This window comes from Pollicipes pollicipes, unplaced genomic scaffold (assembly GCF_011947565.3).
Source record: "Pollicipes pollicipes isolate AB1234 unplaced genomic scaffold, Ppol_2.1 Scaffold_7262;HRSCAF=8765_pilon_pilon_pilon, whole genome shotgun sequence".
NCBI classification, from domain to species: domain Eukaryota; kingdom Metazoa; phylum Arthropoda; class Thecostraca; order Pollicipedomorpha; family Pollicipedidae; genus Pollicipes; species Pollicipes pollicipes.
This window is the reverse complement of record NW_023597055.1, coordinates 25,645,483-25,716,598: the sequence shown is the minus strand read 5'-3', so window position 1 is coordinate 25,716,598 and position 71,116 is coordinate 25,645,483. Positions and strand designations below refer to the sequence as shown.

Here is a 71,116-nt window from a genome sequence, read left to right as displayed (position 1 = left end):
CCCATGGGCCGGAGATTGAGATCAGGATACTTCAACCATGCACCAGTCTGGCTGCTGTTCTCCAGAGACTGAGAGAATGGCAATGTCGACACATGTTAACGACCGCGGGTGTACCCAATGGCGGTGCCGACAACTGCCAACGCCCGTGGCCTACCCAATGGCGGTACCGACACGTGCCAACGCTCTCGGCCGTACCCAATGGCAGTGCCGACACGTGCCAACGCCCGCGGGTGCACCCAGTGGGGCGATGCCGACACGTGCCAACGCCCGCGGGTGTACCCAGTGGGGCGGTGCCGACACGTACCAACGCCCGCGGGTGTACCCAGTGGGGCGGTGCCGACACGTGCCAACGCCCGCGGGTGTACCCAGTGGGGCGGTGCCGACACGGCGCGCCTCGCCTTAATTATGATGTGATGGTGTGATGGGATCCGTGGTGCAGCGTCGCCGGATGCAAGGTACACATGTCAAGCCACGGCGATGACCTGACGGTACGGCCTCGCGGCACTGAGTTGGCGCCGTGCTGCCAGGGGCGTACCTCTTGACGCAGTGGGCGGCCGTCAGGATGTACTCGGTGCCGATCAGGGAGCCGGCACACACGTACACGTTGTCGGCGCCCTCCTTCTTCAGGATGGCCACGTGCCACGGGAATTCACCTGTGGGACAGAGCAGGCTAGAGTAAGTCAGGTCAGGGCTGCAGCCTGGCGGCGGCAAGACGTGGCGATAGCCGACAACCTCGGGTTAGTTGACGCAGCTTGAGCTAGCCTGGATGTAAAGCGCGATATTTTCATGTCTTCGAATGCGTTGTCGTATGCGCGATGCGTTGTTTGCCTGACCTTTTGCAGTCTTAAGCAGTCATCCTAAGTGGAATGCGGTTCGACTGTACGAATGGCTTTTCTAGGCAGACATAAGTATCTACCTGTAAATCTGTGGTGGTGTAAGAGGGTTTTCAGGAACGTAAAACTCGCGGCATAGTGCCATCATAGGGATTGATGGTAGAACTAGATGTTGCCGAAACGCCTTATTATTTCAAGACAACCCATGCCGTCCGAAGTACAGCGATGTGTCCTATCCAGCTTTCTGACGTCACCGCCCCACGAACCACTCACGCCTTCCCTGACGTCACGGAGCTGCCGTCAGCCACTCACCGAACACGGTCTCTCCCTCCCTGACGTCATAGTTCTTGATGCGTCCGTTGACGGCGTCCGTACGACCGACGCCGCAGCTGCCCGGCTGCTGCCTGCCCTGCGAGCCGATGGGGATCGGGTTCCGGCAGCAGACGTCCGTATGGAAGCAGCCGCGATGGTTCGGCTGGTAGCCCAACTGGCGCTGCCAAATGGGAGCGTGACGTCAGTGAGGGGGGAGAGTTGCTGATCATTGTGATCTCAGGCTACCTCCGGACGAAAATTTAGCGGTTAGCACTGCTCGCGTTGCATCGGCGTAACGTTCACGGTCCAGATGAGCTCAGTTCCAAAGCTGACATGCCGACTGATCCTGAGCACTTTTTCCACCTTTTGGATGTAACCAACGCATGAGGTGAAAGCAGCTTTGTGGGGTTCATTGGCCGTGACCACAACTGTTGCTTTATTGACGAACCGACCGTGGCTATCAGTGTTTTCCAATAATTTTCACATTCATTAGGGACTAAGCGACATTGGCACTCGCAGATGCGATACAAAGTGTGGGTGCGTGGCATGCCGGTAGTTGCGTGATGTACCGATAAAGCTAACATAAGACCCAATGCACAAAATATTGCAATGTTGGGTATTGATTGGCGAATTCCAAGGGTTAACATATAAGCAAATGCTCGCACTCGAAGTCGAGGGTCGGAGACTCGACGGCTTGCAGCTGCTTTCGCGTGCAGTGAGACCGCTGAGGTCACAGTGTTATCGCCCAAATGAGGCGAGGACTGATGTCATGTCACAGGTCACAGGTCACCGCTGAGTCACAGGTCACCGCTGTGTCACAGGTCACCGCTGAGGTCACAGTGTTATCGCCCAAATGAGGCGAGGACTGATGTCATGTCACAGGTCACAGGTCACCGCTGAGGTCACAGTGTTATCGCCCAAATGAGGCGAGGACTGATGCCATGTCACAGGTCACAGGTCACCGCTGAGGTCACAGGTCACCGCTGAGTCACAGGTCACCGCTGAGGTCACAGTGTTATCGCCCAAATGAGGCGAGGACTGATGTCATGTCACATAGTTGGTGTGGCTTGCGGAACGAAAAATCCCGAGACCTATCGTCTGTATCTGCACGTCTGTACCGAGACCTATCACTGGATCTAGCAAAGCCTATCAAGGGAGCTTTGCAGTTGGAATGGCATCCCTTATTTTTCATAGTACTTTCTGGAAATCATTAACAGATTCCTTTCAAAACAAGGCTCCCCTACCATTTCGCCGCTTCCGAGGATGACGTGTCGCCTGTAGCCCACGGAATCGGTTTGATCGGTCATCTTTTTCAACTCATGTCATTAAAGTCACTGACCCCAGACGAGCCCACTTCAAGATTACAGCTATGACGTCGGATCAAGGACCGTCAACCGAACCACAAAGCCGTGTGGATCGCACGAGCGCCGATGAACGCCGGTGACGAGGTCGCCCTGGAACGCGTCTGTCGTCACGGCCGACGGCCATCTCCGCGCGCCGAGGCAATGCCGCAAGGAGCGGCCGATAATCCTCCAGCAGGACCACGCACCCCGCCGTCCCGACCGCATCGCCCCCGGGCTTCCCCACCGTGACCGATATAAGAGAGGGGGGCGCAGGCGACCCCCGGCCGAGACACAATCCTCCCGCCGCTCCTCTGTCGTAAGGCTCGATTGAGCAACAACGCCGCACCGTGGGCAGCCGCGGACAAAGCCGCGGCCTCCCGGTGCCGGACAAAGCCGGAGCCGGCCGGCGCCGGACAGGGTCGGAGCCGGCCGGCGCGCGCGCGGGCTGGACGGTTTTTGCGGCGCTGTTGCGACAGTGGTGCAGCTCCGGCGGAAGCAAGCGCGCCGGCCGACCGCCGACGCTAATCGCAGCACCGGGTCACCGGCACGCCAACAGTCCAGGGGAGGCAAGATGAATGCTCAGTTTGGCGGCAACGTGGGAGTTGGGAGGGTCACGCGAGTTGGGGGTCACGAGCGTCGGGAACGGAAGGGGTAAGCTGCTAAAAGGGTGGGGCTGAGTCATGGGAGACGTAGCGATCATAGGACTCAAAGCGGGGGCCGTAATTTTAAATCTGACGGGAGGAGCAATCGAAATTTTAATTGACCGTAGTTTGTGCAATGTTACCCCGCCTCCATGCACGACTTGCAAGTTTTGAGGGCCATGTCATCCCTGTTGGGTGCCATGTTTCGGTAATGCTATAGACATAAGCCATGCGCATGTGGAATGTGTCTGAGTCATGATATTGGTTGCGGGATTAGAGAGCGGGTCGAGATCACACACATGGAGCTTGGGAAGATTGCTGAACGCTGGGCAACCGTCGATTGTCATCCCGTTGTCACCAGGGGGCTATCGATAGCAGCGACTTACAAAGTAAAAAAGACTGGCGCCATGACAGCAACGGGATGTCGCCCATCGTCCCCTGCGAAACGAGAGGACGACCCACTCGTCGCCATCATAAGGGGCTTTCGCATGTGAACAGATGGGGTCACGTGCCTGTACGTGGTAAGTGTCTGTGTTTTGGTGGCTCTAAGTTCGTCGAACTATTCACTCATGCCTGGTGTGCTATGTCGCGATGCAACAACTGCAGCTTGGCAAAGTCGTAACGAATAAGTACGGAGTCCCGCATAAGTCCAGAAGAGTCTCAAAGTTCCGAAGTAATCCGAGTGCGCGCATATTCTGCGTTGCTCGAGTTGCGGATCATTTCGTAGGGGCGCCACGAGCTCAGGAAAAAACACACGCGTATGTCAAGCTGCACGATGGACATGCTGTACGCTGCACACATATCCCCAAATTGCGCTTATATATCCCCAAATTTGGAATGTCCGTTCGGCAAACGCCGGGAGTTCGACGGACGCAACTGCCGGCCATCGTATCCCTCTACTGTAGAACTCAAGCGTACGGCACGGACAGAGCCTAGTGGAGCCATGGGGTGGATCGGCTACGCGTGTCCGCCATTGCTTGATGGGTTCTACGCGTCCGCCGCTGTTTCATTGAGCCGCTTTCATCGACATTCCAGACGGCTTGTCTATCCGTGTTTTGCTCCCACGCCTCAAACAGGGATTCAAAGGACTCTTTTCGTGTTTTCAGAGAATTTTGTGAAGATTCCGCTTCTGGTTTTAATCGCCACACATCAACGTTATCTGCCTGACACCAAATCTGGTTCATGGCCTCCGCGACCCGTCCTGATTGCTGCCATGTGCTTTTCCCGAGAACCAGCTTTCATCTGACGCTTGTATCGCGTGCTATCGCAGTCAGCGCCCACACAACAGGCCGCTCTGAGTCTCGATTTCTCGACCGCCCGCGCTCGCGTGCCGGGCTCGACGGCGCCCCCAGCTGCATTGCATTGACCTGTTTGACCATAGCGTCGCGGCAGACCGGCCGCCGCGACCACTTTCACTCGTGCCGGCCGTTTTCGCCGGGCGCCGTCGGATGGCGCTAGTGTCGGCACCGCTCGTGATAAGCGACTGCCGAGCAGCGGCGTTGCTCCCGCACAGTTATTGAGCTCTGGCGCTGCTCCGGGCTGTATAGGTCGGGTCCGCCGGCCAGCTCGGAGCGTGGCCTGGACGGCTTCCTGGTTGGGCAACGCCTGCTGACGAACACTACTCCTCCGAGGCCGCGACCGGTCCGCGCCGACCTCTCGAAAGACCCGTGCCATGGCACGAGGAGCGGTTGACGGGAAGCGCAGCCCACCGGACAGGCGCACCCCGACGGGACTCATTGAGGGTGGGGCCAGTACGTCTGCACATCACGTGTTACTCAACCAAGCTGGTTGACTCAGAGCGCACAAGATAACGTGGTTTTTATCATGCCATAAATGTAAAACTGCCGTCGGATGGCCACCACCCTATGAAATGTTTCGCGCCGCCGCCTTTAAGCTAGTAAAACAGGCTATAAATTTGACGTTCAAAATGCAGCCCTGAGCCAAAGCCTTAGCAGAATGAGTGAACTAGCAAGAATAGCAAGATAATTCGAAATCGTTCCTTCTCACACACTTACTGGAGACGTCGGTCAACGCTCTCTCTGCCACACGAACAATGACGGGGAAATAACCAGTGCGATCTGGTTTGAGAGCCGAGAACTGGACAGCGCTCTCACCAAGCTCAGTAGAGCGACCCTTCTCCGGTTCCAGTGAAACTCGCTCCCTAATATCGATATGGATTGGGATATACCATTAGTGCCGCTCCTTGACTGGACCATCGACAGTCAAGCGCGCATTGTCAATCTGTGCGGAAGTGTCTACACGGATGCTAGTTTTCTACAGACAGTTTTGACAAACCGCTCCAGCACCCCAGCCTCACGGTATAGCTTCGCGACTCAACGATGGACTTTCGCCCCACACCAAGTGTCGCACTGCCCCTCCCGCAACGACACCATCCCCTGGCCGTCTGCAGCAGGCCACCTGTCAGACGGGTTGAACGTGCGCAAGACACCAGCACCGAGGCGCGATCTCCAGCCTTCGCGTGGAGCCCCTGCCTGACGCAGGCGCCGTACTCACCCCCTGTGCGTCGGTAACAAGCTGTCTACCCTCGGGCACCTCGGGCGTCGGCTGCGAGCTAAGACGGCTCAGTTGGCGGGCCTCGGTCTCCTGTGGCTTCGTCAGCGTCGCACGTCTCGTGCGAGACACCGTCTCCGACCCCGAGGCCGCTGCAGACACGTCCTGCTTCTCCTCCGAGATGACGGCCTTGACCTGCGGTGGGGGGGGGGGGAGGGGGGAGATCAGCGCAGGGTGGACGTGTGGGCGGGACCCGCCGTCACCGACTGAAGGCGCACAGGCGTACCGGGTCCGCGCCTGGCAGCGTAGACACTGGAAAGCGAACCAGTTCTGGACAGCTGGTCGCATGCGTCATGTTTTTGTCGCGTTTCAGGACAGCTTTGGTAGGATTATCTGTTTGAGTCTTTCTTTGCTGTTTGTTTTGTTGTGCCGATCATAAAGGTGTGATCAGTTTTCTCCCACATTACCCGCTAGTCTCGTCCCGGTTGAGAATTTGCTGATGGTGAACAAAGGTGTGGTGTGGCACATGGATGAGAACAGACGAGGGGGACACGATCAATGTCTCCCAGTGACTCCTTACGAGCATCTGTCAGCAATGTCACCGCATGGCAGTCCATGAGCCACCACATCCTCGTCTCATCCTTCTCGGGCCAAGACAGCTCATCATGACGACACCCCCCTGACCGGCGCCATCCCCCCCCCCCCAGCGACCCTCCATCTCCAGATCCCTTCCCCCCCATCGTAACCGAGCTGCCGCGAGCTGCCTCTCTGGCCCGCGTGACCCTCCCCCACCCCACGCCACTGAGCCTGCCTTCCTATGTGACTCTATGTCCCTGTCTACGCGACCTGGCGTGGCCAGCCCGCCCTGTGACGCACCTGGGCCAGGATCTCGTCGCCGTCGAGACTCTTGGCGACGCGCGCCAGTGCGCTGCCGTTGCGGAAGTTGGCGCGCGGACTGATGACGCTAAGGTCGACAGTGCCGCGGCCAGCGCGCGCCGACACCACGTCTACGGCGTCGCACGCGTAGCGCGGCACGCACACGCAGTTCTCGCGGTAGTAGAGCGAGCCGAGTCCGCTGGCGGGCCTGCCGAGGCTGGCCGCGCCGCCGCCGCCGAAGCCGCCGGCGAGCGTGGGGTTGGTGAGGCCAGCGCCGCCACCGAGGCCGCCCGACACCGGCCGGTTGGCGATCTTCGTGACCCCCGGGCCGAGGTTGGAGTTGACGAACGCGCCGCTGTTGATGGAGGCGATGCCCAGCTCGGGGCCGCGGTTGACGCCGGCCAGCAGCGGCGTGTAGGTGGGGGGATAGACGGGCAGGCTGACGTCGATGGCCTTGCCCGGCCGGCCGGGCTCGATGTGCGTGTGGTGGTGCGTGTGGTGATGCTCCTGCACTGGGCGCCGGCTGGATCGGCGCGTGACTCACCGTCACATGGCTGTCCTTGCCGTGGCTGTCGTGGTCGCCGTGGTGGATGTGCGTAACGTGGTCGTCGTGGCTTGTTGTGGCTGTCGTGGCTGTCGTGGCCGCCGTGCCGGACCGGCCCGTCCCGGTGGATGTCGTGGTGCGCCTTCGGCGGCGTGTAGTGACTGTTGATCGGCGCCGGGTACGCGCCCTTGGGCGGGCCGTAGCCGCCCTTCGGCGGCGGGTGGTACGCCGGCTTCGGCGCGCCGTAGCTGCTCTGCGGCGGCCCGTACGACGGCTTCGGCGGCGAGTAGTGCGAGTTGACGGCGGCCGGGTAGCCGCCGCCGTGGACGGGCGGGGGGCGGAGCGGCCCGAGAGGCGCCGGGCCGACCGGCGCCGAGCCGAGCGGCACCGCCTGCACCGGCGGGCCGTGAGCCGCCAGGCGCACCGGCTGCACGAGCAGCACGTTACCCGGCGGCGCAGGAGGCGGGTACCGCGGCGGCGGCGGGTCGTCATCACACTGTGGAAACACCAGAGGCGGTGATCAGCCGCGCACAGTGAGCACGTCACAGGCCGGCCTCATGTGGAGTAGTTGTCGCTCGTCTGACATCAGATTGACACGACATGCCACGAATACACCGTGAATGGCTTCTTGGGTCGTTGCGGTAGTGTATTTATGCATCGCTAAATCGTGCGAGGCGTCACGCTACTAAAACAGCTTCAAACGTGACGTCGGGGTGGAGGCTACTCGGACATCAGTCAGTCGCGTATGGCATATATGTAGTGAGGTTTTCAGCCTATTTCGCGCAGTTTCAGAGCACGTCATCTTCCACAATAACGGCCCTCTCCCCGTGATCGGCATACGTCACTTCCGATACCTGGCTAGCGGAGCTCACTCCCTCCCCCAGGCTACGAGGATCGCCGACGGGTGGCACCGGTCACTCACGTCCACCAGGCCGAGGAAGCACAGCTTGTTCCTGATGAAGGAGCGCGCCTGCGTGTCGTTGCCGGCCTCTAGCGCCGCCTGTACCTCCGGGTCGTTGTAGATCTCGTCGTAGGTCTCCGAATCGATCGCCTTGCCCCCGCGTGAGGAGTCTAGCGCGGACTCTGTTGGCGACCCGAGGCGGATAGTGGATGCAGCCAAATTCGTCGTTCCAGGGGCGAGTGGGATTAACATCCATGACCACACGGCAGGGTCAAAGGCATAACATTCAACAGACTCAAATTGTCAAATAGATTCGACAGACTCAAAACCTGAGAGTATTTACTAGTGATTCCTCAGACCATCATGGAAGAAGGTTCACGTCTAAATATCACGGAGCCTTTGCCCCTTCGCTCCATCTAAGCCTTGCGTATGGGTCTCCCACTTCTGCCCAACACAGAAACAGGACAGATTTACTTGCTCGGATGTCGTTCCACAGAATGAGTTGGGGAGAGGGAGTGAGGGGCTATAAAAATTACGAAACCTCACCTCCAAATAAGTATGAAGATATTTCATGTGTTCAGAATTTAACGCCGTCGACGTCGGTACAAGTCACCTGAACCCGCTACCTGCTGTTACTCACCGGCCACGAAGTCTCCGGAGGTGCCCTGACCACCTTGGCCTGGGGCAGAGTGTCAGGCGGCTCCGTGAAGGCCACGAACCCCTCTTCGTCGGCGGTCACCTCCTCCACTGGCGCAGCGGCCGGCTCGGTCGGCTGCGCTGGCGCCGTCTTCACCGCCTTGCTGGTGCGACCCCACACCCACTCGGCCGACGCTCCGCCGTTGCCTAGCAACAGCAGGGCGGCCAGCAGGCCAACGCTGCGCGGCTGCATCGCGACACTCCTGGAGGGAGGAGCGGAGTGAGTGAGAGGCGACAGACGTGGGGAGGGGAAGGAGGCCCCATAATCAGAGGCCCCTGTTCGTTCGTCCCATGAATATGAACCCTGTTCATCCGTCCCCTGTCAGCGCTATTGAGCGGGGGGAAGGTGTTAGAGCTGCCAATGTGCTGTGGCGGTTCAGATACTGTGAGAGATTGCTTCCGCTCTTGTGAGCTAAATTCCGAACTTATCGTTACCTGCACAAAACAGTCTTTGCAAACTGCGCTCTGAACTTTGAACCACGCGAGCCGGATTACCAGCATCGGAGCTGGCAGGAGCCGCTCCGGTGGCCCCTAGTACGAGCAACCAGTGGAACGGGATTGAGTCACCCCGGAACGAAACGTGACTTCTCAAAGCCCACGCGATAGAAAGCAAAGCCGGATGCTGGCATGTGGCCACCATTCTGAGCGTCACTGCCGCACGCGCCAATGGCCAGGCGCTGCAGGGCTCCCCCACCGGGCGGGTCTCGACGTAGACGGCCGAGCCAGTCAGGTGTGCTGTATTGTATCATACGGCAGACACCCGCGTGCCTTGCTCCAGATCACATTGCGGCACCCGTCTCTCACGGTGTGTGCTCGCTCTCGTATTGCAAGGCATTGACCGGGCGCTCTGCAGAGGTCAGCCCAGTGGCGTCCCGTGTTCGGAACGCAGGTCAAACCCACGGGTCAAACCCATGGGTCAGACCCACGGGCGAAACTCAGTGGTCAGACCTACGGGCCAAACCTGCGGATCTAACCCACGCGTCAAACCCACGGATCTAACCCACGCGTCAAACCCACGGTTCAAACCCACGGGTCTAGCCCGCGGCTCTATCTAACCCGTGGCTTCAGTCCGCGGGTTCGGCTTGGCCGGCCCGGGCCGCCGGAGAAAGTGACTGTGTCTGCCCGTGGCGAGCGGCGCTAACTCGCGGGGGCGACAGCTGACCGGCTGCCATATGTGACGTCACAGCTGCGGTTTTCGCGATGATATCACAGCGCCAAGAGCCCAATAAACCTTGTTTGTGTCGGGTTATTGGCCTCCGCGTTAAGACGTAATCTCCACTGTGCAATAGCTGGAAATGTGAACAATGAACACAGGGAGGATTGAGATCTACATGCCAGTGGTTCATTTTTGGTCGTCTGCGTGACGAGTCAGCAGCTCGGGATAAGTCCCAATAGAAAAACACGTCGAATGACGCCCTCTCTGCAAAATGAGAAAGCATCTCGCTGCTTACCATGGCATTTTGACATTGCGACATCATAATGTACAAATGCAAATTTTGCGCGTCACTATCAATGCGGCGATAAATTTACAGATTATCAGGTTACACTCGCGCAACCAAGCTTCTCCATTGCATAATGGTCAGCAGCGTGAGCCATGAAGGTCGCTGCTAGGCCAGGCTCGACACGTAGTGAGCTGCGCCAGGCTTGTGGTCGTTACTCACCCTGGCTCGAACGAGGATCAGAGGCCCCTGACCTGGTTTATGCTGGCCTGCCATTAAAGGTGGTGAAATGATGTCGCATTCGGCGTGGGCCGTGAGGAGCTCGTCTGGGATTATCTACATACTGTTACTGGTTAAAAGGGGATTTTGTGTGATAAGAAAATGCCATTGGGAGAAAGAAAACTTGAAATAAGTAACATCGTTTGTTGCACATACTCAGTGGCATCAAACTTTGATAATGGGTTTCCAACCCATTGCATCGCTCAATATTGCCAGCTGTTCGTCGTGGTGGTCTCTCAAGCTTTAAGCAATTAAGATGAATTGGTGTCAGTACAAATTAGTTTAACAAGATCCAGAAGCCACTGCTAACCGAGAAGCTGGATTGAATAAGAAGAATGCTGAGTTTGCTGTCCTTCCCTCAAGTTTTCAGTTAAAGGTTTCCCATCCCACAAACATCCCGCATGAGTTTCCCTGTCATTCTGAGACTCTCTCCATTCAGTCTGTAACCAATGACCCTGTTTAAGATAGCGTGCACTGTGTCTGCGTTTTACAACCAACAATTTGCATAGCGCCGCCGCGCCATAAAAGCACCGGCACCGCATGCACAATACGAGGGGCCGACGAGATGCGGCAGGACTGCCTGTGATGCGGGCGTCTCCTCCCACCGCCATGACCATGAGTGTTCTGCACAATCTCTCTCCGGCGCGGTACCACGAGCCTCCCGCGTCCTCCGCGTCTCCCGCGTCTCCGTGTCTCCCGCGGCGGCGCAGCGGGGACACGGAATGGTCGGGCGGCGTCGTGTCTGGGCCCCAGCCGACAGCACGCGGCGGTTTCTCCGCTGCGAGGGGCGACGCGTCACGTGGTCGGGTGACGATTTCGTGGCGCAGCTGCGGCGAAACGCGCCGTGAAATGGTAAACCTGCGGTGCTGATGCGGGTGTGTGTGTGAAGGTGTGCTGACGGCAGGCCCGGCTCCAGACAAGCGTGACCAGCGCGGTACTAATCTGACGTCCGCTCGGCGGCGGGGTAGCGGAGGCGGGAGGGGGGGGGGGGGGGGGCGACGGCGCTTGTTAATGCTGGCTTATTGTGTTTATGCGTGGGAGCGTGGAGAGGTTTCAAACAGGTTTTCATCAGGGTAGCTCGATGCCAAGAGACTGTGGATGAGCGGTGATGATTCATAAATTTTTCAGAGAATTGAATATACAGTTTTGTATAGGGTGAAAACAATTGACAGGTATCAGTGAAGTTCGACTCATGACGTCAGAGCCCTTTGCATCTCAAATGCAACACCTTAGAGAATCAACAACACAACAGTGCCAGGCTCGTGAGTAATCCGAGCCCGTGTATGGAGTGGTCCGCGTGTTCGGCGCGCCTGGTTCTCTCCGAGCCAGACGTCATGCGGCGGCGATAAGCCGCCGGCGAAACCCGGCCGGCGCCGCTGCGGTCTCGGCAAGGGATCGGACGGCGCCGTGGGGACTGCAACGCCACAGGAAGCTAACATCAGCCCGCCACGGCAGCCGGCGCCGAGCGGGGACTGCAGCGTCGTGCCGACGAGTGCCCCGCTAGCACTACCAGCGGCTGGCCCGCTAGCGCTACCAGCGGCTGGCCCGCTAGCGCTACCAGCGGCTGGCTGGTTCTGGGTGCGCTGACTGTGCAAATGTCACCCTGCCCCTGCCCCTACCCCAACCTCCCGGGTATGTTTCCCCGCCGGCGGGAGAGCCCGCGACGGAGAGAAATCTGGGCGGCCGGTGCTGACGCTAAAGCGATATTGCCGGGCGCGGCGGTCGGGAGATAAACGGCGTATGTACAACCAAACGTATGGGGAAACTAGAGGTAGGCTTGCTCCGTACCTCGGAAAAGGTGAGCCCTGGTCACTCCGTGTTCCAACTGGTGAGAGTACAGAATTTCATCACGGTGCCGTTGCCGGACATGCGCATCTACACCATCTGGAATCTAATTTCAAATTGGTTCGGACATTTCGAGAGAAAACCATGGCTGCAGCCGGGGAGGGGGGGGGGGGGGGCGGGTCGGGGGGCGTAGGGAAAGTATGAGATACTGCAGGATAAAGTGCGAACGGCGAGCAGCATGAAATGTGCACGCCGGAAAAAAAACGCCCAGTACAATGCATGTTGCGTTACCACATTATCCGGGCGGAGGCAGGAGTTGCACAATGCGGTCATAGTTTTATTTTGTAGGCGAGCCAAGTGGAGTGATTTATCTTTCCAAACATAAAGGGGTCTTGCAACACGCCTGACTTGGTCAACTCGTGCAAATCTCCTCCCTGCAGCTTGTCTAGCCCGTCTATCCCAGCTAGTGAGCCCCCAAGGTCGCCCGGTAAGCGGCCGTGCTGCGCGGCTACACACGATCCCGTTATACGGCTGTAAGGGTCGCCTCGTGCCGTGACGTCATACTACCAACTGTCAGGTAGTACCTCCGTTTACGCCGGCTATCTGTTCGGAGTATTGAGGCTGGCACTGAGGAAGCTTATCCTCTCATGCAAGACATAAAAATAATGCAAAACCCCCTGGCCAAGAAAAGAAATCAAGGCGGACAAACAGATGTCTTGATCGGCATCGCACGGTGCAATTATCATTTATCAGGTGGCAAATATTGGAGTGATTTCTGGGCAGTTGGTGCTAATAACATACAGACTGGATCCTTTACAGGACGTTGCCAAGCACTCTTGAGCTGGAGCACCTGCTGCCAGATAGGCATGCTGTGCTGTCCAGCGATATTGTGGCTACCGTAAAGATCATGACCGCCAATGCCTGTTGGCAAAATTAAACAAAAACGGGAGGTTTTTGAATTGGCAAAGGCTGCACAGTTGGGCTGAAGATATCGTTGCGTTTTAAGGTCACACGGTTCATATCACTTGGATTCAGTACTAAGGCAGTCACCGTGAACGAAGCAATGCTATTCTGATGCACGCAATGATTGAGAAAATCACTTTTGGAGCAAGAGCATGACATTACATTTGCTCAACGGCCATGCCCTGGCGTTATATACATCTGCCGCCGAACCCCATTTTCACGTACTCCACATCGACAGGTGCTGATCACCGGTGGCGTAAATCCTGCTGCACCACTTAAGAAAACTCTTCGACTGTCGTGTACTGAAGGGGACACGAAATGTTCATGGCATGGAATCAAAATTGTTATTCCTCCCCGTCCAAGCAACGATGTATGAAGCGTATTACGTGGCACGTAACTGATTTTAATGCTGTCATTAAATTAGATAACTAACTTTCAAAGCCATTTAAACAAACAATCAAAAGCAATCAGTCAACAACTCTCCCATTGCGGATCCTTAAGACACATTTGTCGCCCACCTGATTCCCAGTTCTGCTATTGCCGAGTTGATGCGACGACGATCGCTCTGCGTCTCGCGTTCCGATTCAAGCACCTTTCACTTTCGCGGCGCGGCCCCGTACTGAGTGCACCACCGAGCCGGCCCTTTCTTTTTATCTGGCTGGCCGTGGAACTGTGACGTCACCGCCGGGGATGGCGCGCCGCCGGAAGGGCTGGGGGCGCGTCGGTCAGCGCGCGGCGCGCGCGCGCCGGCGCCGTTGGGAAATAGCCTGAGGCAGGTCCGGGTCAGGTTGTGGCAGCCGCGCGACGCGCGCCGCTTGGCACAACACCATATGCTTCAGCGAGACGCTTGGGTAACTGAAGCGAGGGTGTCGCTCGTCCCTGACCCGCTGTGTCACCGCTCCTGACCCTTCTGTCCGGGAAGGGCTCGACTAGGACTTCCGAGCAGCTTCGGGCATGCTTGAAGAGGATCGTGCTGTTCTGCAGGTTTATTGGTCCTGGCGACGCGCCCGATCTCTTACCCTATAGTCGGGTGGATGAGCTCAGCACGTGGCCCGGGACTGATCAACCACCTTCAGTAATTGGTCGAGTCGACTGAATGCGTGCTCTCCTCATTGGTGCTTATCCATACGTTTTTGTGGGTGTGTCAGGTTACGTTATTCGTGATCCCATTACGTTTGCTTACGTTACTCGGGCTCCCCTTTTGTTCAAATCTGTCCTGTTCGCCGAAGCTAACTTCCGCTGAAACATTGCCATCTGGTCATGAATGTATCTAGACCGCACCGTTTAAAAAAAATACTTTAACAGTGCTGTCGCAGCATTTGCACCACATGGGAAAAGCAAACAAGCACAAAAATAGACCATGAAGGTGCTTAACATTTGCTCTAGACTTGAGATGGTGACCCGGTTTTGTGACACCGGTGGCGTAACATCCCACCCGCCCGGCACCACATCATCGTCATCAGCGGAGCGGGGCAGGCCTCCTCCGAGCATCGGGGACCCGGAGCTGGGGGGAGGGGGAGGCGACGGCACTCTCCTGACGGCGTTGTGGGGCCCTATGCTCCTGCCGGAAGGCTATATACATGCGCAGTATATGTACACTGTGGATTGTATTTAGACACGTTTGCTCGTCTACTTGAATGTTGTGTGATTGCTTTATAAGATCAGTATTTTTTGGAGCAGCCTTGCTGTGAGGAATTCAGAAAAAAAATATTTGGGAAGAGGAACTTTTTTGGCTTTCTGGAAGAAAGGCGACGGATATTAAATGATCTGCAATAACTACGTTTCGTTGGGCTAAATAAGGTTAGGATGGGTTGGGCAATGTTAGGTCGGGTTAAGCTGGACGTTAGTTAGATGTGTTCTGTGTTAGCATGACATCGAGTATGCATGTTTTGCTCGTACAAGGTTTCTCATGAAGGCAGTGAGGTCTGTACCTGTACATCAGGCCGTCTTTCATCGGCTTTCGTCCGGAAACATTCCGGAGCAAACATCTCTTTCGACATTTTGCGTTAAGAAACCATTGAAACAAGTTAGAAGCGTTATATGTGAAAATGGCTATGCTTGCCTTTTCCACAGTTGGTTTGAAATCCTCTTTGTCAATAACCGCCTGTTTGCTATGAGGTCTGTCTGACAACATGCTTCATGACTATTGTTGCGATCATTACGCATCTACGCAAAACCTATCAGCGGCTCTCAATTATATAAGATTATCGGATAGCCCGACATCTAAGTCTATATCGGAAAAACAATCTAGCTCGTTGCAGGGCTCGATCTTTATCTTGCTTACTCATAGTACAGTACCTCATGACGCATGCGCGTCCCAGTTACTGCAGCGCCCGCGATGATGTCATTTTCCGATGACGCAGTACGGTACGTGGCATTCAGTACTCTTGTCTCAGGTGTTCTTGATTCAGTACTCAGTCGGTTGCATGCTGGCCCCAAACATTTAGCTATCTAAGTGCTGCTGAAGTATGAAAATAATTTGAACTTTGCATAGCTATAAGCATCTAAGTGAAAGCTATTTCGACAAGCAAGTATTCTTGACTCAGCAAGCCCAACTACGTACTTACAACTCGCCTGAGTGGCTAAAGCGTGACTCAATGCACATTTGCAAACATCATATGTGCAATCATGGGGCTTAGGTTCCGAAAACTTGTCAAATTACCGTCTGCAGCAGGGCATCACGTCCGTACCAGCACGTAGGCCCCATCCGTCGCACGTAAAGAGCAGCTCTTTTGCGTTTCCGCTGTAAACGGAAGAATTTTCCGTGATGATGGAATTGGGTCGCATCAGAAAATATGCTCGACCTCGCAGTTCTTGCAAGGGATGTGATACGTCATGAAAAACGCACCATTGCACTGATCCATCAAAATAGCGTAGCTAAAGCTGTACGACGGCGGGCAATCAGTCATTCTTGTAAAAGTTCTGCAGCTGAAACTACAGTGGCCTGCAAGCGGTCGGTCAAGACAGAACATGGGACTTTATACAGACACGTTTTTTATGGCACAAGGTGTATCTGGAGGTACCAGTCAAAACTGAACGGCCAATTTTTCTCTTTTAAAAGACGCGCTACATCTCGCCAGCCAACGCATATTATTGTGGCTTGGTCTGAGCTAGTGAAGTAATGAGAATTCCAATGCAAATTAGCGCACTAACAATATGCAATATTTTATATACACAGGCGGTAAAACGATGCAATACAACTACGCATGGCATCCCTGTCGCGGCGCCGGATAACTGAGGTAAAACTATACGTAACGCTACTATCATGCAGGCAGTGCAGCTTCCCATCAGTAACCAGCAGGTCCTATTCGGTCATTGCCTGCGGCTGCGCTTCTTGCCTGCTCGGAATTGTCCTCGCCGCTCCCTTCTCCTCGAGATAAAGACATTATGTCAAGAGGCTTGCTGTTTGGTTTCGTGAGCCTGTCGCTTGCTGAGCCAAGCTCCCCTGACCTTACCACACGAAGTAATCCGATTCCGCTCACCGGATCATTTCTTTCTACGACCTTCTCTCTAGATAGGACTGCGGAGGGTTTTACGTGCCGTACGGTACTCTGAAACGGCCTCACGGGTCATCTTGACCCAGTTTGGTCAGCCGCCACCAGATCTTTTTTCATCGGTCGGGCCAAACCTCAACACCGCCGCAGGTCCTCGTTAGCCCTGTTAAGCTAGCTGTCAGTGAACCTTTCTTCGGCAGGCTGGCATAAGATGGCGCCCGCTCCTGGGCTCGAGCCCAGCGCCGCTGTAGTGTAAGTTCACTGTATCCCTCCACCGCCCAACAGAGACCGACGACATTGCGTGCATGACAACGCTCACGACTCGCCGCTGTTCTTGTTGCTAGATTAACATTGCATGCACATGCTGAGCATCTGAGACAGCTCAGAGCCTACTACCGATCCAGGCAATGTACTATGTGTCAAAAGAGTTTTAATTTTCTTGATTCGGCCAGAGCTCAGCCGTCACGCACGCCTTGCCATGGAGTCAAGACTTCGAGAAACTCCGAAAATCTCCGACGGTCAAAAACCTCCGAGGGTCGAGAACCTCCAGCAGTCGAGAACCTCCGAGGGTCGAAAACCTCTGAAAACCATCGAGGGGATGAGAAATTCTGAAAACCTCCGAGGGTCGAGATCCTTCCAGAAACTCCGAAGGTCAAGTAATCTCCGTCGGCCGGCGTCCAGAGCAAGCAATGCTTTCTTAGGCTGCGCTGGGTGATGCTGGGTAGTATTTACCCCCCCCCCCCCCTCAGATGCCGTCAGTGGCCAAGCCATATAATCCGCCAAGCATCTATCTTAAGTTTTTGCTGACAGGCTGGTTCTTCAGAACCCTGCATACGGCATTGATCTGACGCCGTCGTCGGCGATAATTCGCAAACTTGCTTACGGAACGAACTCGCTGAATGTTTTTCGTCACAAATTGGCTGTTAGAGAGAGTGTTCCACATTTGCATGGGGTTCAGTACTGAAATAGGCATCTTGCAGATCTTTCGGTACCGTTCACACGTCTGCCCCTCTTAAAACCTAAACGCATCTAGTTCCAGTGTTACACGTCCGCGAGGACGGGCAGACTTTTTCGTGGAGACTTTTTCAAGATCATCCAGGTATACATGAAGCGACAGTAACGCCATTGAAATCCTGTCATTCCATTGGCCAAACGGCGATCAAGGCCAAGAAAAATATAACTGTCGTGTCGTTCATATCAGGCGTTTGTGAGCGCAATTTTCAAATGTAACGACCGTCAGTTGGCTTCAAATCAATATTGTGCAAGGCACGGTAAAGTGATAAAAAAACGAAGTATTAAAGGGACATTTCCTAAACAGAGAAGTTGGGTTGTCTGGAGCAGCCTTTTCCGCTTAAAAGTATACCAATAGCAGTGTGTGAGCTCATTTCATCATATCTGATGCCTGCTTCAATATCGTCAAGTGTGGAACATTCCATTAAGTCGTCACCATCGTCACCGGGTTTTACGAGACACTCAGCTGTTGAGTCACCCTGTCAGGAAGGCCGGGTACTGCGGGGAATCGAACCCCGCAGCTCTGGCTTCCCACACGCGCACGTTACGCCTGTATTTGACGTCGTTTGTTCGGTTGCTATAATGCTATATTAGTTGCTTGTGTGTCGTAATTTTTGCTTCAGTTGAAGCATTTTTCCGTACCTTGGCGTATTGTTTTTCAGCACTTGCAAATCAGATCAGGGTGTGTTGCTCAGGTAAAATGATATGCCCACGGTCTTGTTTGGCACTCGTTCTGAAGGCCCTACCTTAGTTTTGAGCTTTTCACACCACATTCTTGAAAAAACAGGTTGCGTTAGAATGGCAAATGCTTCTGCTAGTTACACACGGGGGCTTAAGAAAGTAGCATGTTGAGAAAACGATGTCAGCTGCCATCCGTCTGACGATCAATGGCTTCCTTAGCAACTGACGAAATCAAGAATAACGGTGCGGGACGGTCCCCTGAATTATAGGATACATAATGGCGGGTAATGCATGATCAAAACTAGATGTTAACAGCTAAAAATTGAAATCATTTCCAATTCTCAGTTTACAGGATCACAAAATGCAACGCGCGCAACCCTTTGACTACACCACTGCGTGCAGATGTAGTTGGAGGCGGTTTTAAAAAGCAGCGTTATATGACCCTCGATGGATTATTGGTGCGGCGTTGTCTGGGCCTCGATGGATTGTATAGCGTTTTCTGGCCCTCGTTGGATTAATGGTGCGGTGTTGTCTGGCCCTCGATGGATTACCTGCGCGGCGGCGTCTGGCCCTCGATCGATTATTGATGCTCTTAAGACAGCGCTGAGCGTCGGTGAGGGATAAAATGCACATTCCCCTGCACCATATGGCCAGCTTAACGTCTTCCCAGTACTGATGGAGCGCCATGACCGGGTGGTTAGTCCTTCTGGCTCCCATGCGGGTGCCGGATAGAATGCCAGTTGCACCCCAGCCCCTGAGCGCTTTTGTAGCCACTGCAGTCGCTGAGGCTCTATAAAAGGCACGCGACAACGCGCGTCGTTTTTCTTTTGAAAACATAGATTACTGCGTGGTATAAATCCTTAGAGGCTCGCCACAACTGGTGGGTTCATCGTGGGCGCCCGAGTGTGCGTGACCAGCCGCCCAATCTGGCCCGCTCTGCTTAGTTGATCGCTTTATTTTTTGTGTTATAAATGCTCATGTTTGTCGGGACAAAGCTGATGAACTTGATTACTCAGTTAGTTTTGAAATGTGCAGGAAACATTGCAATGCTGCAGGAAAGCGATTTCCGCTCAATCATCTTATACATAAATAGCTGGAAAATGGTGAAACAAAATTTCGACAAAATGTGGTTCACGTTGCTAATAATTGCGTGGCGTACGGTCAGTGACTGCAAATATATAAGCCTTCCAAAAGCAGTGACTGCCGGACCGACCGGATCAGACTGCTGAAGCCAAAAGAAATCCGGTTGACTGATGTTAAGACAAGCTTTTCATCCTTTGTCAACCTGCAACATGCCATCTACGTGCCGATATCAGTTGGATCTTCAAGGCTGTTGATACGGAGACATAAGAAGTCCTTGGCATGTCTACAGGTAGCACGGATGTACGCCCAATTTCGCAACATGGGTCGCAAACCTTTTTAAAGAATCAATAGTTGTCTCGCGTGTAAAAGCACCGGCTGTTTTTTAGACACATAGTTGACGTTTGTGCCCCAGTTTTAAATTGCTGTCATTTTTTCACATGGTATTTTGCCATGTCAATATATCATGGGGAGGGGGAGGGGTGGATGTAACCCCTTCTCCTTCTCCTCTCGTTCCTATTTTCAAGTGCTCTGTATCTTCTCCTTTTCTACGAAACCTTTTCAGATCCTTGAACACGCTCCTTAGCTCAAAGATGTGTGCCATCTGTCACTAGGCACCAAGTGCCATAAGTATTTACCATTAGTTGTGACTGAGAACCAAGACCATGTTTGCATCTATATTGCTATGATGCAGTGTTATGTCGTTTGCAACGTACTTAATGATGTAGGTCGCGAGTACAGGAGAATCATAAAAATCTTACTAAGCTGGTTTCGCAGGGAGAGTTCCCGACCGCAGAAGACATCTCACCAAACTAATTAGCCCCGGCACAGTCGGCTACATTTCTCGGCGTGTCGTGGAGACCGACAGCCCGTTGATGTTCGTCGCATGCCTACCCGCTGACCGACGCCGCGTGTGACCGGCGGCGGCCGGCGGTGGGCTTTCCGGCGATCAGCCCCCGCAGGTCACGGTCACGTCCGCTGCCGAGAGGCGCGTGCCTGTGGAGGGCTGCCGCCCGCCTGCTCCGCCGACCCTGACCCTGGGGGGCCGAGCGGGCCTTTCCAGCGCGTCGGGACGGTGGGGCCGGGGGTTTCCAGCCGGCCGGGGTCAGAGGGGGGGCGTCTCCAGACCCTCTGTCTTTCGGTGGGAAGGCGGATTACGCCGGCGGTAAAGAATCCTGCTGTCTGTGAAAAGGTCTAGCAAACAAAAAGTCGACACCAGCACGCGATGGTGGGCTGGAGGCTGAGATTCACTCCTCGCCGCCCTCAGCAGTTCGGCTCTTGTTAGAGGAGATGAATCTCACTCGCAGCTTCTTGAAGAACTTGGATGGGTTGAAAATCCTGATCGGGGCCTGCGTTAGGACCAGACAGAAGAGACATGCCACGCGACAGAAAACTATGGCCAATATGTGCATGGCAGAAACACATCTGCACGTCGGCAGGATGCCAGTGTGGTCCGTCAAGTGTTGTCATGCAGATGTCCTGTCATGTTCGCGTCATCGGTGGTTCCAGAGGTGCCCCGTTGCGTAAATGCGCTTGTCAGACGTGAAGCGGCGTTGCCGTTGCTCATAAAAATGTTAGATGTTTTTCTTATTAAATAAATAAAGTTTTAAGATATATTTTGTGGCTTTGTTTGCCTTTCACGTGTCAAGAGATGATATCCCGCATCTATTTTTTGGGTCGAGTTTCCCAGGCAGATGCAATTCGGTTTTGGTAATGGTTGGTTGACAGCCGGACAGCTCTGTCCCTCAGGACCCTCTGGTTGGTTGACAGCCGGAAAGTTGGTTAGTTCTTTTGTCTTGATTTACTGTCGAGGTGCCTTCTCGTATCTCGCTGCATTTTAATTTCAGCCACACAATAGATCGTGCCATTTATCACTGCAACATAAAAAACATCAACTGTTTTATGAGAAACAGCTCAAAGGCCTCAGAGACTTAAATGCACCAATGTAGCGTATCGACTCAAATGCAATCTCGTGAACTGCAAACTACATCCGATAAGAAAGAACGTGGAGAGTTGTATCAGTTTTATCCTGAGCTCCCCCTGCTAAAGATACTGAGAATAAGACTTTTATAGCTGCAGGAGGTTATTATGTCTGCAAACAGCTGTACCCTCCACCTTTATATGTAGCCGTAGAATAATGATGCAAAGCTTGTTAAAGTCTGTTTCGTAAATGACTTCTGAATGAGCCCCTGCACAAACGAGACAACCTGTTCCACCCCGGGGTGAATGATGTCACATCGTAATGAAAGGTGTGTGTATGTTGTTGTTCTTAAAACGTAAGTTGCATCGCAAGCAAACTGACCGTGCTACGACATATAGGCGAAAGACGCTCGTCTGTGCTATTTCGCAATTCATTGTGATTACGGCATGACAAATCTTTGCCATTTTGATCAGCCAGTATTTTTTTACGACTACGTTTGATTACTATGACTTATAACTTAATTACTCATGACTGCCCAGTTACATGGACAATGTATACATCAACTTGTTGTCTAGACGATAATGGGTCATGACAATCATGTCAGTCAGTCATTGACAATAGTTCAGTCAGTGGCATTTTGTGGGTACACTGCATCAACGACACAACATACATATGCACAGCTGTTGCGAAAGGCATCTTGCAAGAAAGTTCTCGCCATCCCGAAATTCTTTGCTTACAGATGTCAAATGCTTTGCAGCATATACCACAGATCTTCTCCACCACTCAGTGAAGCATTCCGGCTGGTCTAGTTATGCTGTAATCCTTCACTGGGAATGTTCCACATTTAAAGACAACAAAGCATGCTTCAGATATGACGAAACAACCTTACTTATAACCGTTGGTATGCTAATAAGTGGAGCAGACTGCTCCAGACAACACGTTAGCTCTATTTAGTAAACATGTTCCTAAATACGTCATTGCTTGATGGCGTCATGGAATGTTTATATGACGTTGAGGTGGTGACAAACTAGCTGTGGGGAATTACCACCCCAGCACTCACTGGTACTTCAACTGCCCGAGAGGTGACTATGGCTGTGCTGAACCAAATGTCGTTATATGCTCGTGATTTGGCCCTCTCTTGCGGTGTTCTTACATATTTGTTCATAAGTTCATAAGAGATTTGTTACGCTCATCTCTAGACGCACACACATAAGCAGCCGGTGGTACCCTGAAAAGCCAAGGGAGCTGCTTTGCGCTAGATGATAGGCTCAAGACAGCCGTCCAGCGAGTAAATTTGGACTAAATCACCCTGATATTTCTTTGACATGATTACACTCACCCCACTGTCCCCCACCCTACTTTGGTTTAACCACAACGGCACTCTCTGGACGCCTGATAATGCACTTACGCGACGGGGCATTTCTGGAGCGCATGAGACACGAACATAACAGATCATCAACACAACAACAGTTTACGAACAACACTGACAGCTTCCGGACGTGCGATGACAAACACGCCTTCAAAATTGGTTAAAACATATTTACCAATTTCTCTTCCCGCCCCTAAACAGATAAATGGTTCTAGAAACGGGGGATCAAACGCGATGCATTAAAAAACGCGTTCACGAGCAAATGCGATGCGGATGATTTACTGCATAGCCCAAAAATTGTGTACATAAAACAATGTGACGAGAAGATATGCGCTTACCTAAAAACGTTATCAGCAAGGACCGACTTACAAAGAAATGTCATGCGGTGACATGCGATGAGAATCTTGTCCGTGTAAAACTGTGACGCAAAGTTCTTAGTGTCAGGGAAGCACGACGTAATATCACTGGTCTCGGAAATGTGACACGCTGTCATTCCTCTGCAAAACGTCACGCAGGCTTCGTCCGTTTCGCGTTTGTAGGCCGATCTTACCTCACTGCTACTCTGACTCGTGCCATTACACTCTCGCTGCTAACAACGTCAGCGACTGCATGTGTTGAGCTAAAACCGACAACACCCTCCGGCGTAATCTGAATGTAACGTCTGTTTAGGATGGCCCCTAAGTACGTGCGCATTCCATGATACACCGAGCCTCCAGTGTCACGGCACCGGACCGCCACCATCCCGGATCTCGCGAGGCGTTCCACTCTCCGGGAATGCCCTCGGGCGTCACGGGTCAGCGGTCGCGCCCAGCGCCCGGCCGTCGGCCCAAGGTCAGCGCTCTCTCGGTGACGCACACGCACGCACCGGCGGCCACCCCGCCCTCAGATCCTGTTGTTGTGCGTCGAGAGGTGGCGGTCAACACAGGCGAAAGACCTCTGGAGCGGGATGCGCTGCACCCCCCTCCCCCCCCCCTGTCAGACGACCGGTCTTCAAGGTCGGGACGGTGACTCATGCTGACCTACTTGGGCGGCAGGTGGTCGGCGGAGGTGGCGCCGACGGCGGGTGGTGGTGGCTCTGCGTCGCGGCGCAGGCTGGCGCCACACGCCGGGCCGCCCGGGAAAGGCCGAGTGGTAGCTCAGTGGTTAGTTAGTCGGCTGACTGATCGGCCTGACACTAATGTGCCGGCAATGCAGCGTGCCTAGATTCTCTCATGTGAATGTAAAGTGGATGTGGTCATCTAGATGAGGACTCCTGCATGGCTTAAATATAAGCCAACGCGGAATGACGTTGACATCCTGTCGATGTTGTCAAAACGTGTGGCTTGCTTCATCTGCATTTTACCTGATATGTTGAGTGCTTTAATCTGATTTGGCGTACCTAGAAACTGCCCAGCCTTGTGGTTTCTAGAGCGACAAGGAAAATGGGTGGCTACTACAGCTCATTACATGCAGCGACAGAAGTATAACTCAGCGCATTGAAGCACCTAGCGCGTTGTCTGCAGTCCCATCAGGTGAACGCCGCGCCTTGGGACTGGTAGCCACACCGGGTCTGGCGCTGCCACCGCACTGAAAGCCTGTTGTCGCCGCGCTTCTTATCCCCAACAGCTATCGAGCCCAAATCCTTGCTTCGGACCATCTGTCACGATTTCTCTCTTCTTCCATCCATGAAAGGGTTTTGTTCCAGTATTGGTGTGACAGCTAGCGTGATATCCCTGGTGACAGGCAAGCGGGAGCGTCAATTTTTGCCAACCACTGGGAGGAGGGTCTAGTCGAGGGCCCAACGACCTCCCCCTGTTTTTTTTCATAAACGGAGTTGGCTCAACTCATGTTGACGAAAGTGAGCCGTATCCTAAATTAGCATGTCATTAAACCATCATCTATTTTAAGTAGCCTAGCAGTCAGGCAGGGGAAGACCTCGAGAGGGGGGGGGGGGGGCACTGGAAGCACATGCCAACTTTGATTGGAAAGTAAAAGCGTCCGTCCAGAGACCGCCTTAGGGCGCCGAAAACACTCTTCTCTGATGGCCCTGGGTGGCGGCGCGCATTCTCGGTTATGGGCGGCGGCAATGGGGTTAGTTATGAATGGCTTAGGTCTTTCCATGTCCGTAACTTTCAGTTTAATTGTTAAACCTTCGTGCGTCTTATGGCCGTTTGTATGTGAACTTTATTGCATTGTTTATCCTCACAACAGCTACAATTTCTATCTGGCAGCGAAAGCATAGATTGCTTTTCATTGCGAGGAGGGGTTCTTGTGTTGGTAGACGCACTGCTCTATATGATAAACATGTCTGGTGTGCATCTTTGAGGTGGTAGACATCCGGCTACATTAACGGATGATTCTGTTATGAGGCTTGATATCTAAGCCATTCGGCCAAATTACACAACCTACTCCATTTTGTTTTTGTCCTGGCATATAAAGCGCAGCGTTCCCTTGCATTCAGTTACGGTCTTTGCGTGTCTCACGAGTGTCGTGCGACATTTTCGCGACCTGAATTTGGTGTTGCACCACGTTTTCCAACTCAACTATGCCATGGCATCAGAATTTGTAATCAAGAGCATCATCATCATTTGGGATGCTCAATAATACTAAATTAAGTTCAACAGCTTATAATGAGCTATTATCATTGACCAACACTTGTATGACATTAAGGCTAGAGCAAACTGCCTCATTAAGATAAATACAAATGCACTGTAAACATATCGGTGAGGATGGTTTTGCAGCAGCCGTGGTATAGACAATGCATACCCTATTAATATGACCGCCACATGCATGCTTATCATGAAAATTGTGATGCGCACCAGAGATGCACATAAATTTTCGTAAATGGATGCATGCAAAATTATGTGAACCAGTCAATTTCCTGAACACTAGTTATTCATCGGCATGACAAAGTGATAGAAGACCGGCCTCCAATGTAAGTTTGACCTAGAGGAGTAAGGCTGCGTATTATCAAAAGCATCATTCTTTGCCGCACACGGCGAAGCACTTCTTCCTTGCAGTCCGAAAGCTTGATTTAATGCCGAGTCGTTAAATTCCCCGTGATGCTAAGGAATGCGACTAAAAAATAAAACACATTTTCCACAGGTTTCCAGATGAAGCCCAAACTTTCCCTTATATAGTCCCGCAAAGCGTAACGGGTGTTAAAAGCAATATCAATGTTCCAGTTACTGGTGGCATGCCTCTACCTTGTTTAACTGTGCTTGACTGCGCTCTGGGTCACAGTCGACATCTCTCGACAAAGAACGTAAAGGGTCGGCTTTAAGACATCGCTTTTCTCCGAACCATTTAACTGCAATTCATAATACACTTGCAAAAGAAACTATATTTCCGCGCAGGCATACCAATCATCGTGGCGAAAGCCCAGCTTCGGTACAGCGCTTGAGTTATACTGACTACATTCGTGACGCGGCGAAACGCGTGGTGGCAGGTTCACCTGCCATTCTAAGTGTTCTTATATGGCTCGTCAAAGAGGGCACATGGCCTTTGGCTTCATAATGTCAGCCTGGTCACAGGGCAGCCGACAATCGTGTAATCGCGTGGCGCGGCAAAAGTTTTTTGTGCTATTTGGATAAGGGACCGTGGTAAAATGGATCCGCTGGGCGTGCATTCCAGTAATTGAATGCTGGGTTCGGAGCGCAAGAAATAAGTGATGTTCGGCACGGAATTACGTTAAAAATGGGTCAAGACAACAGTTGTATTTTCCGTATTGTTTCTCATTTTGTAGCCGAAATGCACCCATTATCTGAACTAACGCTGCCAAATCCAAAAATTTGTTACCCGATTTTGTTTTCTCGCGAGAATTCGCAACAAGGCAGCTAGGGTTCCAATTTCGAGTAAAAAATACTAGGTTGTTTCCCATCATGGATAGGGGAGTTCATCTGAGAACACTACGCGTAAAGCAGTATAACCATGCCTTGCCTGACATCGAATCCTTAACTCAACACTTCGTCTGCAATCTTTAAGCGCTCACGTGCGAGAACACAGCCGTGCCAAACGCGGTCCCACGCAGGCACGCGGAACACTCAGGATCCGAGAGCGGCGTAAGCCGGACCCTTGATACCGCGACGGTGTGACGTCACACGGCGTGCAGCGGCGGAAACGAGTTACGACATGCAGACACACTGCGGGCGTATCTGACTTCCGACGAGCAGGGCCAAGTTTGGCACAGGTGCTGCAACAAACCGCTGCCAGCAGCGACGGGCTATCTCCGTAACGCCAAGGTGTCGCCACGTACTGCGGATCCTTGTCCAGATCAGATGATTTTCGCGCCGACCGGTAACGGTTGCTATGGTTACGGTGGTGCGCAATCATTTGTTGGCACTGCCAGTCACCATGCTGTAGAGCGCACAGCCCGAAGGCGCCAGGCTAGATTTATGCCAGCAAACATCACTTTGGTATCGTAGGACGCTGAGCTCTGATGCCACCTGACTAATATGACGTAAAGGTGATGATGATCAGTAATTGTGCCTGCTTTTTTAACATGCACGTCTGCTTCGGGCCTGAGACATTGGATCATCAAATATACTGCTAAAGGTTTGTTTGCTTTGTCCGTGAACAGCAGGCTCGTCATGCTGCGGAAGCTCACGCTTGCAAACACTGCCAATTCCTGTGTCCGGATTTTCTGCTACAGGTGTTCGGGTACACAAACCTACCCAGACGTACAGTTGGACCCAACAACCTTCGGACGTAATCGACAGTTGACTGGCGATAACTGACATTGTAGTGGACGGTGACGGATAACATTGGCCGCCGAAAGCAGCTAAAACCGCATGTCTCGTATTTTTCCAGCATCCTTGCGGTGCTTTCGTATCTATCGCTGGAATCGTCCTTTTTCTTGGACAAAAGTTTATGTTTTTCTACGGGCAAGGGCTGAACAGTCCACTGCCAAATCGTTCCCCACTGGCTGTCTTTGTCTGGTCACAGCGGCAGTCGTAACGCCCAGCGACGTCAGATGGGCCGACAGAATCGGCGACTTCCTGCGCTCACAACACCGACTTTCACTTTCTGCGCCGGCGGTGGACCGGGGCCTGACCTTGAGCCGCTGTTGTCCCGAAGGAGCTGCCAGGGGTCATTCACCGCCAGTTGGCTGCTGTTGGAGCTAACTGGTCTCCATCGGCGCTGGTGGCAGGGTCCAGCCCCAAAGGTGACATTAAAGCTAACGTGGCGTATTCGTATTTGTATTTGTTTTTGTATTTGTTTGCTCGAAATCCACCAATGAAGTAGTTTTCAGGTCCTCGGCTCGTTGCGACGTCGATTCGTTGCAGCGCTCACTCACTCGTTATAACACATCGCAAAAGGCTGTGAAATACTAGGCCACGAAATATGCTACAAAGAAGGATATTACAAAGCAATATTACAATTACAACTGTTCAATATGATGCTGTAAAATACTATAGCAAGAATACGATGCGACAACATAGAGTGTCACAGAATACGTACGAAGTCAAACGATAGATCCAATGAAGGTGCTAGATTGATAACGGAATGTGTCAAACTTAGAATAAATATAGAAAGATGAAAGAAAATACCTTGGCACATGGGATCCACATTGGCATGTATAAATCCACACGTACCTGCGCATGGCGTACAATCACACAGGTAACCGGCATTTGATTTGTAATCCTTCAGATATGAAGACATAGTGGTGGTCGATGTTTGACCGTTCCAAGTTACCGCGGCACGACAAGGAAAGGCTCGCTCGATGGCTCCCAATCGGCCTGGACTGGCGGTGATCTGCTGTACTACCTTTCGCTGCTGTAGAGCATGCTTAGCTGATTTCAAGGTGTATTGCTACATAACAGTGGTTCCTATAGCCAATCAGCGGCGGGTAAGTCGTTAGCCCGCGCTCCACGTCCGGCCACTTTTAGTATTGATTCTAGGCGAACATTCGACAATTCCCGTCTTTACACGAGTGCACTCTCGTATTTTCTATACCTTACACCTGTCGTGCGTCTGTGAGTGTTGAATCAGTGTCACCTGGGTTGCATGGCATTAATTGGATGCAAAAGTTTAAAAACCAAGCTATGTCTCGGTGTAGATCAAGCCAATCATCGCATGATTCAGCCTGTCTCTCACGATTGAAACCGGTCAGCTAACATATTTGCAGAGTTGCACTCGATGCCGACTGCCGCCAATTTCGTCAAGCATTTGTCTGAGCCTAAATATACGAGTGTTGACCAGAAATCCAGCGTTATGGAGTCCGTGTCTGAGCTGTATTCTGAGTTTTGAGTCCATCCTTTTACACTGGGCATGAAGCCTGTTCCCAGGGCCGAGGCCCCAGAACATTGAATACATGTCTGATTCTACAGCTTTGACCGCACAACAGTCATTCGCAAATTCAAGCTTGAGTCCTTATTCAATCCCCATGAGTAAGAGTTTTGAGGCACTGGCTCGCGTCCATAAGCCCGACAAGATTTTAGTGGATACCAACACAACGTAGGCTACTCACCCAGTCTATAATCGAGCCTTCCAAACGTACCAGGCTAAACCGAACATACAGCCGAGCCGAGACTAACCACACAAACTAACGGCAGTCAACCAGACCAAACTAACCGACCAGAACGTAACCGATGATTCCTGTTTGATTTGACTTGAACCTCAGACTGAGTTCAGTCGTAGGCCTCCAGAATCTTGCAGTCTGATTTCGTTGATAAACGTCTGAATCGGATGACATCCGGGTACAATGACTCGATCGTGCCTAAGCAAAACACAATCCTAAACATACTCATTCCAATTCTAAGCAAAGCACATTCATTCGCAAAGCGAACTGACACGTTTGAGCCCGAGCTTAAAAGTTTCGCGCTGAAAAGGCTTCGATTCCGATTCCCACCGGATTCGGACGACCATGATTCAAACTTGATCCTGGATCATGCGCCCCGTGCCGTCCGTATGCACCGCACCGGTTCACTGTTACTTATCAGATATTCTACCAAGCTGTTGCTCCTCTTGCCTCGAGAATCGTCTTTTGAAATAAATCGATGTCGTCATCCGCGGTCTCTCCAGGAGGTCGTAACTGAATGTGCCAATGGCATTCAGGCACGCATGCAGCCAAGATTTTGTGTAAGGGGGAGAGGGTGGGACGGAGCTTAGTGAACACGCGTCACGCCGCCCTTTTCGGCTCTTTCATGTGCCATTTACAAGATGAAAAACATGAAAAATCGGTCCTTAGGCCTCTCCCTTGACTGCATCTCTGCATTGAGGTGAAATCTATGTGTGACTAAGTCGCGTGGTCTGAAGCGATAAGGTACCGGGAACCCCATGCGCCGTAATACACAGGGTCCTGATTATGTAAATCCGCTGGCCGATCTGTTGTGCTGAAACCCCGCTCCAATATTGGCAAACGTACGTTCCATCCGGCTCAGCGCCCCAGGAACGAATGCATCTTGGCGCGACAGGGCACTGAACTGCGAAACCAGGGCGTGTTAGAAAGTACGCTGGCTGCCCCTCTTCGCGCTCTGTCCCCACGCTCCGCCTGCCAGCCGTGCAGGAAGCTCTTCCCTCCGGATTTCCGCTGATGTGCGCGACTCTCGCGGTTCCTGGCGAAGCGTGTGCGTACGTGCGTGTCGCCAGGTGAGCGCTCTATGGCTCTTTGAACGCTCTGTCCATGTTCTCTTGGTACACTTCCGAGGCGGCAGTGAGGTGGCACTGGGCCGTGGAGAGGGAGAGCGGGTGGGGGTTCACCTCTCAAGGCCCCCCACATCCGGCTCGCGGCCAGGTCGGCGGCGGCGAACCGTCGGCCGCCGCACGCACAATCACCAGCGGCGAGCACAGGCGGGTCAAGGAGCCAATCGGCGCGTGGCGTCAGGTCCGGCTCCGGCTCCCGTGTCCCGAGAGGTCGGCTCCGGTGGCATTGGGAAGGGAAGGGGGTGGCTGAATTCGGAGAACTCCACGCATTTAACTTATTACCCAGAAGATTATTTCAGGCATGGATGGAGAACGCTCCGGGTCAGGTGCTGACAGCCCATAGTTTTCGAATAAAAGCAATGTCGGCATTTCTCTTCCGGCAGACGTTCATTAAGACAGCTTTGCCACGTCGAGCTTCTGAACGATCTTCACCTGTTATCTTATGGCCATTTTTCCACGCGACGCCAGAAGCATTATTATATTATCGGACATCATAAGACGGAGGCTACACCCCCTTCCCCTTACAACAACCACCAACCCTTCACGCTCGTTCAAGCCATGCGTGTGAAGCATGTTCAGCAAAAATTAATAAGTGTTTTGATTGAGGCATGTTTCTTGTCATAGAATACACCTAGTTAGTATAAGCAATATGCTAAGCACTCAAGTTTTTTTGCGATGATATGCTTTGAGGCCAACTATATAAATTAGTGATGGCGTCTGTTTCAACAACCGGGGCCAAACCGGTGTGCGCCGCTTTCGCATTTGGTGGCATGAAAGCTTCAGTGGGCAGGGTTCATGATGATCTATAATAACTAGTAGTCTGGGCGATATCTAAGAACACTGGGTACCAGTGGGGTACGTTAACCTGTTTTCAGTGCATTTGGGAATCTATGGCACGAGTTTACCATAAATTATTTGGAAAGCAAATTTTACGGCGATCTTACCATTGCGGCCTGTTGATGCCGAAAGCATGACACAAATGCGAGATCTGAGGTGCCATGGTTTGATTTGAGGCTGACATAAACTTTATCACATTTATAAGTATATTCTATTTGTGCTCTACCAATGGCTATCTATCAGTACGCCACGTGCGATTCTAGCTGGTGAATTGTTGGCTCAATTTTCTGAAGTAGTAATGTGGGTGAACTTATAAAGGCATGTAATCAGTCAAGGTATCTACTTTGGTTGCTGTTTTGATATGTTGGCTGGCAGCGAAATTGGTAATGTTCGTTCCAACCCACAAGGTCTGCAAGCCTCTAGATGAATTAAGAGGGTGCACCTCTTATAGTGTTTTGGAAATAAAGGTATCATGTGAGATGATAGCAAAACCAATGTATGCTTTTTATTTTTATGGGTGCTCGATTATGGTCTGAAACACAATTGTTGTATTTATGTACATGCCAGGATTTAGAAGCAGAACTGTTTGTTCTTACATGATTGATGCCATGGTATCTTAAAATACCTTGTATCATATGTATATTGTATAGAGATAATTGATCAGGTTTGAATACTGTATGTTAATATCCTATTGATATGACTGCATTTGTATATATATTTATACCCATGTACCACATGCATAATGAATGTATATTCAGGTTTCTATGCAGAATATGTTCAGTTAGCATCAAATTTCTATTTTGATACTTGGTAGTAAGAGTAGTATCCTGATGAGGTCTATCATTATCATATATTGGACCTACAATTCTAGTGCATGTCAGTCTGGGCTCGTCTTTTCTAGGGAAATGGCGGTGTTACAATAATAACATATTGTTAGCAGTGTTGAGGGTGAAACATATATCCCATGCTACTTGTAGCTTTGAAACTTGTGATTGTCAGGCACAGTACATGGTTCATGGGCAAGACAAGTACCACCTGTTGGTATTACTCAATAACCCCACTTCCCAACAATGCACATTGTATTCTCTACAAAATGGCAAGCTATTGCTTTACAACTCCTGAAGCTGCCTGTCACCTAAAATGGTTTGTCTTTGATCATTGGGACAAGATCACAAGTCCAACTGTTGTGTGGAATAAAGCTGCAGGCATCCAGAAGCACATAGGAAAGGGACCTGTGTGATGATTTGTGTTGACTTTTGCTGCATACAGGCCTGACCACTGCGGCCAGCCACCCCAGCCTGAGAGGAGGCACTCATCGGACTGCACCAGCTTGGTCCCCCTGCTGCCCCAGCCAGAGAGGAGCTACTTGTTGGGCTGTACTGGATCAGTCCCGCCACTGCCAAAATGACCGACTACGCAGCCAACCTGCTTAACGAGCTGATGGGCCGCAACCGGGACCTGCTGCCCGACCAGCAGTCCAAGAAACTGACCTATGACTCCCCTGAGGTGAGCAGGCAGTGACCGTTGCAGTCCGGAACCGTCCCTAAGGTGGACAGTTAGTGACGTCGCGGACGGAGCCGCGCCCCTGAGGGGGGCGGGCACCGACCGTCGCGGTCTCAAGCTACACCCCTGAGGTGGGCGGGCGGCGACCGTGACGGTCCGGAGCCGCGACCCTGGGGCTGATGCAGTTTTCTTTCAGTGGTGGTGTGCAGAACACTTGTGACACACCTTGTTGTTGTGGGTGCTTTGCGGAATGCTCGGCAGCTGAGTCTGTGTTGCGTCGCCTGCCTCACCCTGACGCGAACTGCGGGCGCTGCGTGGAATCGAACCCGGTGCCTCTGGTTTCCCAAACATGCAGCTTAACCACTGCCCGGCGGGAACCCATGGGGAGCGCCATAATTCCCAGGCGGCATGTGCAGAGCGGGAGTGTCGTGATCCGCCCCCCGCCCAGAGTACTGCGGCTTCGGCTCGGTTGTGCTCAGCAGCTGTCAGGTCTGTTGTCTGGCGCTGCCGAGCAGCTGCCAGGTCTGTTGTCTGGCGGTGGCGGCGTGCGACGTCCTGAGGTCGCTGGGTCGCGGGCGCCGCTGGCACTGCGCGGTGACCTAACACGACCCCGCGGTGTCCGGCGTGCCGTTCTTTCCCCTCCCCGCCTGTCCGAGGGCGACCGCCGTAGTCGGCGCGCCCCACTTACCCTTACCTCCGCCAGGTGTGCCGGTATTACCTGGTGAAGCTGTGTCCGCACGACCTGTTCACCAACACCAAGGTCGACCTGGGCCCGTGCGGCGGTATCCACGATGACGCCGTGCGCGAGGAGTTTCTCCAGCTGCCCGCCTACCGGCGCGTGGTGTTCGAGGACGAGTTCCTGCGCTACTGCCAGGTCCGTGTCGCGTGAGAGTGCCTGGTCGAGTGCAGGGTCACGGGTGCCTGCCTTATTTCCAGGGCATTGCAATTTATGGACGTGGTCGGGGAAGCAGTTGACTATTCAGGGCAGGATTGGCTGCAGCAGCCCCTTCCAACTAATGTTGCTAGACTACGTCCCTGACTGGCCAATTGCGTGCTATGAAGGCGTGCAGTGGTGATCGCTGGCTGGCGTCTCCAAAGCCCACTGACGCAGGCATACCGCTAATTGAACCTGTCTAGCGCTATGGCTCCATTGCACTGATTTTTGTTTTCTTTTTTGTGAATCTCCAAGCCAATTACGAACGATCCCTTTTGGCTCACCTTGCAACAGAGCCCGCGAAGTGACATGGCTGCACGGGCTGCTTGCAGACCGACTCGGCGGCTTCTCTGACTTGTATGGCGGTGTCGGTATTTCGCTTTCGAAAATCTCGCGGCCTCCTCTGCGCCCGAGTCCGGCGCAGCACGCCGGCCGTGGCCTTTGTTAGGAGCTAGGTCACAGGCTGAGCAGATCTTGGCCGGACCGGCCCGACCCGGGCGTCACCGTCTAGGGGCCGGACATATGCTATATTGCTGCGAACCTCGTAACATGGTAGAACAATGTTGCTATTCGCCGAATGCGTGCTGCACGAGCGTCCTGCGTCGTTCCAGGTCGCGCCCAGCCCACGCACCCCCGTCTCTTCTCCGCCCACGGACAGTTCACGTCCGGCCCACGTATCGTCCACGTCCGACCCACGTCCCGCTCGCACATCGTCCATGTTCTTCTACGTCCTGCTCACGCATCAACCTCTTGTTTGAGCACCTTTTGTGCTATGTTCTATAAATTTGCAACCAACGAATCGCGGGCACGCATTGTTTTGCAGCAAAAGCACAAGTTTCAGAACCGACGCTTTAACATTTTGAGACCTTTCATGCATGTTGTCTGTAGCGTTTCACAGTGTGTAGCATGCGTCATGAATGAAACATAGCCATGCCAAGTTTTGTGTTTTCGTGTGTTACGACGTTCCGCTGTTTTACGTTCTCCATTAACCTGGAAAACGTAAAGCTTGCTGATGCTAACATATAGCCCTGCTGATGATGAAGAAAAACTTACCAACTCATAAACCTGGAAAACCTAATATTTGCCGATATGAAAGGCTGCCACGGTTCAAAGACGGAACCAAACACCGGCGATCTTTCGTAGCAGCGATACAAAGCTAACCCATTTTGACGGACGAGAGGTTTGAAAATGTGGCCGGCAAAAGTCTGGCCCGATGTGTACCGCAGGTTGTTGCACTTTCAAGCACAAGTCATGAATGTCCCCTTTTTAAAAGGGGTAGGGATGGGAGAGGACGTTTTGAATGATGACTTTATATTTCTGCCGTTAGAGGACATAAAACCACAGCAGGTCATGGGGATGGGGTACTTACTTATTGCCAGCCACACTGGGTGGTACAGATCAACAAGTGGTCGGTGTCCGACTCATTGCTGCACCAACAGTCCACCGGGAGGTGATCAACGTCACCTTGTACCGCTCTCGAACACGGGTGGTAAAGCCTGTCTGGAGACATTGAACCTTGCGAATCACACGGGTATCTGGTCCAGGCAGTGTGGGAATTTACGTCTGTTTCCTGGTTGCAGAGTGCATTTTTTAGTCTTGAAGTACAAAATTTGCAGTGAGCGGTGGTGGAGGGTTTCTTTTGTCTAGGCCCATATGCTGTAGGAGCCCGATCAGGTGAGTGGATCCAGGTGAGTGGCAGTGTTAGCTTAAAAAACCTGTACCTCCTCTAGTATAAAGTACATGATATATTTCTGGTTTCGTAAGCTGACGTAGCTCAATTTCAGCTGTAGCCTTTATTACCAGCCAAGTAAAGCATGCTGTGGCAATTTTTGTTCCGTAATCTTGAATTTGGAAGGCACGTGTAGGGCGTTCCCTGCATCAAATCAGACGAAACGGCAGATTACTGCAAACCACACCACAAAACAGACAGTACGGAGCAAACAGGCAAACAAACAATGCATAGTGGGCAAGGCCAACGACGTAAGAACCAAGAGTCATTAACGTGCATAAGTGCACCTCGGGCGCGCTTTTCGCCCCCACAGGCGCGCATCGTTACGCAAGTCAGTGTTGCACCACAGAGCTCTAATATACCGTCAGGCATCTAGCATATAGCCAGCGACGGTGCTGTCAAAGTGGAGCGCACACACAGCCGGCCGATGAATGCGACATCGCTCGTCCATGCGACAGCCGGCTCGATTGTCGCATGGGCCAGCGTCCGCCTGCCAGACTCCCACCAGAGCCGGTCTCGCCAGTGTATGGACAGTGTATCCCCTTGATGGTGCGCTGCTGCCTGGGCCCGGCGTCCGCCTGCCAGACTCTCACCAGAGCCGGTCTCGCCAGTGTATGGACAGTGTATCCCCGTGATGGTGCGCGGCTGCCTGGGCCCGGCGTGCGCCACGCCGCGCCCGGCGCCTCTCGGCTCCGTGGTGGGACAGGCGCCAGCGGCCGGGACGCTGGCACACGCCTCTCCGCGTCAGGCCCGGCCGCAGCTCCCAGCGGCGCGTGTGGCGGCGTCGTGTCCCTGACGACGACGCCGCCGCCGCCGCAGACGATGCTGAACGAGGTGGAGCGCAAGATCCGCAAGTCGAAGCAGCGGCTGGAGCTGCAGCCGGACGACGAGAAGCTGGCCTCGCTGGTGCCGCCGCAGTTCACGCGCCACGAGGAGAAGATCGGCATGCTGACCGGCAAGATCACCAAACTGGTGACCGAGGCCGAGGAGCTTGGCTGCAAGGGCCAGGTGAGCGCGCGCGGGCGCCGACGGCCGGCTGCCCGCGGCAGATCGCGCTGGGAACGGGGAGTGTCAGGGTGGGCTCGCGTGGGAGCGGGAGAAGGGTCCGGAGGGGAGGTGACAGCAGCTAGTTCTGAGGTGCTGGGGCTCGGACGGAGTGCTCGGGCAGAGGCTAGGACCCCTCACTGTGACTTTTTGTAACCAACTGGTGGGGAGGGCTGAGATAAAACAGGAACTTTGATGCAGCGAGAGCCCCCTCGCCTTCTGGCCAGCCTTGCGTCTGCCCCGTCACGGGCTAGTGTATCCCCCAGCCAGCCGGTGTCCGTCTTCCGACCAGCCGTTGCGTCCGCCCCGTCACGGGCTAGTGTGTCTCCCATCCAGCCGGTGTCCGTCTTCTGACCAGCCTTGTGTCCGCCCCGTCACGGGCTAGTGGGTCCCCCAGCCAGCCGGTGTCCGTCTTCTGACCAGCCGTTGCGTCCGCCCCGTCACGGGCTAGTGTGCTCCCATCCAGCCCGTGTCCACTGTCGTCCGACCTGACGTGCGGCTGCTGACCGGCGGCCTCCCCGCAGGTGGAGGAGGCCCAGGGCATCATGAAGCTGTGCGACAAGCTCAAGGACGAGCGCGACAGGCTGCGACGCAACAATGAGGGCTCCGTCTGGCACCAGGTGGGTGCGCACGTCACTGTGTGACGTCACTACACTGAGCTGCCTGCGTCTGATCACGTCACACGGCGCCGTGTGACGTCATGACCGTGCGCTTCCCGGGCCCGGTGCGGTGACATGCTACGATGTGAAGTCACTACGCGGCCCTGTCCTGGTTTGATGACGTCACTGGTTGCGGCATGACGTCACGGCGCCGTGTGACCCGAAGCCGACCCTGTCCTGTAAGGAGGTCTCTGTGTCAGTGACGTCATGTCTCGTGTTTTGAGATTGGGACAGGCGTCTGCCGTGGTCGTCTGTCATCCTACTGGCTCAGGTGGCACGCGAACGTGAGTTGTGTATGCCAGCACTAGATAATCGCTTGGACAGTAGTCCTGCGGTTTTTGCTGAGGCCCCTGAGCGTCGGCACTTCCAAGTGTGTAGACCGTATCCAGCTTCGCCGCCCAACCACTAAAGCGAACCCCCTTCATGAAGAACGGACACGTTTGCCTCCTGTATGTCGCCATGTAGATGTGTTTCGGTCCGTCGCGTCGGCCGTGCCGTGCCGTGCCGTGCCGTGCCGTCGACGCGTGACGACCGGGCCCGTCTCGCTCGGCAGGCGGCTGAGATGGCCGCCTCGCAGGAGAAGCAGATGCAGGTGTGCGAGATCTGCGGCGCCTTCCTGATCCTGGGCGACGCCCAGCAGCGCATCGACGACCACCTCACCGGCAAGCAGCACATGGGCTACGCCCGGCTCAAGGTGGTCGTCGACGAGATACGGGTACGTGGACTGGATGTGGGCGGGCTCGGGCGGCACGTTGACTGTGTGGCCTGGATGGAAGTTCGTGCGGCGCGTGTCCAGCGGATGGCGACCATGGTGTGTCTCGTGTGACGGGGCACGGAGCTCGCGTGTCATGTGTCGCGTGGGTCTTGGCATTGCTTCCTTAACCCGCTTCTTGCTGGGGAAGGGCAGGGAGCTTATGGTGCCCTCCCCATTTCCGTGCCGCTGCTCCACGTTGAGTTAGGCGAAGTGACGTCACTGGTCGACCAGAGCATAACAGTCTGTGTTGCCTCCCACTCCCGCTGCTGTGAACGGCTAGGGCGGAGTGTGTACGTGCTTGCGTGCTGACGTTTTCCCGGATCGCGCTGGCAGGAGAACCGCGAACAGGAGAAGCGAGACCAGGAGACGGCGCGCGAGCGGGAGCGCGAGCAGCGGCGCCAGCGAGACGAGACGGACCGGTCGGGTCCGGCCGGCTCGCGGGAGCGCACCAGCGAGAGGGGCCGTGCCGAGCGAGACAGGGGCGGCCGCAACGGCGAGCGAGACCGCTCCGACCGCCGACGCCAGAGGTGAGACTGGGCTGCATGCTACGCACGGCGGAGCTGGGGGGGGGGGGGGGGGGGGACGGTACGGAAGGCGGAGCTGTGGGGACGGTACGGACGGCGGAGCTGAGGGGACGGTACGAGGCAGAGCTGTGGGACGGTACGGATGGCAGAGCGGAGGGGACGGTACGGACAGTACAGCTGAGGGGATGGTACGGACAGTACAGCTGAGGGGATGGTACGGACGGAAGAACTGAGGGGATGGTACGGACGGAAGAGCTGAGGGGATGGAACGGACGGAAGAGCTGAGGGGATGGTACGGACGGAAGAACTGAGGGATGGTACGGACCGAAAAGCTGAGGGGATGGTACTGACGGTTCAGCTGAGGGGATGGTACGGACGGAAGAGCTGAGGGGATGGCACTGACAGTACAGCTGAGGGGATGGTACTGACGGTACAGCTGAGGGGATGGTACGGACGGTATAGCTGAGGGAATGTTACGGACGGAAGAGCTGAGGGGATGGTACTGACAGTACAGCTTGAGGGGATGGTATTGACGGTACAGCTGAGGGGATGGTACGGACGGATGAGCTGAGGAGATGGTACTGACGGCATAGCTGAGGGGATGGTACGGACGGAAGAGCTGAGGGGACGGTACTGACAGTATAGCTGAGGGGATTGTACGGACGGAAGAGCTGAGGGGATGAACTGTGGTGACGGTATGGCCTGTAAGCAGTAGAGATTGGAGTGATATCCATTCAGCTTAAAACGAGTGGTTGGGCTTTTCCATGAAAATCGAGTTATTTATGGAAATGATGGAACGTAGCGGCGGACGTGTAAAGGCATCAAGCATTTTGGATGTTACAGGCCCTAGGAACAAATATAAGCAATGGGATGAAGGTATGCCGCTTATTGACTCACACTTGGAACATGGCCGGATATCTTTGTCACTTGCAACAGACATAAAACAATGATGGAAAAGATCCCCGATGGAATGCTTTTCTTCTTTCAATTACTTAGCTGACCAATTTCCCTTCTGACGAGCCGTAAAGTAATTGATTGTGTTAATACTGAAGTAACTGACGTCGCTGTGACCCATTGGCAGCTCGAGCGATTGCTCGTGATAACTCCCGGCCATGTCTAAAGCTCACACAGCCCGCAGCGCTGTGCGCGGCAGCGCTGGTCGCGCGGCTAGACTCGGAAACGGAGGCGTCGGGCAGCGTATGTCCGTCGCCAGCGGCGGCCATGTCTGGCGGACGCTCGTCCTGGTGGGTCGCACTCCTCCGCCGACGGTGTGCCCTCCCCCCCCCCCCCCCGTATGTCCGTCGCCAGCGGCGGCCGTGTCCGGCGGACGCTCGTCCTGGTGGGTCGCACTCCTCCGCCGACGGTGTGCCCCCCCCCCCCCCCCCCGACCTTGTCCCGCTGACGGCGCTCGGTGTCCCCCAGGAGTCGCAGCCGGGACAGAGACCGGGAACGGGACCGGGAACGACGGCGGAGTCGGGACCGTGAGCGGCAGCGGGACCCGGACCGGGACCGGCAGCGGGAGTCCGACCGTGAGCGGCAGCGGGACGCGGACCGGGACCGGCAGCGGGAGTCCGACCGCGAGCGGCAGCGGGAGCCAGACCGGGACCGGCAGCGGGAGTCGGATAGGGACCGGCACAGTCGGAGGTCTGGGCGACGGTCCCGGTCCAGCAGGTACGAATGCGTTGCAGTGCATCATACCCTTGTGAGGCCTTGCCCGGGCACGTCAGACATTCGAGACCGCTGTGTGTAGCACTCATTTAACGGTACAACAGGGTCATCGCAAAAAGACCAATTCTGTAACGGAATGGAAGTGTGGATTAGAAATACGGTTACCGTATTTGATGATGGATAGTGAAGCTTGCAATGTGATCCAGGGACAGCTCATGGAATAAAGAAACGTAAAAGGTCCGATAACGGATTAGGAATGCGGACAGAATAACCGGCATCGAGTGGTTGGTGTTGCCGGCTGTCCTCAGTCTGGGCCGCTGGTGGGCGGTGCTGTTCTCGCCTGCCATTGCGCCTGGCCGTCCGTCTGCTTGACCCTGGACTGTTCCCCTACAGCCGGAGCAGCCGGCGTTCACGGGACCGGCGAGACTCGCGGGACCGCGCGCCAGCCGACCGCAGACACGCAGGTACGCCCGGCTCCCCCGGGCACGTCCTCCCCCTCTCCCGTCCGCTCGCTCCCTCCTCGCGCGTGAGAGGAGGGTCGGGGTGGGTGCCGCCTGAGGCGCCACAGGCCGGCCGCTGTGAGCGTGGGGTTGTCACTCGCAGTGTGGCCCCGGGCCGTGTTCATTGAGTCGTCTGTCCGCCTGGCCGCCCCCCCCCCCCCCCCATCCCCCGAGCTCCAATCAAGCCTCTCATCATCCGACCGTGTGTGTTGTCCGGCAGCCGAGGGTGGTAGCGGCGGCGGCCAGGAGGAGCGGCCCGGCGGACCCCGCACGCCCTCCGCCGAGCCGCCGGACGTGGGCCGATGCGCCGGCGCGGCTGCCGTCTGAGGCGGCGGCCGTCGGAGGCGCGCCCGCCGCCCCGTACTAAGGTGTGTCCGTCCGCCGGGCTCCGCGGCTGCTGCAGGGCTGGCAGGGCTGGGGTCCGCTGCTGACGGGTCAGGCCGCGGCGCCGGCTGGTGCAGTGCCGCCAGCTGCGCCGAGGGCGGCCCGGCCAGCGGCGGCGTCAGCAGCACTGACTGGCTGGGGCTCTCGTAGGACGCCGGCTGGTGGCCACGCAGTCGGCGTTGTTGCGTTTACGCCGCGCGGAGATTTGCTTGCATTGCCGTTGTCGTGCAGTGCTTGGTGTTTGTCCCGGCTCCTTCGGATCTAGCGCTGTGACTGGATGCAGGTTTTCAGTAGTCTTAGCAATAGGTGGTTGCTGGTGAATCGGCATGGGTGGACAACGATACCTTAAAATGGAAGCAATACTGTGTCGGCGTAGGGCATCGTCCTTTCGTGTGTTCTAGTTCGTATGTCCGTTATTCTCACGCAGCGTCGTGACAGCGGCTGGCAGCGCGGCGTGTGCCGCCTGCAAGCTGTCGTTTAGGGCCCGGCTTCCTGAGCAGAGCCGCGCCGCGCCGCGCTCAGTCCGTCGCTCTGCCGGCATTGGAGGCGGCGTGCTCACCGATCGCCACCGCCCGCAGGTCACGCTGAAGCCGCGCTGGAGTTCCTGCCATCTAGTGACAAGCGTGGCCAGATGAGCCTCGCCCGTCGCTCGCCAGGGTGACAAAGCGCGTCCCCCTGCCACGAGGCGATTGGTCGGTGGATGCCGTCTGTTGCGCCGTTCCGTAGGACAGCTGTTTCATTTTCATCCCCCGCGGAGGGCAACTGGACGATTGCGCGCTCCGCTCCCATTGGCTTTCGGTAGGACCGTGCTCCTCCGCTCGTTGATTTCACTCACCGACTAATCGGCGTCGTAGTATGAATTGAAGCGCGGTGAGAAAGGGTGGAATGTGGAGATTTTGTGTGCTGACTTTCGCCGTCTAAGAGGCTGGACTACAGTCACGGTTCTGGGTTTGTGAGAGCGGAGCTGTTCTCGTGGAGAGACTTCTGTTGCTGTCTGTCTTGAAACGCAAAAATTGTGGACGTTTAACGGTTTTGTACACAGACTGCATGTAGGACTCGCCGCGGTCGTTCTATATGTGAGGCGAGAAAACAATGCTCCCTAGATGAAATCTGGGCTGATGTGAAGGAAATACAAGTCAAGGCCCGTCATTGTTCGCATTGAAGTATCCCGATGCGGGCTGGTTGACAGCAAGGATTTCGGGGTAGAACATGTTCCACTGCAACTATCATACGGATGTTTCATTTTAGTAAATGCCACCCTGGCGTCTGAACACGCCCCGAGATCATCCTACCTGAATTGTGGTCGAGCTCTGCGGAGCTGTGAGCAAAACTTTGCTAGAGTAGTTGAAACAGCCGAATTATAAGTCATGCTTTTAGCTGTGGCAGAAGGAAAACAAAACAAAACAAAAGCATCACGAGCAATTCATTTCTAATGTGTCATCGATGGTCATTGCCAAGTGATGCAACTAACCTGCTAGCTGTTTGAGGTGAGCCTGACTGTTTTTTTCTTCTGTCATGGTTACCTTGAACTATGTTAATTGTCGTCAGTAGGGGAAACTGACAATGCCGAAGTTTTAACTAAATGTGAGACATTTGCCCTCCGGTTTTGGCCCCAATTGATGACATTTGCTCTCTGGTTTTGTCCCCAATTGACGACATTTGCCCTCCGGTTTTGGCCCCAATTGATGACATTTGCCCTCCGGTTTTGGCCCCAACTGATGACGTTTACCCTCCGTCTTGGTCCCCACTGATAACATTTACCCTCCGGTTTTGGCCCCAACTGATGACATTTGCCCTCCGGTTTTGGCTCTCAGGTTTGGTCACCATTGATGACATTTACCCTCCGATTTTGGCCCCAACTGATGGCATTTACTCTCCGGTTTGGCCCCAACCGATGACATTTATCCTCCTGTTTGGCCCCAACTGATAACATTTACCCTCCGGTTTGGCCCCAACTGATGACATCCCTGGGGGGTTTTGGTTTGGTCTGCATGTCATAGACTCGGTTCTGAGCGTTGCGCTCCATCCCATTGCAACACTGATGTCGGACAAAATGGACGTCCCGAGGAAAAACCTAACCAGCGTAGTGAGGCACTCGCGGTGGAGTTGCGCCGCTCCGTCGGCTGGTTGCCGCAGGGCTGCACCTCCATCGTTATTCTGTGAAGCCTCATGGCGGCGGGCGGTCGACAGCACACGTGCGAGCACAATCCATCGACACCGCTCGACCCGTCCGGGGTCCCGCCGGCATATGCTAAAGCTCGTCTCCCGTGTCGAGCATGTGGGTCAGGGGGTGCCAAGCGAGGCTGCTGGATGCTCCATCAAACATACTCATCATGTATTAGCGAGCCCAGAGATCACAGTGAAAACACGCGCCTCCCACGGGTCAGGCCATGGACGAGGCAGCTGGCAGGCAGGTGGCGCTGGCAGAGACGGAGGCCACTTTGCTCCGGATGATAGTCTGGTCACCTGTGTGCGGCGTCTCTCAGAAAAGCGAGAGCGAGATAGCGAGTGAGGCTGTCTCGAATCCCTGAGAAGCTTGGCCTCACCAGACGGCCGTTCCTGGGAGGCCTCACGTCCTCAGACTGTCGTCCTTGGGAGGCCTTCCGTCCCCTCCGTCTCTGGGAGGCCCGATGGCCCCAGACAGCCGCCCTGATAGACCCTCTGTCTCCTCCGTCCCTGGGCGGCCCTTTGTCCCCTCCGTCCCTGCGAGGCCTGACCTCAGACAGCCGTTCCTGGGAGGCCCTCCGTTCCCACCGTCCCTGGGAGGCCCTCCGTGCCCTCTGTCCGTGGAAGCTCTGGCCTCAGACGGCCGTCCCCGGACCCTGCCCGGCCTCCGCATCAGCGCACGTCGAGCCGGGCAGCTGGCAGCCCGCCAAGCTCCGGCTGCCGCCCTTCGAGCCGGCCGAGCCGAACCAGATGTGTCTGGAGCCGGGCAGCGAGAGCACGACTCGCCGCGAGCTGGCTGAGGTGGAGCCGGTGCCTCGCGAGCCGCCGGAGCCAGCCGAGCGGCTGCGAGGCGAGACGCCCGCGGTGGCGGCCCGCCGGCGTCGGCAGCGGTGGCGCCACCACTCCAGCGCGTGCCGTCGGATAGCGCGCCGCGTGCTGCTGCGCAGGATGAGCACCAGGAACAGCAGGCAGCCCTGTAGACTGTTGATGATGTCCGTGGCGGACCTGCCGCGGACGGGAGGGGGAGGGGAGGGTCAGCTGTGCCGCGGGGCAAGCCGACGCGCAGGCAACACCAACCGCCGTGGGGAGAGCTGAAGTGCTGTATTCTGGGTCAACGGGGCTGACGACCCATTTAAATGTGGAACCACGGACTTAGGTGATTGATGACACATTTATTGGGATATGGCCCGACGATAGCAAAAGTGAACTCGCAAACACGAGCTAGATTTAACTGGTCATATATTGCCGGCTTGCTTGGCCAAGACCATTGATAGTTCTTCGGCGGCTTACCAGATGTAGGCGGGACCGACGTGCTTGGACAGGGCCTCGGTGATCCACGAAAGTCCCATGACGACGAACAAGTTCACGTATATCTTGAGTCTGAAAAGAACGGCACCGAGGTTGTCACTGCTAGCGAAAATTTAGAGCGCGATTGTCGAACTTTTCATGACTGGAAGAAAGTATGGTACGATGTCTCAGACGTCGTGACGCTAACATCGTGCTTCTCCGTGAAAACTGACGAGGTCGGATTAGATTTGGTCATCGCCAAGACACCGACCCTGGTTGTGTTCCGAGGATGCATCTTCCGAGACGACCACTCGCCAAGCTGCTGTCTAGAATGACTGCCAGTTTCTGTCGGTGGGCGATGATAATTCATATTCCAACGATCGTTTATTTAGATTGGCGTTAATCTGTTCGAGCTATGCCACTAAGAGGGTTTTTCGTACACGAAACTTCATCGCATGATGAAGGATGATGCGCAGAAACAAAACTGCATGCCCTTGATACCATCCCAGCACATCAGCACACCAGCATCCAACACGTCAACCTACAACTACAGGAGCTGCACGTAAAACGAGGGGACCTCACATTCCCGCGTTCATGACTCCCATTGGACGAGGCAGGCACACAGTCCCGTGTCATTTGACGATGGAGTCACATAGTGCCGTACCAATTGGACAAGGGAATCACACAGTCCCGTGCCCACTGGACGAGGCAGCCACACAGTCCAGTGTCCATGACTCCCATTGGACGAGGCAGCCACACAGTCCCGTGCCCACTGAACGAGGCAGCCACACAGTTCCGTGCCATTTGACGGTGGAGTCGCTCAGCCCCGTGCCCACTGGACGAGGCAGTCACACCGTCCCGTGCCCACTGGACGAGCCAGTCACTCAGTCCCGTGCCCACTGGACGAGGCAGTCACACCGTCCCGTGCCCACTGGACGAGGCAGTCACTCAGCCCCGTGCCCACTGGACGAGGCAGTCACACCGTCCCGTGCCCACTGGACGAGGCAGTCACACCGTCCCGTGCCCATTGGACGAGGCAGTCACACCGTCCCGTGCCCACTGGACGAGGCAGTCACACCGTCCCGTGCCCATTGGACGAGGCAGTCACACCGTCCCGTGCCCACTGGACGAGGCAGTCACTCAGTCCCGTGCCCACTGGACGAGGCAGTCACACCGTCCCGTGCCCATTGGACAAGGCAACTTCATAGTCCCATGCCTCCTGCAGATGCGAGGCCCGGACATCGGAAAAGGCATCAGATAGTAACACGCGGAGTGTGCATACTATCGTGCTGCCCACCACAGCCACCAAAACATGACATCAGAGACCTTTGTATCGGATCTGGCCTGTTTACTTCAAACATACGCCGACGCGCCGACCTGTGACTGTCCCACCAGCATGGGCAAGACCGGAGCCCGCCGGCGGGGCCATGTGCAGGGCGGCAGGACGGCGGTCCCTCGCCGACCTGTGACTGTCCCACCAGCATGGGGCAAGACCGGAGCCCACTGGCGGGGCCATGTGCAGGGCGGCAGGACGGCGGTCTCTCGCCGACCTGTGACTGTCCCACCAGCATGGGGCAAGACCGGAGCCCACCGGCGGGGCCATGTGCAGGGCGGCAGGACGGCGGTCCCTCGCCGACCTGTGACCGTCCCACCAGCATGGGGCAAGACCGGGGCCCGCCGGCGGTGTCATGTGCAGGGCGGCAGGACGGCGGTCCCTCGCCGACCGAGCGACCTGCTTACGGAAGGAGCTGCTGGTGGGTGTGAGACTGCTGGATCAGACAAGTGTCAAGCGCGCTACAATGTCATCCTTTGCGCAAATGGGTCCTTTGATGCTGTTTGTGTATGCATTGTTGGTATGCTCTATCCATATCACTTTCCGTTATTTTTGACTCACTGTTTCACTCTTTGTTAAATGCTACATACTAGTCACGGACATTGTGTGCGAGTTGTCTGCTGAAGATGCCGGGGGAGCCTGCAACTAACATTTCACACCAGGCCCCGTGCGGCCCCCCGAATGACCCCTCTCAGTATCGCAGTCCCCACCTTGCGAAAACCCTGTGCGTTCTCATTGCATACACATCTAAAATCAGCACTGTTAGTAGCATTAAGCATTTGAGGACTAGTGACTGGGCACGAGCATTTGGTCTGGCAGTCGCTGGTGATTTTCACTGGTCCGGCGCGCACCGGCGTGCTTCAGCCCTCGCACTGGCAGCAAGCCGGATCCCTGGCTCAGTATGCAGGCCAGCGCTCAGCAGGCTGGCCGGCCGCGACCGCTGCTGATGCAACTAGTCAGGTCATCTGTTATGGTTGCGTCTTCAGCGCTCGTCAGCTGATGCTTAATAAACCCCCCGGCGGTCAGCCGGCCGGGCTGCTGGATGGAGGCACTCATGGGCGGCATAAACACGAGGATGCTCGTACGGAACCGGTGCTGGGTTGGGCTGAGTAGAGAGCTGGAGAAAAACACGCGCGTGGTTACGGGCGTGGTAAGGAATCCAGAAGTGTTGTGGAAATGTAGATACTTCCAGTAGTGCCGAAAAATGGCACCGACGGTGCCTTTAATCACAATTCCTTGCGTTTCTTGGAAATGTAGTCATAAAAGAAAAATAGCAAATCTAAATGTAAAATTTTCTGACATTGTTGGATGATTCAGCAACGAAGCCCCGCGAAAGGAAAAAAGAGTGGGAAACGAATGGGTAATTGGGTTGGACTGGTCAGGAGTGAGCACAGGATGGGTGTAGGAAGGGCCCCATGGGTGACAGGTGACTGAAGTCCTCGACTGCCTGTTGAATGGCCTCACCTTGCAGATGGCTGAACTAGAAAAATAGCTCGTAACATGCAGAGGTCAAACAAATACGAAAAGTCTGGATGCGCCGCGTAGCATATCACCAGACGTAGTATAAAATTTCAACAGTGTCCACCTGTTTTTTTTTCTCTCTCTTCCCCCGTTCCCACACGTCCTTCTGAGCAGCCGAGTGTTTGGCCAACGTTAGCACCTGAGTACACCTCACGCGTCCGCTGACAGGGTCGTCAGCTGGCCAGGTTTTCTTCAGCTACAGAGGGCAGGCGGCTCACGACGCCGACCACTACCGACACCGGGTCACCGGCCGCCTCCGTCAGCACAGTCTCCTCTGCCCGGAGGCGCTGTCCGGCCTGCGAGGCGCCACTGCTGTCCGGGCTTTCCCGGCTCGTGTATCATTAGTCCCCCTCCCAGCGCGCTAAAGCGCAGCAGCTCGCCGCCGGAAGTGTTGGGCCGTTTCCGGGTCAAAGGTCAGTGTCCGGCCGGGTGATGGCGTCAGGTGGCGAGTGACGCGCCTGGCCGCCGCGACACAAAGCTGGTGAAGGAAGCTCTGCCAGCCCGTCACACCGCTGCCGCCCTGACTGCCGTGCGGCTTTCAGAAAGGCTGTGCTGTGAACGGCCTCCAACTTTGGTTGGCGGTAGAAGCGAAGCTGATAGTTACCGGCGCACAACACGTCAAGGAAACTTATTTAGCTCTCACTAGCTTCATCACTTTGCAGCAGCGTACGCAAGGACTCCTACCGATTCCACACTCGAACGCAAGAACAGTCCCAAAGTTCTTATAAACTGGCTGCGCGGTGTCTGGTCTACATTTGCTTTAATAGGGGCGTTGTGACTTGTATTTCACGATGCCCAGTCGAGTCAGTTTTCTTTTTTATCGCAGCATATCATAAGCCCACAGAGGCTTGGGCCAAGGTACACCGCCATATAACTGTGAGGCGTAACACGAGGATACCTTAGGCCGCCCATCACCTATCATGGCCATGGCCTCAGCATTTAACATGGCCCTGCATATAAAGGGGTCACGCGTGACAATGGAATCGATGCACTAAGAAATGTCTACTGACATCACTTCACACAGGACGGCTTGGCCTGGCGTGGCCTTGAACTTGAATGACATCCCATCACCACGGTGACCTCCCAGCCGCTTTGATTCACACTCGAACAGCTGAGTGGTCGATCGCCGCGTTAGTGCGTCACCGCAACCCGCTGAGGTCTCCCACTGCGGGCGAACCTCAGGGCGGCCAGTCCGCGTCCGCAGCTCCAGAGGGGTCCTGTCGCCTCGGCGGCGCCCGCCCGGGGGACGGCTCACTCCGGCTCGAAACTGAGGACAGACAGCAGCGCTCCAGACCAGACGGGACGGCGGCAGGCTCAAAGCAGAGCGTGCCAGTCGGATGTACGCTGCTGGCTGCAGCTCAAGCATGCACGTGTTTGCATGCGCAGCCAGCGTTTGACCCTGGAGGCTTCCTGTCCGCGGTGCGGGATGGATTTCGGATTGATGGGTTCGGTGCAGCGGAGCTGATGCACCGGTGCTGCGCCCGTCTTGAGCATGGACTAGCGACGTTCTCAGCGTCAGGGCCGGAGACCGGCGATAGACAACGGCGTCTAGCCACATAAGGTAGTGGGTCGCGGGGAGGGGCAGACTCTGGAAGCGGCCAGGAAACAGCAGGATATAACATGTTCAACGGGTGTGGATAGCGTCGAGTTATGACTGGGTGATATGGTGATGATATGGCTGAGTGACATGAGTACATGAGTTATGACTGGGTGATATATATGGTGATATATACAAATACTTCAGTTCACCGCGATTTTCAAGTTGGAAGGTGCCCGTTTAGGCAAAACAAGCTTCACTCTTGTGAATAACTTGGTGGGATTAATCTTTGGGCAATATTTGTGCAAAATCAGAACTCTCCTCTAAGTGCGGGTACGAAGCTGGTGTTACGGATACTATATCTTGATAATGGTTGCATATATATATATATATATATATATATATATATATATATATATATATATATATACATATTTAGGCATACTACATTGAAAACTGTGAAGCTATGGGCAAGCTTTCTGTTAGGTCGTTTGACATGCCTGATGAACTTTTCATGTCGGGTTGAAGTTCGAAGATCGAGTCACCAAAATTGGCATAAACTAGGCTGAATATCGGTCACACGTCATTCGAACGTTACGTTTCGGTTTAATCCTAGAACCATTCCAAAACACATGTCATCGTACACGACCAAAGGAACACTTCATACAAATTCGATGATTTAACCGAAGAGAACAATAGTATGTCTCATAAACTAAGTTTGGTTCGCCTCCGCTTAAGACATACAGTTACACAGGCTTCAATACATATGTGGACGCAAAAAAAACACTCCCACCGTAGAGGACGCCCATTACCAGCTATACTCAAATTCATCATGTAATGCAAGAATAAAGTTGTTGGTTGGGTGCTGGGCACGTTGGCGGGTATGTTCGGCTTTTTATATCGCAAGAAGTGTTTGTTGTGTTGTGTTTTGATGATTGATGCGTCATCGGTGCCAACCTTGCCTGTCAATGTTGTTTGGTGGCACTGGATCATGTGTTGTTAGGGGGCACTGTGCCTGAGATACATTGTGATCCAGTCGCTTAGAAAGGGAAGTAGTTTTAACGCCAATGTAGCCCATCCGACGAAACCTAAACTCATCGTTTCAGGTTTTGGAGAGCTGGTAAACTATATTAGTGCACTTAAATATGGATTTGTGTCGTCATATACATTTTAAAAGGTCGCTAAGGTCGCTTGTTGTTCTGTTAAAGGTCGCTTGTTGTTCCTTATGATAGGTGGTGGGCTGAAGGTGACAGTTTGCATTGTAAAACCATCCTTGTCAAAACCGGTTTTAGTCTAACAAACTATGCGTGTGGCAATTTAAAAAGCGGAACAGTTTTTAACAGATCTCCTTATCAAAGCTCTAATCACCCTTGTTCTATTGCTAAAAGATACCCGCTGTCGCCTTCTCCATACGTCACGGCATCTGTAGCCTTCGGATAAAGGGATGCTATATATATATATATATATATATATATATATATATATATATATGTATACAACATACATATGGTGAGCATATAAATGCACGTGTCTGATCTATCCACAAAAAATCCAGACAACGTTAAATTCCATAAATACCCCACATGAGTTACGCGCCTTTTCACCGTCACCGTGTACGTGACCACATGCCTTTAAATATGTAAAAGAAATCATTAAAAATATTTGCGCAGACACGATTTTAAGGAAACGCGTTTATCGCTTGCGGCAGTCTAACAAACCACTGGTCTCGAACAGTATTTACTGTAACATACAAAGCACGTACATAGAGGCGTCACTTTATGTACCTGGGGGAGAAGGACTGAGGCCCGAACGCTGACCCCTCCCCCCCCCCCCATTGCTCTTCTGAGCCCCTCATTGCTACTCTGAACTCATCAGTGCATATGAGGAAAGGGAAATACTGGGCCGATTAAATGCAAACATATCATTTTATCGATTGGTACATTAGGTATCTAGACAAATCACTATTAGCATCATTTGTGTCTTGCATCAAGAAGTTACCGGTAGATGCCTTAAGTTTTTGTCACGCCAATTCATCCATATGTTAGATCAAGCTGCAAATGCTTAACAAGCTGTTTACATAATAACACCAGGAACTGGATAAAGAGAAACTGACTGGAATGTACAGCACGCCTTTTAAAAGTGTAGAGCGACCCAGTACCCTTGTCTCCCTCAACAGTGGCAAATATATTTATTGTACAGCCGGGACTGTGGCATTCGACCGCGAACTGAATGGCAAAACACGATCTGCGACACCGGTAATCATCAAAGATTCGGGGTCAACAGCTGAACTTTGCAGCGAAAGCGTCACGCCGCAATGTTCGTCACAGTCCGTCCTGGCTTCTGATGTCACCTGTACGTCAGCGCGGCCGCTGTCACCGACCGCAGGCTGTCCATGTCGGGGATAAATATAGCGGACGCCTGAAGTGGCTCGAACTCACCCCATAGGTCCGTGAATCGGAAGGCAGGCACTCTAATCACCTGAACTACCGCGACGGGATCGAGTCCTTGCGGGATGGGACGATTTATAGTATTGCTCGGAGATGTACCTTCCACCTGGCTGCACCACAAAAAAGGTGACGAGGAATGGGATCAACATATTTTGCGCGATGTGATCCAGAGTGAAATAAATATTGGGATGGTATTGTTTTACTTTAGTTAAGGTACATCCAGGCACACTGAAGGTTCATTATTTTCTACATGAGCACCACCAAGTCACCAATCCGAAACACCAAAACTCAAGGCTTTTCCTGCTTATTTCAGTTTCCAACATGCGTCAAAGCGTTGGTCACGCTGTTTCTTAAGACGGCCATTCTGGACGCTCATTCAGTCACTAGTACGTATCTACTGCATCCTTTCAGTCATCGACATGCCTGCTGATAAGGTCATGCCAGTTGAGTTGTGCATTCATTTATAGGTGTATCACGGCAGTGTACTCACAAAAGTTTCATAGGCCCTTGTCCGTACGCTTCAAGCCACTGCATTCGACATAAAACCGCCCTTTTGTGCATCAGGCCACCTTTGATGAGCGATTAACTACGCCTATTTTCGTTGATCACGAAAACTCGAATTGCTCAAATGCTGTTTTTTTCTGCGAATCACACCCAATTATATGCATTTTACATGCCAAAAAGGCGACTTTACATCGTCTTGGAAGGGAGTCACTGCCCTGCGAGAAAATAGTTTAAGAAACGACGATATATCAGAACACAAGTTTATGCTTTTATATAACAGGGACACATTTTAAAATGGCGCCAATGTGGAGAAAATCAGTTTTTGGAGAATCAGGTCGACCTTATCGGCCAAGCGTCCAGTCGATTTTAAGAAGTGACACCTATGGCTGTGCAATGACGTTGAGTGAAGACTTGCGCTGACAGTGCTGGTAAATGAAAATCGGGCCTCTAAAAACGCTGAGCCTGTTCCGCTGTTAGAAGTGTTGCACATCATTAGTATGTCCTGCTGAACCCTGTATGCCTTTGAGACCTTTGACTTCAAATACTTCACAAGGTTGAAAAATGACCGACGCAGAATTGGTGTACCGAATAGCTCGCGAATAAAGCCAAAAATGAAATGGAAAATGCTCTCTCTCAATGTTGGCTGCATGCACTGCGGCCATCCACGAATGACCCCACAATATTTCAGAACAGAGCATAAGTACCTGCCTATGGTGATATGCAAGCACATATACTTTGCTAAAGCATCTACATGTGCCAGCTTTTCAGTGAGCCTGTCCGTTTCAGTAGAGCCTGCCCTCTTCTTCGTGGTCTTAGGCTGACAGCCTGAACGTGCTTTCTCACTTAAAGTGACGCCTAGATCGCAGATGATGTCGGTTATCTCTAAGGCTGGGCCCGCAGCATCTTGAATCCTTTGCATCCGTTTCCTTTTGAGAGTCATGTGTAATAATTTATCGGATCGTTAATAAATGTCAAAAAGGACGGATACAGCGGAATACCTCCAAGAGTGCCAAAGGCAGCCGAGCCCCTTTCTATTGCGAAACACTCGCTTCTGTTCATCACGGAGATACGATGTGAATCAACGTGAAGCATACCATGAGTGGTATGACGAATTTTGCAGCTTTTAGATGGCAAGGGTGCGATGAACACTCCAAAAAATCCCGTTACAGTCAGTGTGCATTACATCAGTTTAAAAAACTGGGCATTCTTAAATCAAAACTGAGGTTAAAAATGTTAACAGGATGGTAGCCACAAAGCCACTCTCCACACTGGACATGATGGAGTTCACGCAAGCCAGAGAAAGTGAAAACGCATCCATTTCCAGAACTTTACCACCAAAAGGAGCCGGAAAAGCACATCGCCAACTCTTGATCCTTCAAGCGCGAATTTATTTGCAAATAAGAATCATGTAAGCCTTCTGTCATCGTCTCAAGCCGTCTCATGCATGAAATACAGAATGCACAGGTTTGCCAACGGCAAAGCGAGCCCAGCACAGCATTCACGTATGATCCTAGCACTTACGCGTGCCTCGCTACAAGCCTCGTTCACAGGATATCTCGCAACCTAACCACCTAACAACTGACGTCACACTGAGGCGCAGTCCGGGATTATTGTTTGATTACGTGATCCGCTGGAACAACGGGAAAGCAGCGTCAGCACAGTGGTTTTGCGAACTGCGCATCCAAGGCACGGTTTAATAGGTTCGCTCGCTCCCTGCCGTCAGCAATCTTCGTACCTTCACAGAAGTCAGCGTGATTGTCTTGGTGAGCTCTGTTCCCCTCCTGTTTTCAGAAAATCCTGGATGAGCCCCTGTGCTATGGTACGAACAGTATCAGGAGGATAACCCGGACTTTGCCTGGTAGCCAGACAGTATCAGGAGGATAACTCGGACTTTGCTTGGTAGCCAGACAGTATCAGGAGGATAACCCGGACTTTGCCTGGTAGCCAGACAGTATCAGGAGGATAACCCGGACTTTGCTTGGTAGCCAGACAGTATCAGGAGGATACCGGGAAAAAAAAAAAAAGAACCGGACTTTGCCTGGTAGCCAGACAGTATCAGGAGGATAACCCGGACTTTGCCTGGTAGCCAGACAGTATCAGGAGGATAACCCGGACTTTGCTTGGTAGCCAGACAGTATCAGGAGGATAACCCGGACTTTGCCTGGTAGCCAGACAGTATCAGGAGGATAACCCGGACTTTGCCTGGTAGCCAGACGGTATCAGGAGGATAACCGGACTTTGCTTGGTAGCCAGACAGTATCAGGAGGATACCCGGACTTTGCTTGGTAGCCAGACAGTATCAGGAGGATAACCCGGACTTTGCCTGGTAGCCAGACAGTATCAGGAGGATAACCCGGACTTTGCTTGGTAGCCAGACAGTCGGCTTATCCGCCTGTCGCTCTGCTCTGTTCTCCAAGAGAAGGAAAGAGGACAGATGTGGGCTAAATCCGTGCTTGACACTTGAATTATTTGAAAGCGATTTTTCATATCTGAATCCACGAAAAATGGCCAGAATATTAGTGGTCTACTTGTGCAGGGTTATTTAGGTGGATTCAAGCGAAAAGTCAATTTCTCGGAAATCAGCCAGCATTACCGCAAGCTGGGTATGAGACCGAGAGTCTTTCCCAAACGGCTTGTGGAAAGTTAAGAATATTGAAATCCCTTCAGTTTCGCGGCAATGAACATTGATTGAACTTGCATTAAAAATGGATCAAAGGTATAGCTGTGTGAAATCCTAGCCCAAACTTCACCAGGATGTTATCACGAATGCGTCCCCTTCATTATTGCTTTGAGCAAAGTTGGTCTTCCAGAGCATTAAAGGCAGCTCGGGTACTCGCCACCGCAGCACTAAGTTCGCGTGGCTTGGTTGCACGGTACGCTCTCCGCCCAGTTTATGTACACAAATGCGACTCATAACGATCGCACCGCAGACTCCAGCCTGGCGCCGGCCTGGAGCCCAGCGTCTCCTCGGTTGCACAGCTCTGCGTGCATCCGCCCGGTCCCGGCCCGCGGCCATAAGCAGCGGTAGCAGCAGCCTGCTGCGACGGTCGCCGCGAAAGAGAGCGGCAGGTCGGCCCGACCAGCTCCACACGGAGGAACACGGTCCGGGAACATGTGGCCTGTCTCTTGAGGAGTGGTCTGTGGAGGGGGGTACCCTCCAGATACCTCCGGATGACAGGAAGGGAGGGGTCATCGGGGACACCGCAACACCGCACGTGCTGTGTACTGCGCACTGCTGCCAGGCAATACCTCCCGCTGAAGAGGCTGCAGAGCAAAATGTCTTTACTTAAGCGAGCAAAATTTCTGCGACGACCAATTCTTCATCCGTGGGAAACATAACGCTGCCGACACGAAGAAAAGTTCACGTGGGCGGGTGCCTGTCTTTGTGTGTGTGAATTTCTGCACCGGTCTGTTTCCCCTCGCTCTCGTGAAACTCATCAGCGACTGGCAAAATAGCTCAGTGGCTGTGTCACCAGAACAAATTGAACGTTCCTCCTCCAGACCCATACAACAGACGTAGCAGCTGAAAAATGGCTTTTAAATGGCACAGTCATATCCGGCGGGCCGTTGTATGAACACCTTGCGCTGTTACGTGGGGGGGGGGGGGGGGGAACTATGCAGCCGCTTATCAGAATTCTGCCTTGGCGAGGCCTTCCACGTGCTCTCTGGAGTCACAACGGCCCCCACACTTGCTCTTAGGCGCCTGTTCTTAATAGTGAATATCATCCCGACGAGGTTCATCGACTGTGACGTCACTTAGAAGTGAGTCACGAGGCCGGCGCAGAACGCTGCTCATCTTAATATCGTTAACAGATAGAATGAGCCGATTTCGTCTTTTGGTGAATCCATCGAAACTCAGCAGCGGCCCAGGTAGATCAGATGTCTCTGCACAGTTATTGGAAAGCTATTCGGTCGGAAATATCGACTTTGATCGCACCATTCGAGTGTGATGAAGCACTGCAAATGGGTCTAATGTGCACGACAATCAGCAAGGGTCGCTAACACTTTACTAGGGGTTGCTGCGTTAAAAACGACTTCCTGTATTAATTTTCTTCCCGACAAGGTTAATTTTATTTGTCTCTTACATATTGTTGTCTGCTAGTAAGCTGTTATTTCTTGTTTCACCACCTACCGGGAGTTAATCATTGGGCTTCGAGTATGATGTCACAACAGTGGCGTGGCCAGGCTTTAACGTTCAACATACTGCACATGTTTGCGTGGAACATATCTGATGGCAATTTTTACGGTTGGTACGGGAAAAGCCAGAGACCCAGTGAGTATCAACATCACCCAGTCTAAAAATTTGTGGTCTCAGAGGCCCACACTAGCCTGACCTCGCCAGCCGCGCTCTGGCAAAGTTATATTTCACTGTGAACTGGCTGCACCGCCATGAAGTTTCTCAACAGGTGGCGCAATTCTGAAAAAAACGTGATAAAACATTTCTCAGAAATTTCAGCGTAAGTTCGGCAAGATCATGTCGTGCACATGTGCAATGTTGCAGCAACACCACCATTTTGACTCCCTGATGGACAGGGGTATAATCTTCAAAGGGCGAAAACCGGGAGAACACGGTCCGGAAACATGTTCAGATCTCGACGACGGAAGTGTCGCGGCACCGCGAGGCGTACCGATGCTGACGAAGCAGAAAACGGGCGATCGTGCCAGAGCCAGTGTGGATCGATGCGTGTGAGCTGTTACACGTTACTCATTGCAAACCATAATCCCTTTGAGGGCGGTTTTAAGCACTGTTGCCAAATACCAGCGACCAGAGCAGGCGGGACTGTAAAACCAGTTATGCCCTGAAGCTGATTGCACTATTGAGTGTAGCCAGAGTGGCTGTCATCATCAGCCGTGGTTGATTGCATCAGATTGTAGTTTAATGTGACCAATACCCAATCAAAACGTTGGTGTTTATCTCAATTCTTTTGTCAGTCAATATGGCTGTCAACCAATCGAGCTTCATCGATTTCATCATTCAAAATTACCGGCAACTTGTCAAAACCAAAGCCAAACAATATGTTAGCAGCGTCAGCGGCAGCTTTAGTGTACTGATACTGAATAACAGTGGACCCGTTCTCGCTACACTTGTGGGATAAGGATACTCCAACTCATGTTAGAAGTCATATTCGTACAGGTTTTCGAAGACGGCGTGCTCCGTTAGATGGTGTTCTTGTACAATCTACGTGACGATAACAATGCCGTCTGGTATCACCTCAAAATGAGCTTCGGGGGGGGGGGGGGGGGCGATGCCGTGCAACATGACGAAACCTACCCGAAAATGTGTCAAGAAGCGGATTTCTCCACGAAGTTGGTTCGCTCTCCTCTCAAATATGGGGGTGCGGTAGGCGTGGACTGAAGCCTCCTCGGACTGAATAGGGAACTGCATCCCGGGCTTCGCTTGTAGCACATCAAAACAGCCCTCTGACTGCACTTCGTGTCTGTGTAATGATATCCTGTTCACTTGCCACAACATGCTGCAGGGTGCATCTAAGTAAATGCGACGGGGGCAGACGCAGGGACCATAGTAAGGAACATCACGTATGGTTTTATGTAAGATAAAATGGACGCACCAGCACAAAGTGCTTTCACAGGGCACGTCTAGCGGCGATCAAACTGACCCCCACGCCTTTCATTTGTTATCTACCGCTGACCAAGATGAGTGGCGCTTCTGCTCTTCCAATGTAACCGGGCTTATGAGCAAAGCCATTACAACCGCACCCACCACAGTACTGAAATATATAGCCAACACGCTTTTATGCCAGCCCCTCGTTGTGTGCCTGACTGAGCACAGGAAATTGCATCTGCAAAGGGTACATTGTTTGGTAAAATGTCTCAATTCTCATCATATCTGGCATTTTTGGTCACTTTTTGACAAAGAAGGCATACAAAATGTGTTGTCGCAATCGGAGGTGAAATATACCTACCGCGCATTTTTGTATATGAGGCTTCCATCCTTATAAAAACAACCTATATGCGGTTCATTGCTTAAAACCAAAGGGAGCTGTGCTCTTTGAACGCACTTAGTACATTGAGATCTTGGAATGGCGTCTCGGCTAAATACCGCAACACTTTTAGCGATTATATTTGCCTGCCTGTCCAACCCAACATACCGTTACCATACCTGTCCAACCATTTCACATGTCAATCTGGCCTGCAGAATCGATCGTTACCAAACCTTCACCAGTCGTTTGCCACGGCTCGGCGAACAGACTAAGGGAAGCTGGGGAGGGGGGCGGGGCGGCCGGCACCGATGGATCGCGTCCCGCGCCGCTCCCTGAGGGTCTCCGAAATTGAACTGCCACCAGTGCATATCAAACGGGCAGTGGCAGAGGTCTTCCCGTCGGGAGGAATAGGATCAACGCCGTGACCTCTGACCCTCAGAGACCTTGTCAGCGAGCGGCGACAGGTGCCGTCCGACGAGTACATCTCTTTTGGCCATGTCACCTCTGTGTCGTCAAGGCGTCGAGCTGCGGCCGTCAAACTGGGCACGTCAGAGGGTGCCGCCGGAGACGTCCAGTGGCATCGAATGTAAACAGGCCGATGTGATAACTTAATGCCACTATCGTTGACGGATGGTGCCCCGCTCATTAGACTTGACACGCTTAGTGTAACGAGTATCTGCAAACTCGGCGCAGTGCTCAGTGTTAATAAGAGTGTATAGGGAGATACAGTCTGGCGGGGATAGCAGCATGGAGTGACGCGTGGCACGTGCGCAAATGACTTGTGTTCTTTCGCTTGCTGTTGAGCCGGTGGCGGTGTCTCGCGTGTGAAATATGACACATTAAGTCCTCAGAGCGTTTGGATCCTATTGATGGGTCTGTTTTGTCCTCGTACGGCCACAATCAGAGCAGGCAGCCGCACGTGTAGACACGCGTCCCCACCGGTCGAGTTTGCTGTGTCCAGGACACGACAAGCCGGGGCGGTCAAGGTCGACGCGCTTTATCATGCCCATGACTGCTATGAAGGCACGCACTCCTCTGTGACACAAACGCATTGGGTGACTCATAACGGGCGAGCTCATCTTGGTACCGCTCAGTTTCCTATACCAAAATCCGACGACCAGACACGACATTTTGACCTTTCATGGATGTTCATTGGGTCCCGGAAATGTGAAAACCATTCGCTTGCGTGTTGTATTGAATTGCGGCCGGTCTCGATGCCGGCAGCCGGAGCCGCCGCCGCACGCACGCACGTGAGCCGTCATGCGATTGTGTGGGTTTGTGATATTGATCGCACGGGCTGTAGCGCCCAAACTAAATATGCTGCTTGATGCCCACAACGGCGGTGTGAGTATGTGCTTTGCTTTAGGTAGTTCTGGTCACGGTTTTCGGTTTAAACCATATGGTAGTGTTTCTTCTCATCGTTCGCTTCCAGCCGTCTGTGAGAGTGGTAAGTCCATTTTTCACGAAAACGCAACGCACAAGGCGCCGGTTTACCAAGCACGAGGGATTCTAATTCCGTTCTGGTCTCAAGTTACACGTTTTTCCCCGCTGCTTACGCTGTCAAAACATTTGGATCATGTGCACGTGAGTCCTGCGTTTCATCATTGCTGCGCAGGCCCCAGCACCCAGCACCCGGCATGCTCGGGCGTGCCCAGCCGGCTACCTTTCTGCGATGTTCTTCCGCTTGCGCACAGCCGCAGCGTCGCTCTCGCCGCGGCGCAGGTTCCAGGCTGTGACGACGAAGAAGCCCACGTTGGCCGACATCAGCAGCAGGATAGGCCAGTGGAAGTACACGAGCATCTCCCTGCTCCCTGCGGCAGGCGCGGGGTCCAGGGGTCAGCGACAGGTCAGCAGGGGCGGGGCAGGGGGACACGTCTCACGCCGGTGACGGAGGGGTGCTTGACGAATGGGAACAAGGCACCAACGTTGCAGATGCGGAAGGTGATAGGACGGCGGGTACCGGCGCGGCGCGTCCGCAGCTCACCACCAAGTGGCAATGGGCTAGACCTGTACACAACGAGCGCGGTGGGACACCGTCACGGACCCGTCCGTGTACTTCCACAGATATAAAAAAAACTCCGTTCGAGTGCCCCGAGTGTAGTGATTGACTATCTTATAACCATGTGACGACGTCGCCCCGTAAATCGCATCAAATAGCCGTTGTCATTGGGGCTTTACCGATGCGCTTGGCGTAAAGTGTCGTCTAGCCTTCCACCTTGGCGGGAAGAGCGAGCAGCGCGGGGAAAAACTCCGTACCTCTGGTTTTCCAGATGAGCAGCATAACCTCTACACTTTTAGTACCCCAGCAGGTCCGGCGTAAATCAACGCCAGTCATACGCATGTAGTCACATGTAAACTATGATCACGTGGGTTGGTGTAAGAGCTAATGATTACGCCGAACAAACATTGTCCTATGTTGAAAAGGTATTGACTAAAATACCACTACTTGCCAATCGATCGTGCGAGACCCCCGCCTTCATGTCGCCCAGCGTGGCCAACCTCGGCGAACGCTGGCCTGGCTTCGTTAGGCCAGCGCTGTGACCTAACCGCTGCGGCCTAAGATATTCTGAAGGCCCGCGCTCGGTACGGACAGTGGCGCCTTTGTCGCGTTTTATTCGACCACGATTGTGCCCTGATTTTCACGAATCTCACACTAAATGCCGCAAACGCCATGATGAAGTAGTTGAGCCAAGGCTTGAGTGGCAGTCACGCGTTGGTGAATACCCGGGCGGTCATGCGAAATTCGCGCGCGTTTCCGAACGAGATCCCTTTTTTCTGTTAAAATGCGCCAGATCATCAACATTTTGCCATGGAGCCAGTTGGTGCAGGCGTTCATCACGGTCCGACAGCCGGGCTCAATTCTTCCTCCGATGTTATTTACGGCCTGATCGGCCCCGCATGCTGATTGACCTCAGGGGAGAGGGAGGGGGCAGGTAATATGATACCGGGCGATGCGGCCCCGCGACGCCCGGGCGGTGTCGGCCAGAGCACCGGCCAGCGCGTCCGGCCCGCGCTGAGAACGGCCCTCCGGTGATGTACTGGAGCTGTGTGCCCTGCCAGGCAGCCCTGAACCGCTCTGCTGGACACGAGCAAAGCTTCTGCAAGCGTCCCATGGCCGTGTTTTGGGGTGCGTCTCTATCCGAACAGGAGCCGTGCCAAGTATCCGACTTGCGGCGCAAAACAGCAGTGCGCTATTTACCCCAAATGAAGCGTGACGTCAGCTGATGTAAGCAGCAAGGTGAGATTCCAACAGTCAAGCCATCGCATTAAGCTGACTGCAGTGCGCGGCAGCTCTAGAGAGCTCGCGTGAATTGGACGTAAATTGCGCGTCTCAGCAGAAACAAGGCATTTATTAGGACCTGATCTCCAGCTGCAGCACGTTTCGTCACCCTGACGCGCCATTTGCCCTCACGTTCCGGAGTAGATTAGTGGGAAGAGCCGAGATGCGGCTCCAAGTCGCAGCGCTTGTTAACTTAACATGGGATCACGTAAGTTGTCCAGTGCATTAGCGGAGAACATTAGTCGCATAGTTGAGACAGTAGTATTAGCCTTATTCCTCGGAAAAAACAGAAAAGTAGAGATAAAGTTAGCTTGATATTTCAACAATAGCAGAATAATTTTCTTAGCAGAAATTTTGAACAGCAGTAGTGAATTTTGCTTTTTCTATAACCTCGAGAAAGGCATGCTGCCGAAATGTCATGCTAACTATATCTCCATTTTCCTGTTTTTTCCCCGAGGAATAAGACTTATACTACTGTCTCATCTATGTTAACCTGGAATCTCTTGAAGGGTGATGAACGGCTTTTCAACGCTATCTTCGTTCGAGGAAAGGTTGATTTGACTTTCCTGTGATTTTTGTGGCTGCATCTAAACCGCCCAATGTAATCAAAATCAAAATGAAATAGCTAACCCTTCTAGACCAGACATGCACCGCTCCGTATACCTGAGTTCACAGTTCGCTTTTGTACGCCGGCATTGCTGCGCTAAAATGCGGAAACATGCGGAAACGTACCACAAAATACAACAAACGGGATTCTCACCGCATTAGACCCATTCCCTCCTCAAATAATGAATTGTAAAATACACTCCTGATCCTATTGCCGAGTGCTGCTAACATTTTAGGCAATGTACTTGCAACTTAGAAATAGTAGATCAAAAGCGCTTAATACTTAATGAACAGGATATACTTTCTTCCTCCCTACCTGAATATTCGTGCGTCAGCCACTGACGCGGAAGCGCCCAGGAGTGCTCATACACCTAGTTCATGAACCTGACGGCCAATCTAGCGCACAATTTCGAGAAATTAAACCCGCGCTGTTAGAAGTGCGCTTTGTCTCACATGACTCAATTACGTGTCACGTGTCAACACCACATTATTACGAGTGTTACTAATGAGGATGTCCTTGATCATGTCATACCAAAGGTGCCTGCCAAAGACAGTGCCGGGTGCGTGCCCTCTCCCGAAAAGCAAAATTTACATGGTCGATACTCAAGTCTCAGTAAATGAAACTGGCCAGAGGCCAATGCTTCTCCCCACTTCACCTACACCTAGGATGGCGAGCGTGAGCTCCCGTCTGTCACGTTCGGCGCGAGCGATGCGGTGCCGGCGTCCCCATGCGGTGATGACAGACCGCTCATGCCTAGAGCACGCCACCAGCGGCCCTGACTGGGGCCGGCGTGACATATGGACTCTCCGGGAGCACCACCAAGGACGGGCTAGTTAATGGCGAACCGCAGGGACCCTGCTTTTCTATCGTTTTCTTTCACCGCCGCACATTTGTTTGTTGTTGCTTGAAACGATGCCTGTCGTTAGCCTGAGGCGCAAACCATGTCTAGTCGCGCCTGGCGAGCTGCACTCCCAGCTCGGCTGTAAGTGGGCTGATTCGGAATCGAGGCCAGGTGTCAGCGTCACCAGCCCTGCGGGAGACACGCCGCCAGGCCCAGGCCACAACAAGTAACCTCTGGCAGGCGCGCGTCCGGCGTCAGGAACGCGGCGGGAAGGCCAGGCCCACTGGCGGCCGGCCGCTCCAGCTGCAGCAGCCTATCGACTGGAGGTGGGAGCGGCGTGGTGGCTGGAGCCGCCGCTGCCGCCTGTGCTGGATGAACCGCCGTGATCTGAGTGGCGGTTGGTGTTGGGCGGCAGATAATGAGCCCGTCTCGCCGCCTGCTCGCACCGCCCTGGTGGAGGAGACCACTGGGAGCCAGGGTGAGCACCGCCAGGGAAGAGCGCATCTGGCAACCAGGGTGGACACCTGCCAGGAAAGAGAGCTTCTGGGCGCCAGAGTGAGCACTCTTCGGGAAAACGGGCCAGTGGGAGCCAGGGTGAGCACCCGCCAGGGAAGAGGGCCTCCAGGAGCCAGGGTGAGCACCCGCCAGGGAATAGGGTCTCTAACAGCCAGCGCGAACACCCACCAAAGAAAGACCTCTAAGGCCTAGGGTGAGCACCCGCCAGGAGAGAGAGCCCCTAAGAGCCAGGGTGAACACCGGTCGGGAAAGAGGACCTCCGGGAGCCAGGGTGAGCACCCGCTAGAAAAGAGAGCCTCTGGGAGCCAGAGTGAGCACCCGCCAGGAAAGAAGGCCTCTAAGAGCCAGGGTGAGCACCCGCCAGAAAAGAGGGCCTCTGGGAGCCAGGGTGAGCACCCAGCGGGGAAGGGGGCCCCTGGGAGCCAGGGTGAGCACCTGCCAGGGCAGAGGGCCTCCGGGAGCCAGGGTGAGCACAAGGGAAGAGGGAAGTTCTGCAGCGCTCGAAGCGGATGGCGTGAGAGGCTTACTCTGATGACGAAATCACTATCTCTAGGCCGGTGAGCCTCTTTTATCTGAATACGGCAGACTGCAGCGCAGCGCTCTGGCCCGTTTGGTATGCCTCGTGGTGGTTATTTCCAGGAACATACAGCGAAATCCTTACTTATAAGGTCGCATGCTTCTGAGAGTTTCGGAGGACCTCTGCATGAACAATCGGAGCAAACACCACAGCATGAGCGGGTCATGCGGGCTGCATGTAGTTATCTAGGATCCATGACAACTTTCAGAAGCCATAGATCATTGATCATGTTCGGTACATTGTTCACTCGGCTGTTCGGTGCGCATACGTGCACCAGTGACGCGGCGCAAACCGAGCGTTGTTGACAGCTGCTACAGTTTTTGCTGTTTTCTGGTTTTAACGTTCACAGTTTTTGCTGTGGTCGCAACACAAATTCTTGCATCTTCTTAAATCACCCCCAGAGCCCTTATGCATGTAGCTTGCCATGCCGTACGTGCAATTTTCATTGAGGTATGTTTTCCACAACTTGCTGCAAGTATTGAGCTGCAACTGCAACTAGTGTTCCACAATGGTGATGCCCTCAATGTCCAGGGTACATGAAAACATTTGGAAATTTAGCGAATATGATATCCCAATAGAAGTGTCGGTTACATCTGCCCTTACATCGTTAAATAATTATAAGTGCTGGCAAGGAAAATGACATCTACGTCTGATCCTCACTAAATCAGGAAAGTCCCCGACGGGTGAACTCCAATCTCCGGAGCGGTCCGTTTGTCAACGTAATATTCCTATTTCCACCACGCTAACTGGGGCTGTTGCTATACCAACTCGCAGCTGACGCAGCCTCTCAGTGGTGTTACAGTGTGGTAAACGCCATCGAATTCGCCCGGAGCCGTGGTGCTAAGTGGTGCTAAGAGACGTGGTACTGCATGCGTGGGCGGAGGGCGAGATTGGTCTTTAGAACGCCTGCCAATCCCCCCCACTTATCTATCCTGATGGGCTGAACGACTGAAGTCATGGGAACGGCCACTCGGCGGCTAGGCAATGACGCTGCCATATTGGGGCTCATTGAAAACAAATGTTTAATGCGAGTGCGGACAGTATTTGTCCTGCAGACCTTCACAAGGTCCGTATGGTGGTTATTGCCCGCGTCTGTGAGCGTTTAGGTGGCATATTGTGTTGTTTGTGTGGTTGTTCAGGCTCCCATGGGTGGAGCGTTCTGCGATATTAGTTTGCAGCCAAATTAACTATTTTGGCGCTCATGATTCATCTGCATGTGTCTCGCAAAGCCCAGGACCCCTTATTGAAGCATGTTGAGAAATATTGCATCATTAATAGAATGTTCCACGCCGCAAAGAATCGAGTGTGTCGTGCTGAAGAGCGGCACATCGAGGGACAGGCGGACAACCAGCGCCACGCCCCCGTCTCTAATACTGCAGCGAACATATATGTATTGAAGAATAGCAGATGCCGTGACCTTTGCTCCGCGATTTTCAGTAATCAAGGAAAACTCAGAGATGTTACTCCCGGAATTTTCAGAGGTCACACTGGGGTGTATATATGGTAGTCGGGATAGTAACACGTCAACTATAGCCTAACATTGTTCTAAATAAGTTCAAAATTTGCAGCTCGCTTATTTGTTGTTGTCGACATGATAACCTTGTGGCGCGACGACCTCGACCCTGGCGTGACCTGGCATGACTTAATGTCAGCAGGAATGTGCACATCTGCGTTCATATGATCGGCCTTCAGTTGCGTAATCTCGTTGACCTGCTGTTGCACAATCAGATGGCAGCTGTCGGCATTCACACAACAAGCACTGCTTAGCGTGAGTTCTAGTCAAGGTGACAATCTTGCATGGATCGCTAGTATTGAGCATTCCTATAAAGTTACTTTCAACATGATATGAGGGGTGATGTGACAATCTGACACTCAGTCGGTGATTTATGAAGAAACGTTTTGAACTGACGGCTATCATTCGGCTTCACCAAATTATCATGCATTGAACTCCACAGGATTGACATGCCGGTGGGCAGTCGAACACCGTCATATCTCGGCCGGTGGGCAGTCGGACACCGTCATATTTCGGCCGGTGGCAGTCGGACACCGTCATATCTCGGCCGGTGGGCAGTCGGACACCGTCATATCTCGGAATTTATTAGCTTAATTTTGACGGAAGGGATTTCAAATAAGAGAAAGTGTTCTGGGCTGGCTAGCCTTTCATTTTGAACACCATATGAAAAATACACTCATGGCAAACGCGAAAGGCCTAAAACTAGGGTAAGTCTGGACATTTGGTTCAAGTGAAATAAATCATCAAAATCGCATGCCTTCTTCAGATTTGTGATGCTATGAACATGTTGGGCCGGCCAGCACCATATCGTCATGACGCTTGTATATCTTGTATATCCTTTCTTGTATATCCTGGGTCGCTTTATGGGGATTTTTCTTTCCCCATATGGATTCACCAGTGCGGGGATTTTTATCACCTATGGCGACGCAAATTTTTCAAATTGCATGTTGATGCAAACTCTCCAAATAACTGTGTACACGGCGGCATTAAAAATCGCTGTAGTCAAAGTGGCCTTCGTTCAGCTTTCGAGAGATGAAGCAATGTGTCAAAGCATACACCTGAATAGACAGGTGATAAGTTGTCCAGACATGCCTTCAAAAGATCATTCTTGAAATCGTCTTCGGGATACGAAGGCCACCAAAATTTTTGCCAAGGTAGGTCATACTAAGTCAGGGAAAGTCACCGCGCTTTACGGCTTTCAATGAACAGCTAATGATGACATGGAAAAGGTCACTGGGTGGGCTCCGAATCTACACCCACTTGAACATGTGATAACTTTAGTATTTTTGGAATAGTGTTTTTTTGGTTACAATAAAAGCTAAAGCTTTTAGAACAGGAAAATGAATAGAATCGTAGTCGTTTACCTATTGACAAACTCCGTAGCTTTTAGTGGCCGAAACGAGTGAAGCAAAACCCCATGGAACCCAGCCCAAGTTAACAGGCACAGCAATTCGTTCGCAGTCTGCGAGTGAAAGATGCTGTTATGCTCTTTGATCTTGAGTCCAATTCCGCATTTTCCAAAAGCCGATTGAGAATTCGAATACAATTTATCTTGGAAATGAAGCGGTTTGCTTGACACCAAGTCCCTAACGACTGCGATTCCGTGTCCGAATTGGGCCCGTGTCAGATTCGGAGCTAAAAAAGGCTGAAAATATTCACTACTTTCTGACCATTCTTGATCACGTAATCTAAAGTCCAGAAGTTGCAGTTTGGAAATGTGAAAGCTTATTCTGCGCACGACAGCCCGTGGCAAGTATTGATTAGGTCAATGCACAGCAAACGATATATTGCTTTTTACAATGTTGTAATCTTTTCCGCAAGCGAGTTAGAAGTCCACCAAAGACAGCCACACCGTTTGACCTAGCAAAATAGTTCAATGGTTTTCCACAGCCCATTCAGCGTGGCTCTGACAGATCTGATCACCATACAGCTGAACTCCAAACGTCCGATTACCCTGGGAACGAATTTGACCAGCCTTGAAAGCTGACGGTGTCAGGCACCGGTCTGGGATGCCCACGGGAGGATCTCGCTCCTAAGCTGCAGGTGATCATGTTACTGCGCACCGGACTCGCCATTCGCCGGCTTAATTTTAAAACCCCGCGCGGCGGCCAGTTGCAATTGGTCGGTCGTTATTGAGCCCAAACTGAGCAGCCTCCGTCGGAGCCAGCCGCGCTGTCATGGCGATCGCCGGGAACTCTGCGGTGATTCAGCAACTGAGCAATAAGTGAGCCTTGATGAACGCGCTTGAAAGTGGCACTTCCAAATGCCGATTTGTCTAGCTGCCGACAATGACGGAATTAGTCCGTGAAGTTTGCGATTTTAACGATTTCTTTAGCGACGAATTTTGATTTCGACGGAAAGACGTAAGATGATCAATTGCGGCGAGAGCGTAGCATACTGTGTCCACATCTCAACAAGATGTGACCTTTAAGGTCAAGTTCAAGGTCAAATGACGTATACCTCCATGTTACTAAAACGTTACCGGTCGATTTCGGATTGCTGAGAATCAAAACTATCCTTATTTGTTAAACTAGCGTACGTGAAAACAATCCATGCATATCAAGGCAACCCTTCGAAGTCAAATTCCAACTCAAATAATATGAACCTCTCAGTTACCAAAAGTCGCCGGCTGTTTTCGGATTTCAAAACATAAAAATCGGCTTCAGCGCATAAACCAGCAACCATAAAAACCATGACCACTCAAGATCACATTTCAACGTCAAATTTAGGTTCAGATGACTGAGGAATGCCATATTAGAATGCAGACGAATGGCTGATTTCGGATTCCGGATTTCTTGCTTTAAAATCCTATATCGGCGCGTAGCGTTTGGGTGATATGTCTCCTGCACACCTCCCTCACCTCCCCTGGTAACAAGCCGTTCTGTACACACCCAGTGCACCTCATCCGGGAACCAGTATTTCTGTGCTCACCCAGCGCACATCACCTGGAAACCAGCCTTTCTGTGCACACCCAGTTCACCTCACCCGGGAACCGGCCTTTCTGTGCTCACCCAGCGCACCTCACCTAGGAGCCAGCAGTTCTGTGCACACCCGCTCGCCTCACCTGGAAACCAGCAGTTCTCTACGCCCAGCCGAGGCCGCGGGAGGCCGGGCGCGGCCGTCAGCCCAGCGGGGCCGAACTGCATGAGCGCCGTGACCAGCGTGAGCAGCAGCGGACTGCCCCAGCAGTAGATGCAGTAGCGTGCGAACCGGCGAGTCTGATGCCGCTGCGTCGGACTGGAGCGCAGCCGGCTGTAACGACCAGCAGTGACGTCACATGACGATGGCGGACGAATGTACATGTATATATATATATATATATATATATATATATATATATATATGAAGTTGACGCAGTTTTTCTGATCTCGATTGGACTCGCCCGACTTCCTTACTTCCTTCGCCTCATATCAACTACCTGACTTAGCGGCCGTCCTCTGGTAGAACTTGTCTAGCAAACGGTTCCAGGACAAAAAAGCTTTGAACCGAATGCTCTTTAACCAAATGTAAAACACGACTGCGTTTTCCCGCCACGTCTTCTTGCCTCGATGTTAAAAAGTCAAACGGTTTAAAAGCAAAATGCATGTAAGAAATTTTTTTTGGAACGACATTTAAGTTGCCGAGCTGCAAATAAACCGAAATGCGTAATTTGCCGAGAACGAGTTAGACGGCATGTTACTTGCCGAATGTCACTATACTGGGATGCTTTTTAGGTGAATGGCAAGTAGACGAATGGTCAATGACCGAATGCCTTTTTGTCGAAATCTGAACTTGACGAGGGGTAATCATACGAGTTCAAAGTCGTCAAATGGCGAAAAAGCCGAATTCATTTTGCATATATGTGAGCTAGATTACTTCACTTTTTTAAGTGACACTTCCAGCAGGCTGCATCCTCTTAAAGATCATAATGCAATTTCTGGATTCTCCATTCAATGGTCACGATTCGTTGCTATGATGGCGCAACCAACATTGCTTCCAAACGAACCATTTCTTCTATCGTTATACAGGTGCGTAGCGTTACTCTACGCCCATAGCATCGTTGGTCATGGAAGGCATGGAGCATGTTTGGCAATTCGTGTAACAATGTTAGAAGATGGTAGATTTGCGAATTTCCCAATACGCGTGACGTCATTCATGAATGGCCAATGAGGGTTTCCACCAGCTGCTACACATTACAGGACGGAAGGGCCCACGCTTTTTCCCCCATAATTAAGATAGTGACACGTCAAACAAGAAGTCAATAGCTGTGGACCCAGGAAACTTACTCAAGCAAGTTCAGGAATGTGTGGACTTTTTGGGGTTAAACGCATTTTGGAGCCAGTTATATCCTAAAATTTAACCTTATATTGCAAGCTTTATCGTGTTCGGAGCAAAAAGGTAGGAAGACGTTTATACGGCCAAAAGGCATCAGAATGATGTTGAACTCGTCTGTCATTGAACATTGGAACAATCTGCGGAAGGTCACAAGCGACTAGGTATCCCCTATAGGTGTTTTTCCTCTTAACACGCACTCGAGTGGGGATCAAATTGACACCCGAGGGCTTTTCCGGAATAGTTTCCGAACTGCATGGCGTACCCGCGCAAAATTTGCATAAATGCAGACAATTGAGTAGCGGATTGCACGATACCAAAAAACTATATTTGCCATGCAGGATGATTGGCATGCGGCAGGCTACAGTCAGGCCGCAGATTCAGCGAGGTCGGTTTCTGGCGAATCTTTTAATGTCATGGAAAAACTGAGTGGTAGGCAAAGCCGCACCTTCATCCTTGAACAAAATGAATGACCAAATTGAATAAACAAAGTGAATAATTGAATAAACAATAGAATAAACAAATTCATTAGACATAGGGTCAAGCACAAAGTCAAACCAAGATCAAAACCAGCCTGTTTTTACGCTAGGGTTTTCTGTATGGGGTAGTTTCTGGTGCGCATTTTGTATTTATTGATAACTAGAACCGCATTAAACAACTTTCGTAGACTTCTCAAAGGTCAGAATAGGTCACTCACCTACAATGACCCAGGTCGACATTTTGTTTTTAAGACCATGCTGCCTCGCGCGATCTTTGTCGCATATTTAAATGCAGAATTCAAAATAATCTTCTATGATCTTGGTCACCATGACCTTCTAAAGGGCAAACAAGGTCACTGGCCTTAAATGGGCATATTAACTTTTGCTTAGAGCAGGTATCTAGGTTCTTCTGGGGACACTATGGAGACCAACTTTGGGTTTAACCTTCTTGACATCACTTGACCCGAATGCCGTGACCTAGGATCCTCTTGTCCTAAGTAAGTTCACGTACAGATAATGAGCTAATACACCCTGCCAATTTGGTGTCTCTAGCCCTACTAGCCCCTCAGATCTCAGAGGGGGTCAAATTGACCTCCCCACCCGAACAAAGGGTATCTACCCGGCCAACCGGGCGCGGGTTAAACTTGGGAGTGTCAGAGGGCTTTGCTTTTGCCCTGAACCTGTTCTGAAAATAACCAGAGGCGCACGGGTAGCCGATCTAGGATTTTTTGTTCGGACCTGATCCGACACAGCGCATGGCAATGCAGACTGAGATGAAGGTGACCCGTGGCACTGCTTGGTCCACACAGCCAATACTCATAGGTTCCTAATTGCAATTGTGAGCAGCATTATGCATTCAGATAAGACAGTGCTAATTGCCTTCTTCTTCGTAGAATAATCAGGGGAATGGAGAGATAGATGGATTGATAGTTCGGCTCCATGTCTTTATCAAAACGAATATCAGTCTGATATTCGTCTGATTTTCGTTTCGATAAAGGCATGCAGCCGAAATATCACTCCACCTTGCTCTCCATTCGCTGGCTATTTTACGGTGAATAAGGCCATTGGTGCTGCCTTACCTACAGCCAGTACTCCTTGAGGTGTCCTCTACAACCCATTAACAGCATTTCGACGCATAAACGTTCGACTTAAGAACGCTCACATGCGTATCATCCGACCAAAGAACAGTTTGACAATTAGCATTCGAATAAAAGCCATTTCGGCAAATTACCGTTCGACTAAAGGACCATTCGTAACCTAGCATGCGACTTGGAGTATTACGATGAATTAGCACTCGACTTAATCATATTTCGGAATAACACTTCATAATTTCCACTCGTTAGAAAAGCGGTACATTGTAACACTGCTGTCCCAATTTTCATATTTCGTCTTTTTGACGCGGCAATAGAACACACTT

General features: G+C 52.9%; 2 protein-coding genes and 1 long non-coding RNA gene across 3 annotated transcripts in view; 1 reads left to right on the top strand and 2 right to left on the bottom strand.

Moving 5' to 3' along the window:
* LOC119113637 (salivary plasminogen activator alpha 1) overlaps window positions 1–8,635 on the bottom strand; it is a gene marked incomplete at its 5' end in the record, with an annotated part of 13,215 nt that extends 4,580 nt beyond the window's left edge. Inside the window, 7 exons of the mRNA XM_037237923.1 lie at window positions 536–653; window positions 1,146–1,326; window positions 5,644–5,835; window positions 6,517–7,039; window positions 7,168–7,334; window positions 7,950–8,143; window positions 8,602–8,635. Of these exons, the coding sequence (XP_037093818.1) occupies window positions 536–653; window positions 1,146–1,326; window positions 5,644–5,835; window positions 6,517–7,039; window positions 7,168–7,334; window positions 7,950–8,143; window positions 8,602–8,635 (1,409 nt within the window). The remainder of the gene's footprint in view (window positions 1–535; window positions 654–1,145; window positions 1,327–5,643; window positions 5,836–6,516; window positions 7,040–7,167; window positions 7,335–7,949; window positions 8,144–8,601) is intronic.
* A 22,417-nt stretch (window positions 8,636–31,052) lies between these two features.
* LOC119114245 (luc7-like protein 3) lies at window positions 31,053–41,987 on the top strand. Its single transcript, XM_037238441.1, has 10 exons — window positions 31,053–31,157; window positions 32,409–32,645; window positions 33,346–33,516; window positions 36,125–36,313; window positions 36,874–36,969; window positions 37,562–37,723; window positions 38,096–38,289; window positions 39,709–39,957; window positions 40,348–40,418; window positions 41,417–41,987. Exons 2-10 carry the CDS (start codon window positions 32,544–32,546, stop codon window positions 41,497–41,499), a joined length of 1,317 nt encoding a protein of 438 aa, XP_037094336.1. The 5' UTR covers window positions 31,053–31,157; window positions 32,409–32,543; the 3' UTR covers window positions 41,500–41,987.
* A 2,360-nt stretch (window positions 41,988–44,347) lies between these two features.
* Window positions 44,348–68,050, bottom strand: LOC119113345 (uncharacterized). Its single transcript, XR_005095895.1, has 3 exons — window positions 67,974–68,050; window positions 59,239–59,386; window positions 44,348–44,384 (listed from the first exon to the last, which is right to left on the bottom strand). It is a non-coding gene; the product is annotated as an uncharacterized LOC119113345 (long non-coding RNA).
* Window positions 68,051–71,116: the final 3,066 nt, after the last annotated feature.

Bases quoted from the DNA above. Each gene is read 5' to 3' on its own strand.
- LOC119114245 (XM_037238441.1), top strand. From the start codon at position 32,544: ATGACCGACTACGCAGCCAACCTGCTTAACGAGCTGATGGGCCGCAAC. The intron at 33,517-36,124 runs GTCCGTGTCGCG...CCGCCGCCGCAG, and splicing joins AGTTCCTGCGCTACTGCCAG to ACGATGCTGAACGAGGTGGA. The intron at 36,314-36,873 runs GTGAGCGCGCGC...GCCTCCCCGCAG, and splicing joins AGCTTGGCTGCAAGGGCCAG to GTGGAGGAGGCCCAGGGCAT.